The 72,089-nt window shown below is 36.3% G+C and overlaps 1 protein-coding gene and 1 pseudogene across 1 annotated transcript; one reads left to right on the top strand and one right to left on the bottom strand.

The window, feature by feature from the left end:
- Positions 1-2,605: 2,605 nt before the first annotated feature.
- On the top strand, positions 2,606-4,807 carry LOC143628499 (pectinesterase QRT1-like; annotated as a pseudogene).
- A 9,401-nt stretch (positions 4,808-14,208) lies between these two features.
- Positions 14,209-57,834, bottom strand: LOC143628507 (glycerol kinase-like; the record flags this gene model as incomplete). Its single annotated transcript, XM_077098083.1, has 6 exons — positions 14,209-14,226; positions 14,858-14,913; positions 15,087-15,201; positions 15,286-15,330; positions 15,461-15,540; positions 57,285-57,834. Coding segments are annotated over 6 exons (864 nt in total), but the record flags the coding sequence as incomplete, so codon positions are not given.
- Between the last annotated feature and the right edge of the window lie 14,255 nt (positions 57,835-72,089).

Here is a 72,089-nt window from a genome sequence, read left to right as displayed (position 1 = left end):
TAGGGATATATACTAAAAATTAATATCCTATTTTATTTAAAAAAAGATATTATTTATAATTAAAAAACAACTTTATAATAAAGAATATAAACGGGTTAATGGGTATCACCAAACCCATATAGCTTTTCAAACCGGATTATAACATATCATTTATTTGTTAAACCATTTTATCATCAAAACTCAAGTATATTAATTATTAACTTTCCTACAATAAATAAAATTAAAATCCAAATATATATATATATATATATATATATATATATATCCTACTTTACTAATAAAAGAAAATAATGATGATGACGTGTCAAGCCCATATTCATTCCTAACTTATTTTTTCCTCCTAAAATCTAAACTTTTTTATCATTCATTCTAATTATATTCATGGGTCAAATAAAAATGGTAAATAGATCAAACTAATAAATTTCCAAATCAAACCATCACTTAAATAATTATTGAAAAACAAAACTTCAAATTACAAGATTTATTTATAAAAATTTACGTATGAGATTTTATTCAAATTTCCAATTCATATGATTTTAAATTTCAAATGTTTAATTTAGTTTTAGAAACAAAATAATCGATCTAAATAAAACTTTATTATATATATTCATGATATTAACAATTAAAAAAATATAATAAATGATAGGAATCTTAAAAAACGTATCACTAACCAAAATACCTAAATTACGGGATTCGAAAATTTATATAACCTCTTTTGAAAATTTAATTTAAATTTAAATAAAATTATTAGATTTCTAAAGGGTAACTTATTTTATAAAACTTTACATAATAAGATGAATGTGAAAATTTTAGATCATGAAATGTATTAAATGAATTTATCAGAAAGTATAATTCTGATTGTATTATATTATTAGTTGATTGAATGTGAAGATGATGATTTTATTGATGATGATGTTCGATATAGAAATCATATAGTTGATTATGTTGATGTTAATGTTATATATAAAGTTACTTTGACTCCGTCTGATAAAAAGTTTCCTTTCTGATTTTAAAGAAGACAGTTTTCGCTTTATGTATGATTTGTTATCTCGATTAACAAGTGTCAAGAACAATCTCTTTCTAGGATTGGTTTGTTCATCCGATGTTCTTTTCTTTTTCAATGGACAACTATATGTCACGTTATATATCCACAATAACTAGCAGACGTGATCTAAACATGTGACATTGAATGATGATGAGAATACTTGTTACAAAACAACAAATACTATATATAAAGAGATTTTCTCAAATTTGTACATTTGAGATTCTAGACTTCTTAGAGCATTCCCAATCCATTCACCAAATTATGTGAGTGAAGTTTTTATAATATTGGGACCGATTGAGGGTGTTGTGACTTGTGAGTGAAGGAGATAAAAAATGTTGTGATTTTTCTGTACGTTTGAAAAGTTCTTAAACCCTATAAATTTTTTTGAAATGGTTGTGATTAGAGAATAGAAAAGATAACGATAAATGTAAATAAAAGTATTATTTAATTAAGCATGAGAGAGGAAACATGATGATTTTTCGTGTAATTTTAGATTTAAAGATGGGTAAAAGGATGATAATGCTCATATTGTTAGTATTATATATTTCATTAATTTCTTTTTTAGTTTCAACTTTGTTCCTTTTTCTTCTTATACTTCGTTTTTCAAATAACGGAAACAATTTATTTTATCATTTGATAAATTCCGTGTAATACACGGGTTCAAACGCTAGTGTGTGTGTGTATATATTAAAAACTAATAGCGTAAAACAATCCCCGTAATACGGAGGGATAAAATCTAGTATATATATGTACGGTAACTTAAATTAAAGCCTTTCATGTTGTCCAAAGACAAACGAAGTGATGAAAAGAAAAATAAAGAATGTAGTAAATGCAGATCGAACACGTGACCTTTAGATTTTCAATCTGACTGACGCTCTCCCAACCGAGCTATCCCTGCAGCTATTCCACGTTCGGTTTTAAAATTTAGCAAGTTAGTGTATAGCCTTGCTATTTTTAGATGAACTATAATAATCATTATCATAAATTATAAAAGTGAAAACAGTAAAAGGTGATGTTGTTGATTTCAAAACAAAAATAAAAATAATGATGTTGAAACCCTGAATTATCTATCATGAGTTGGTTAACGATAAGAATGAATGAGATGAAGACCCTCCCTCCCTCCCATGGCGGCTTTAATGGAAGTTAGTTTACACGTCCCTACATTCTCGGTATCCCCTTCTTCTTTTAATTTAATCTACAAATGAACAATCCCATAGCTTCTTCAGCAACCAAAACCGCTGTTTTTCTACTTCATTTAATTACCTTTTCCACTTCCATAACTACTACTCAACAAATCTCTCTCTCTCTCTCTTTACATTATATAATATTATGATGGCTGAGTCCAGTCGTAATTTATATGACATGGAGGAGGAACACACCAACTGATGTTCTTTCTTGCATTTGGATTCCTTCAAATGTATGTTTATTTATTAATAATAATTCTTTAGTGTATATTTTATAAGGTAACACCGATACACATGCACCACCTACGCTCCTTCATTTATTAACCTCACACTTCACCTATTCTCTTCTGCTTAGTTTCTCCTTTTCAAAACTACCATGGATTTCAGAATCATGGTTGCTTTCTTTTTGCTGGTTTATGGTGTCAATAGTTTGGGAAGTTACATCACGTGGGACGATATCAAGATGCGGCAACTAGATTATAAAGATCACGATTACAAAAAGATAACAGAAAGGCTAAGTTTTCGGAGTGGAGATATTGATGGGAATGCTAGTAGAGTCATCGTGGTTGATCAAACCGGTCGTAGTGATTCGCTAAGCTGCTGTTGATATGGTCCCGTTTAATAATTCCATCAGGGTCAAGATTTATATTCTTCCTGGTGTTTACAGGTTTGTTTCATTCAGTGGCAACGGCTAAAATTAAAACAAACAACAAAATTTTCACTAATAAAGTACTTCGCCCAACAAAACCTATGCTAGATCCGCCCCTGGTTTCGTTTGTTACAAAATTTATATATATTGTTTTAAGCTGGCACGACAAAGCATCCGACAGATACAAAGATGGTTCCGAACTGGGAACATATAGAACAGCTTCTGTTGCCATAGAATCTGACTACTTTTGTGCTTCTGGGATTACCATCGAGGTAACATTGTATCAACAGTTTCACCTCTTTTTTATTTGGTTTCTATGTAATGTAACTTGGTTTGGTTTTGTGTTTTACACAGAATACAGTTGTTGCAGTGCCAGGAGGGTATAAAATGCAAGCAGTAGCATTAAGGATTGCGGGCAATAAGGCGGTGCTTTATCGAGTGCGAATACTAGGTACACAAGACACCCTTCTTGATGAAAGTGGGTCGCATTACTTCTATCGATGTTATATTCAAGGAACGGTTGATTTCATCTTTGGAAATTCAAGATCACTCTTCAAGGTATATGCATGCGTTGGCCTGTAAATGAACTTAATGCTCAATGAACAATATGAAAATTACGCGGGGCAAGTATGTTTGTTTTTGTAACAAACAACATAAAAATATGTTCATTTAGTTAAATCAATCAATATGAACATATATCATGTTCATCCACGTTTGTAAACGATCGTTTATGTTTGTTAATTTACGTGCGTCTGTTTGTGTTCGTTTACATATTTAGTTAAATTTTCAGCAACACTAATTGGCCCGTGATTTATGGACCGATCACCCAATCAAATTGTAGAATAAGTCTTGGTAATCAGTCTGACAAATTGAAGCACCGAACAAGAACATGCTTCTTCTCTTGTTTTACTTATAATGTTCTTCTAAGTTCGTCTATGTCCGCTAATGTTTGTTATTATAGGTTTGTTTAATATTACTCGTTTCAAATATAAATGGACGAAGATAAATGAACAAGGACATGTATATTTTCTTAACAAGAATTTGTGTTGTTTTAAATATTTATGCCTGTTCATTTGCTTGTTTAGAGTTGAACAAAAGAACATAAGAAGCCCGTTCTTGTCTATTCGGTTCTTTAGCAGGCTTATGCATTGAAAAGAAACCTTACAAAGTCAAAGACCGTAATACTTACATTAGTTTTTGTTTTTTTTATCAGGAATGTAGTCTACATTCGGTGGCTGATAAATATGGAACCATTGCTGCACATCACAGGAACTCGGAAGAAGAGAATACTGGATTTTCTTTTGTCAACTGTTCTGTCACAGGAAGTGGTTTGGCAATCTTTTTGGGGAGAGCATGGGGAAACTATTCAAGGGCTGTTTATTCATATTGTGACATTGACAATATTATTGATCCTTCCGGTTGGAGTGACTGGAACCAACCGTATAGGCAAAGGTATATATATCCCATCGTTCGTTCAGCCAAAATTTTAACCATGGACATGAAGTAAACTGGAATGTTGAAAGTTTATGTATTCACAGGACTGTAGTTTTTGGAGAATATGAGTGCAGAGGAAAAGGGGCTGAAAGAAAGAAACGGGTATCTTGGTCGAAGTCGTTCGGGTTTGAGGAAGCGGTTCCTTTTCTTGATACAGATTTCATCGGTGGGGAGGACTGGTTGAGATTATAATGTAAACAATGGTGGTGTTTGGGTACCTAATATACTCCATAAATCATGCAGTTATATCTTCTTTATGTTCATATTCATGTTCATACAAAAGTAAATCATACAGCTTTTACCAGAATGGTCTTATAACTTCTGGTACTCATGTGTTGCATGTATGTGTCGCCTGAAAGGCATAGAATAAAACTATGAGTCTAAAATGAATCCAAACATCCCAAAATGTGTGATACACCATGCCTCACATCAAATTTCTTGTATTCAACACACAAGATGGTAAATACATGAGTCTCGCTAGTGCATCGGTCCTCATGCAACCACGTATCGAGTCTAGATGTTCATTAATGAAACTCCAAATTTTAAAATTTGACACCCAAAGGTTGGGCATGTCTCAAACGTATCTTACTAAAGCATTCACCGTCATAGATGGTCTAAAGCACGCAAAGGTACTAGGTTCAAGTCCTGATTATAAGTTAAAGAAATTTCCCTTAAAAAATGATAAGAAAACTTAAGTAAAGAAAGAGAAACGAGAAAGGTAAATATAAAAGCTCAAAGATTTGTGACAATTGACGCTTTCAATTACTTATTTATTTAATAACTAGTACGAAACCCGTGCGACGCTACGGGGGTATCAACAATTTGTAGCGCAGTACTCGTTCATGTTAATTTATTATTCCTGTAGTGATAATTTTTTTTGCAGGAAGAAATTACCTACTCTTATACCTGTTTCATTACAGGTTTTACAAACTATAAATACTTTTATACACGTCTCAATGATGATATATATGGTATACATGGAAAAAAAATAAGCCTTGAGATTATTTTAGTTTGGAAAGAAATGAATATTTAAGTTTAAATTTTCAAACAGATATCAGTGGTAACAAGATAATTAATTTGCGGTGTCTATAAAACATAGAAATAGTATCAAATATCAAAAATGAAATCCATAACTGTTAAAATTAGGGAAGTACCAAGTAGAGCTTATCAAAATTAATCATAACTAATGCAATGGAAATCAACTACTCATGCGATTGAAACCAGGAATAATCCTTAAGAAAACTTCAAAGCTACCTGAAGGAATTTTTTATTAGTAAACTCAATATATTAAGAAAACATTTATTTTTAGCCTATGCTAAATTATTAAATTCAAAGAAAAATCAAGTGATTGGCTTTTGAATTTGGGTAACCAATTACGCATATAACTATAATTACACATAAATATTTTGTAATTTAAATGAGAAATTTTAGGATCGGTGAATGAGAAGATTGTTATAACTATCATATGTGCATTAAAACACTTGTACATTGATGCATTATTAGACTTGTACATTATAATCTGTAACTCGATATTTAATAAAATTTACACCAAAATATTGACAAAAATAAGCAGATTGCAACGGTGTATTTGGAATTTGTTAAAAATATTTTTTTTTGTAAATATGAGAAGAAAATATAAAGAAAATAAAGTGTTACGGGTGTAGTCAAAGATGAGGGGCAAAGTTGTTAGTTTATTTAAAATTTTCAAAACTTGAGTAAAGACTAGGGAGTAAAATTGTAACTATAATTTTTAAGCATGGATGTGTTTGTCTAAAGATTACTATGCCCCGTTAACCACTTTAAGACATGCATCAAAAGTTGTAGTTCATGCAAGTTGTACCTCCTAAATTTTAAGAGGTCGTTGCCATTTCCTTTATATATAGTATAGATAATAATAATAATAATAATAATAATAATAATAATAAAGGTTTTAATAATAATAATAGTATAGGTTTTAGCGTCCAAGCACATGTTTGCTTACCTAAGCACGATCGTGCATAGCCCTGAGTCCACATAAGTCAAAGATTCTCCTAAAATATCAAGTAAGGGCGGGTCTATGACCGGACGAAACTTCTTAAGATTATAAAACTGGCAAGTTGTTATGACACACATCAAAGAAAGGGCGTGCATGGGCGTGCCTTGTTAGGCAAAGGCATGTGTACAACATACCGATAGACAGGACAAAAAGGGCATGTCCAAAAGATTCTTGTTGGGAAACATGCCTGATAGCAAGTACATGTACGGTCGTGTCAGCCTTGACAAGACCGTACTTATTCACCACTGGGACTTCTAAGTAGCTGAATTTTTTTCTTAAAAGTGTGCCATTTAGGGTAGAACTCCTTGTGCTGACCAAACCCTTCAAAAAGGGTGAAACTCCTTGCTATTATCCAAATAAAGATAGTACCATAGTTCAGGCTATATTTACTTTTCACCCAAGGGTTAAAGATCATCTTATACTCGTTCTTGGTGTAGAGGTTTCAAAACACCAAAGTTCATGTGTTGTCATTCAAATGTTGTATCCTTGTAGTATACATCTTCTTGTTTCTTGGATTTGTGAACTTTGTTTAATTAATTGTAGTTTATTTTTATTTATTTGATGTGTTTATCTTTTTATAAATTCCTTACTTATCTATTATAAACAGGTACATCCAATCTTGGTTAAATTAATAATCAGCTTTTACCTTATTAAAATAATTAGGATCATAGGTCAGTTTCTGGGTAGTGAGTCAGATTTAACAAGAGGCGTCTGGTAAAGAACTGGATCCTATCTTGAGTTTCTGAAAAACAACATGCCAGATTCGGTAGATCGAGGCTTCTAGTATAGAACCAGAACCGTGTGACAAGTTCCTGGTAATAAATTAAAATTGGTTACAAACCAATAAGGGTTGGAGCAGGGGATGCAATGCCTTTGGATGATATTTGGTTCTTACATAAGTTATGTCATATATGATCGTTCTCTGCTTGTTGTGTGTATTAAGATCAAGTAAAATTAATTTTTCTAAATTTAAAATTTTGATAAACTTGTGTAAAAGTATTATACAAAAATGTATAACTAAACAAGTCACATCAAGTATTCACCCAATTAGACATGCTTAATCCTATTTTTATAGTTGGTCAAGCTGTTTAAGGCAAGGTGGCAAAACATGAGAAGATGCGTCTTGATAACCAACATGTATTTCTTCCTTTTGTTTTTGACATTTTTTATTTCCTCGTGCATGAAGCTGTGGAGTTACTTACCCGTGTTCAGCGGGCGATGCATAGTAATGTCATCACTCCAAGATCAGCAAATATAGTTTTTAAAAGATTGAGTTTTGCAATTAAAAAGGGGTAGTGGCACAGCTTATTGCCCGCTTGCCTTTTGTTTCGATGTAATCTAGACATTGAATTTTTTTTTCTATTTAGCGGCACAGCTTATTGCCCACTTGCCTTCTGTTTCGATGTAATCTAGACATTGAAATTTTTTTTCTATTTATTTATAATATGATAAATTTCTGAAAAAAAAAATTAATCGGACTTCTCGTCTATCTTTTGTGTGGGTCATGGTCATTTGCCTTTGGTAAAAGAGTGATAAAACAAGAATTACATCCATTCCTAATTTTCCATGCTCATAAAAATGATACAATATAATCATCTATATGTCACGTCATCTTCAAACAGGTCCAAAAATATGTTATATCGTGCTAATATTGTTTAGGGTGGAGAGAGTGGTTACTAAGGGTAGTGAAACTATCCTTAGCACTGACAAATTCTAGACTACCTTTAACCCTGTATTGCCATTTTTACTCTCTACAAATCCTGAACTACTCTTAACCCTGCACTGCTATATTATTTTTACTTTCTACTATCCTAGACGACCCTAATGACTAGCAATGGTCTGCCCAACCTAGCCTAAAAAATTTATTTTTTAAATAAAACTAAGCAAACATAAATAAAAACTTATAAACTAAACTTAATTGTGCATTTAGTTAATTATCTTTTTTAACTAAAAAAATTATAAACTATTAATTTAGTTAAAATAAACTAAACATTTAGTTTTTCTTTTATTTTATTTAGAGAAAAGAAAAATATTATAAAATAAACAAACTCATACATAAAAGACAACACAAAAAAAAAAAAAACCCTCTCCAACTATTCAGATGGAAACATCTGATTCATTCAAACTTCCAACTGTTTGGTTGCAGATGGAAAAACATCTAAATAATTAAAATTGGGTCTGAATCATTCAGACTCATGTTGTTATTGAATGGGACAGAGGCTTATTCAGACCTGGCTCATTCAGATATGAATGAACCAAACAGCTCTTCACTCTTTACAACTTTGCCTCCAACAAGTGTGTGTGTGTGTGTGTGTGTATATATATACAGAGAGAGAGAGTGTGGATCAGGATCAAACGAGAACTTTTTGAAAATTAAGAATTATGAGAACCATTTTGGATCACAAAAAACCCAAAAATAAAAAAAAAATCATAAAACAAAAAAAAAACACAAAAATAAAAAAAGTTAAAAAACCAAAATTCTTATTTATCATCCCGGTTTCTAAAAAACAAAGAAAAATTCTCGATTTAGCTAAATTTTACATATATGTATAATATCTATAATATATATAAATGAAACCCCTAAAATCCTATGTGTCGCGATGTGGTCGCTCCCCTTTTTTATGGAAGCCACCAGATTACTTGATTTTTAAATAGAGGCCTCTCATTGATTTAACCCAAATTCATGAGTATGGGTCTTACCAAACCAGATAGCTCTTAAACGTGTAATAACATCTCATTAAATTAAAAATTAACCTTACCAATTATTTGATATGAAAAATCCTATAAAATAGGGATATACTAAAATTTAATATCTAATTTAAAAAGAAAAAAGATATTATTTATAATTAATAAACAATTTTATAGTAAAAAACATAAGCGGGTCACGAGTCACCAAATCCAGATGGCTTTTAAATGGGTTATAACATATCATTTATTTATGAAACTCTTTCATCATCAAACCCTAAGTATATTATTAACTTTTTCACAATAAAGAAAATTAAAATCCAAAAAATAAATATTAAAAAACGAAAAATGTAAAACAACCATTCTCTCAAGCCATCAGATTGCTTTATTTGTAAATAAAGGTTTATCACTCATTTGACCCGAATTCACGGGTAAAGGTCTCACCAAACCCAGATAGCTCTTAAACGGGTGATAACATCTCATTATATTAAAAATTAATCTCATAAAATATTTGATATCAAAATCCTATTAAATAGGGATATACTAAAAATTAATATCCTATTTTATTTAAAAAAATATTATTTATAATTAAGAAAAATTTTATAATAAAGAAAATAAACGGATAATGGGGATCACCAAACCCATATAGCTTTTAAATCAGATTATAACATAACATTTATTTGTGAAACCATTTTATCATAAAAACTCAAGTATATTAATTATTAACTTTCTTGCAATAAATAAAATTAAAATCCAAATATACATATATAAATATTAAAAACGAATAATATAAAACAACCTCTGTAATACGGGGGATAAAATGTAGTGTACATATATGTACACATATGTTTTTTTTATACACATATGTATAATTTAAGTTAAATGATAATTTACATATGTATACATTACGTAAACTAAATATTACATAAAAAGTATGCATATGTGTATATGTATAATAGGAATTAAAAAAAAATTTGGGTTTTTTTTAATAAAACCGGAATGAAATATAAGAATTTTGGTTTTTTTATTTTTTTAAAATTTTAATTTTTTTTTGTTTTATAATTTTTAAAATATTCTTTTAGAGATTTTTTTTAATTATCCAAAATAGTTCTCAAAGTTCTTAATTTGTCAAGGGTTCTCTTATGATCTTACTATATATATAGAGAAAGTATATAATGAAAACTCATTTGAGTTGTGAAAACCCTATGTAGCATCGGTTTTTTTTTTTTTGTTCTTTTTTTTCACATGTAATATATGTTCTTACATTTAATACAAAACATCGAAAAATTAAAAAAAAATTGTTTTGCTATTTTTTAACGTTTTTTTTACTAATTTTAATATATGTTTTCAGAAAAGAGAAAAAGTTATATTTATGTTTACATTTTTTATTAACTTTAATTGTGCACTGCAAGATTCAAACTTTAATAAAAAACATATGGTTGAGAATGGATTTCTAGAGTTTTCACAACTCAAATGTGTTTTTATTTTAACCTAACTATATATATATATATATATATATATATATAGGGGAGGGATTTTTTGATAACCATGTTGAGTTGTAAGAACTTAAAAACTCTATTCTAGACCACACATTTAATTAAATGGATTGGAATATGTGGTTGAGATTAAATCTGACAAAAAAGTCAAAATATGAGAGAGAATAAATATGTAAGTGGTTACACTAACTTTTACGTCCGTTACACATGTGTAAAAAATTGACTCGGTGCGTAAAAAATTCTGTAATTTTTTTACGTGTATGTAACTTACATATATTACGCATGTGTAAAAAAAATTCAGAAAAAAAAATCGTTACACTGAGTTCTTTCGAGTTATTAAAACTCAAAGGGGTTCTCATTTGAAATCTCCCCTATATATATATATATAGGATCAGGATCATATGAGAACTTTTTGGGAATTGAGAACTATGAGAACCATTTTGGACCATAAAAAAACCAAAAATAAAAAAAATCATAAAACAAAAAAACATAAAAATAAAAAAACCAAAGTTCTTATTTATCACCCCGGCTTCTAAAAAAAGCCGTAAAAAAAAATTTATCGGTTTAGCTAAATTATACATATATGTATAATATATACATATATGTGCACACATGTTTTTTCCCTATATACATATTTATATTCTAAGGTAAATGATAATGTACATATGTGTACATTACGTAAGTAAAGATTAAATGAAAGTATACATATGTGTATATGTATAATACGAATTAAAAAGAAAAAAATCAGTTTTTTTATTATACATATATGTATAATATGTACACACATGTTTTTTCCTATACACATATGTATAATTTAAGGTAAGTAATAATATACATATGTGTACTTTACGTAACTTGAGATTAAATGAAACTATACATATGTGTATAGGTATCATACGAATTAGAAAGAAAAAAAAATTATGATTTTTTTTTATGAAATCGGAATGAAATATAAGAATTTTGGTTTTTTTACTTTTTTAAAATTTTCATTTTTTTTTGTTTTATAATTTTTTAAATATTTTTTTTGAGGTTTTTTTAGTGGTCCAAAATGATTCTCAAAGTTCTCAATTTGACAATGGTTCTCTTAGGATCTTTATCATATATATATATATATATGGAGAGAGAGAGAGGATCAAGAGAGAACTCCTTTAAAGAGAAAAACTAGAGAACTAATAAATAAATATTTTTAATTTAATTAAAAAAATATTTTTTAATTTTCGTTTTTGCTATTATTCTTATATTTTGTTACCATTCACTCGAAAAAAACAAAAAAATAATAATAAAAAAACTCGTTGTAGTGCACATATGCAATACATTGACTTTTTTTTTGCATATGCGCACTAGTGTGTATTTTAATATGTGCAATAATGTTGGATAGCATATATGCAATTTTTGTATTGTATTGATGCAATAGCGTTATATTATATACAAAAATACCAAAAAACCAATATAGTCCATATGTGCATTAGTGTTGTATTAGGTATATGCGATAGTGTGTTTTGAGTACAACTATTAGTGTTGTATTTGCATATATTCAATAGTGTGTATTGTATAATGCAATTGTGTTGTATTATATACAATAAAACACTATTGTATGTATGCAATACACATTAGTGCACATATGCACTACATTGATGTTTTTTTAGGAACAATATCAACTTATTAGGAGGAAAGAAAAAAAAATCACAAATATTTTTTTTAAAAGTTAAAAATTATTAGTTCTCTAGTTCTCTTTTTAAGAGGAGTTCTCTCTAGATCCCACATATATATATATATATATATATATATATATATATATATATATATATTATATATATATATGGATTGGATCAAGTAAAAACTTCTTTTAAAAAGAAAACTTAAAAACTCATAAAAAACTATTTTTAACTTTTTTTTAAAGTTTCTTTTCCATTATTCTTATATGTTATTGGTTCCAAAAACAAACAAACAAACAAACAAACTTGTCGGTAACCTCGTCGGTGTAGTGCACATGTGTAATTGTGTGCATTGCATATATGCAAAAGTGTTGTATTGCGTAGAATACAACACTATTGCACATATTTGATACACACTATTGTATATATGCAACAAAAAACTAATACGCACATCAAATACGCATTAGTACGTATGCGTAATACAACATTAACGCACATTTGCACTACATCAACTTTTATTTTATTATTTTTTTCCATATAGTACAATACTACTACACATATACAATACACAAGTATTGAATATATGCAATTAAACATTATTGAACTTTAAAATACATGGTAATACACATGTGTAATACAACGGTATCGCACGGTAATACGTATGTGCATTACAACAGGGTTTTTTTTTTCGAGTAAAGGGTAAGAAAATATAAGAATAATGAAAAAACAGAATTTTGAAAATAATTTTTTATTTTTAATTAAAAATAATTTTTCAAGAGTTTTTAAGTTTTCTCTCTAAAGATAAGTTTTCTCTTGATCCTCTCCCTATATATATATATATATATATATATATATATATATATATATGCACACACTAGTAGGCACCCACGCGATGCGGCAGCGACAATAGTTTACAACACGGTACTCGTATATGTTATTTTATCAATACTTTCGCGATATATTTTTAGTACGGTAGAAAGTTGATCAAACTGTTTACGTTGCATCTGTTACAAGAGTGTACGTATAAACCAGACATGAATGACCGTCTTCAAGAGTCAATTTATATTCTTCATTTTCTGCACCAACAATCACCACCAGAAGTTAAGAGATAGTCACGAATTTCTTAGCAAGACTTAGAAGGTGTTTGGGTGAGGTTTTCAAACTTGCTTATTTGATTTCTGAAAAAGCAAACACTTTTGAAAATCTCCATTTTAAAGATTTTGGAAGGGTTTTGGCAAATACTTTTTTCTTTTTAAAAATCAAATAAACAAATTTAAAGTTCACCCAAACACACCATTAAAGAAAAAAAGTATATTATCTTCTAGAATGCATTTTGCTGGTCCCACCACACAATACAACCTAGTTGCCCTCTACAAGGAAAGTGTAATAAGCGAGAAAAACGAGCGACAAAGGGGGATTTGGGGCGACAAACCGAACCAAGCAAAAAAAAAAACAAAACTGAACAGTTTTTAAAAACTCAAAAACCGAGTTTTCTGATTTAGCCCAAAACCAACATATGCACAAAACAAAAAAGAAATAATTATAATTACCTGGCCTAATAACCGAAAGCGGTATCGGCATGCGCACACAATCAGTGCTGACTTATGGAGTTTGTGATACGAACCCGTCTTAAGTTTAAGGGTCAAGGAGATAAAAGGGTGAGGATGTTGAAGGGTCTAAGTAACCGCAACATTTATTTATAAAATTGTGTCGATTTATAGGTGCTTGTTTTAGATTCTAGGGTATCGATGTTTATGTTTATGAATTTACTTGATTAAAATCTTTATAATGGAGATCTAATTCTTCTTGAATTGGATTAATTGGAGAATAGTCCCTCTCGAATCGGGCTAACTATCCTTTAATTTCTTGTTTAAGTTTCGGGGCTATCAGTTCGGCTCCAAACAGTAGTTCCCATACCTTTAACACACTTTGCTCTCCCAGTCCAATCTCGTACAATAGACGCTTTTAATACTCTATAAGCTCCTACAAAAACATCGCCAAATAAAAAGTTTAAACCATTAGTCAAATCAAGAAATTTGTAAATTGACATTCTATTAACACCATTGCCTTGTTACCATCCGTTATGAGAATCCCGAGTATGCTCATTGCAGGTGACAAAAAACAATTGACTTTTTTTTTTTATCAAATTTGCAGTTTACCAAACACAAATGACCTTTTGTCAACCATTTCATAAAATTTGAATTTTATCGAGTTTAGCAAAAAAAAAGTGTACTTTTTAAGTCAATATTGAATGTAAAATAACTGGGTTTTTTTGTTTGTTTACGTTCGTGAATTGTTTTTTTAAGGTTTTAAACAAACGAACATCAACATGCCGACTTTCTTAATCAACGAACATGAACACAAACATTTGTTCGATTATACGTTCGTGCTTGAATTCGTGTTCGGTTAAAGTTAAATGAACAAGCAAGCATGCCCCCATTCGTGATTGTTCGGTATGTTTACGTGCCTATTAATTGTAATAAATACTTGTCACATTGTAATATGATGGAAATTAAAATTAGTAGAAAAGATGTAATTAACAAACAACTTAACACTTAAACTGAAACATGATCATCAACATATCTTACATTAGAAAAAATTACCCAAGATTTACCGTTATGATTCCAACAGTTGGAAAGGTCCATGCATGTATTCCAGCAATTCTTGCAGCTGTTACAATATAAAGAAGATTTAATGAGTATAAAAATTAATAGCAAAAAACTGAAAAGAAACTTGTTATGAGACACTAAAACAAATAATATGGCATATGGATTATGAATTAAGACAGATAGCATCACCAACTCAACAAGATTATGTGAAGAAATGCTGGTTGCCATTCTAACCTATTACAGAAATTAATAAATCAATAACCACACAGACACATAACAAGGTTGGGATTCGAGCATGAAGCAATGATAGCGGTTTAAGAGAATTGTCGAAGTCTGGTACAAAATCAACCTGCGAGAAAATGAACTTAAGGCATAAAAATTATGTGATAAACTAATAATATTGTGGAATTTGAAGACTTAAAAAAATACATACCGTGTCCAAATCCAAATATGATAGAAGCATTGTTTCAGTAAGTGCCTGAAAGAATGAAACTTAAATAATAAGAATACCTCAAGAATCTTAATAATTGTTATAATTTACAATATAAGAAAATCAATAAGTGTTACTTATAAGTGTAAAGCATACTTCAAATCTGCATACTGTATACCACATTGCTGCAGATCATCTCCATCAGGTGAACCAAACTTCTGGGAACCACCAACAACTGGGCAAAGTAACAAAAAAATCCTGCAAAAAATGGCATGACATTCAAATATCAAAGGTCAAGTGAGGCGATACAAACCTCCAATATCATATTCATACAAAATTTTGGAATGTGAAATTACTAATTAGGTCATAGAAGTATCCTTTTATTAGGCTTTCTAGTCTTGAAGAGGTAGGTCCCCGCAAAGCCCAGTTGGACCCGCAAGACACACCTTGATGGGGTACGTCTGCTCAAAGACCAACTGGTTCCGCAAGACCCACCATACTCAGAGAGATGAAGACCTTACACGCAGTAAGCCAGCTGTTCCCGCAGGAAAGCCTCCCTTGGTACAGTACCCTGCCTGTTCCCGCAGCTATGGGTACAAGCTGAGAAGGAAGGCTACCCGCACTAACAGTAAAGCTACACGCATAAGGCACTAACTCTTAATACTTCAGCAATGTCACCTGAAGAAGGAATGAGCAAGGCGGGAATATTCCCGCCCAAAAGAGCCAGTCCGTATGCTTCTGGAAGATCTTTTGTACTATACCTGCCAAGGTATGGACAAAATAGACAAGATCTGACCAAAGCAGCCCATGAACCAATCACAGGGTGACAGCTCACCGACAATAGTACGAGGAGGAGCATGCTCCAGTACAAAATGTCACTATCAGCCGCTGCCTACCCACCAACCCTCATCGTGGCACGTACATAGCCTGTAGTTGGTGGAAAAGGAATAGTACACAGCCGGCCATGTCACTATCAGCCGCTGCCTACCCACCAACCACCAGCATGGCACGTACGTAGCCCACAGTTGGTGGAAAAGGAATATTATACAGCTGGCTGTACCTGCTTGGAAACCTACCTTTGGCTATAAATACTCCAACACCTTGGAACGGTATCAAGAGATATCATCTGATATTATCTTATCTTCCCTAGCTATTTCTCTCAATATACACTTATATTCAGAGCAATCTAGTCTGATTCTCATGCCGGAGGGTGGTCACAAGGAGGAACCCCCCCTTCTCAGTGACGAGCTCACGGTGTCTGTTTTGCAGGTCATCAGAAGAATAACCATCTTTGCAGGACCTAACCCTCGTGGGAAACATCTACTTAACCCTAAGATTATCCATAATCCGCCGGGGTCACATAGTGTTTCTTCATTGGCGCCATCCGTGCATAAAAGCTAGAATTAATTCTTTTTCAGTTTTTTCAAAACCTCTGGAAAGATGGTTAAGGTTACTCCGATGCCAAGGCCAACGAGTGACCAAGAAACTCCGGTAACCACAACCCCAACTACTGGGGGGAACACCGGCGAGTACAAAATTTTTACGAACACTACCCCGGTTACCCAAGCCGGGGCAAGTGCAGTAAACAATCCTTCACTGGGATTCACCGATACCCAGTTGGAGAGACAACCGACGAGGCTCTCCCGCCAAACACTTGATCAAGTTAAAGCGTGGGCGGAAGCACGTCAGAAGGAATTCCAAGCTAAGTTGGATGAACGCTTACGTTCACTCCAACAGGCTGACGAATTCGGAAGCACTCGACAACAACTCAACATGAGCAATGAGTGCGAGTACTTGGACGATGATTGGGAAGAGTCCGACAGTGACGCAAACCCTCGTCATAGGGCGAAAGGGAAGCGCAAGGAAACAGACTTCCAACCGAGAAGGAATTTTGGAGAAACCTTCAAACCAAGGAACGCAGGGGGAAACCCACGTGACTTCTCCAAAACCTTTAGACCAACTGTTGCAAATGCGGGAACGTCCAAGTTTGCAAGGGACATTGCAGAAGCTATCGCCCCGAAGAGTGCCAAACAGATGTCCAACATCGGCACTTATGATGGTATATCCGACCCAGACGATCACTTGAACAGATTCATAGCGGGGGCAACCGTCAGCAACTGGACGGAACCCACGTGGTGTTATATGTTCCAGATGACGCTGGTTGGAGCGGCCAGGGCGTGGTTTGATCGTTTACCGGTCCACCACATCTATGATTGGGCGGACTAACAACACAAGTTCAGCCAGCACTTCAGTCAACAGAGGAAATATACTGAAGAGCAGTGGACGATCCTCAACTGCGTTAGAGAGGAGGATGAATCTTTACTAGACTTCATCACTCGCTTCAACTCGAAGAAGCTGAGTCTGGGCACCATAAGCGAAGATCTTGTTCGCGCCGCTTTCATCCAGGGCGCCGAATACCCAGAGCTTATCCGCACGTTGACGGGTAAAGACGGCATGCCATCCACATGGGATGCCATCATGACGGCGGCCAAGCGCTTTGCCGAAACGGAGAAGCAACTGGGTAGGAATCTTCCCCAGAGTACAAACCTCTACACGCAGAGGACTAGAGAAAACAACTTCCGGACCGCTCGGCAAAACAAAAAGAGGAAGCTAGGTATTTGGCAGTCAAGGGTAAACTTTGACACCTCATCCAACTCTTGCCCTCTAGTAGGCGGAAGGGAAAACACGCACCCATCAAGCCGAAACCCCCGGTGGACGCCACTCACCAAAAGCGTCACGGAGATATTTGCCACCGAGAAACTCCTATGGCCAAAAGTTCTAATGATCCGGCAACGACATAACGCGGATCAAAGCAAATCCTGTGACTTCCACGGGACAAAGGGTCACACCACTGAGGAGTGTACATCCTTGAAGGATATTGTTGAAACATTCGTCAAGGATGGAAAACTTACACACCTTGTGGCATCAATCAAGAATGGAGGGAGGAATGATAACCGATACAAAGTCAACGGACGAAAGCCCGTTGACATCAGCATCCACATGGTTCATAGTAACGTCAGAGGAAGAAAAAGACGAACGACAGAACCATGCGCGTGGAAGGAAGCTGAGGTGCGCTTCCCTCGAAGTAAGGCAGAGCATAAGCTCAAGTGTGACCCGGCTTTTACGCCAGTCATACAAAAGCGCAGAGTAATGGGGGCGGAACAAGCTAACGCGTGTAGAACCCAAGTCAAGGAACTCCTTGACGCGGGCATCGTACGCGTTAGCAAATATCAAACATGGGTCGCAAATCCCGTCATGGTACCGAAATCTAACAAACAATGGCGCATGTGCATAGATTTCAAAGACTTAAACAAAGCATGCCCCAAAGATTGTTACCCGTTACCCGAAATTGACCTTAAGGTAGATTCGTTAGCACCGTTTCGCCTTAAATGCTTCCTTGATGCGTATAAGGGGTACCATCAAATCCACATGGCCGTTGACGATCAGGACAAAACCGCATTTCGGACGCCCGATGGCACATTTTGTTATCAAATGATGCCATTCGGACTTAAGAATGCCGGGTCCACATACCAACGCCTGATGGACAAAGAGTTTCATGCCCAAATTGGGAGGAACTTGGAAGTCTACATGGATGACTTGGTCATCAAAAGCCCTGAGCCAGAATCAATGTTGAAAGACATCGAAGAAACTTTCAACACGCTCAGAAAGATAAACATGAAGCTCAATCCGAGCAAGTGTTCCTTTGGGATGGAAGAAGGGAAGTTCTTAGGAGTCATTGTTACTAAAGATGGCTTCAGAGCGAACCCTGAAAAGGTCGAAGCCATTATCAAAATGGAATCATCTACTACCATCAAGCAAGCTCAGACACTGAATGAACGACTAGTCGCACTTAACCGCTTTTTGGCAAACCATGCGGATAGGTCGTTCCCATTCGTGTCAACATTGAGAAACTGTTTAAAGAAAACGCACTTCCGCTGGACACCAGAAGCGGAAGCAGCTTTTCAGGAAATTCGTTCACGCTTGATCGAACTCCCAACGCTCACAGCACCAGAAACGGGGGAGGAATTAATCCTATACCTTTCCGCCACAGATAGAGCAACCGGGGCGGTCCAGCTAGTAGAGCGAAAAGGCATCCAGATGCCAATCTACTATGTTAGCCGTGTCCAAACAGACGTAGAAACCCGGTACTCTACCATGGAAAAGTTAGTCTTAGCACTTGTACAGGCTTCACGCAGGCCAAGACGATATTTCCAAGGTCACCCAATCACCATTCTCACCAACTTCAAACTTGCAAACGTTCTAGGCAAACCCGAATTGTCAGGACGCCTAGCCAAATGGGCAATAGAATTGGGAGAATATGCGATAAAGTAAAAGCCAAGACCAGCCATAAAAGGCCAGGTCTTGGCCGACTTTATTGCAGAAGTCCCCGCTTCGCGGGAGAAAGAGTGCCAGGAGGAGGCTCAACCCTCTCCAGCACAAGACATCGATGATGTATGGAGACTCTACACTGATGGAGCAACCAACAACGAGGGTTCAGGCGCAGGGTTGAAACTAACCAACCCAGCAGGCCAAGAATACACTTACGCTATTCGACTGGATTTTCCAAGTACGAATAACGAAGCGGAGTATGAAGCATTCTTGGCCGGGCTGAGAATTGCGCGTAAGATGGGAGTGAAAAACTTGGAAGCCCACGTGGATTCCATGTTAGTAGCCAACCAAATAAACGGGACGTACACGGCCGTGAACGACACAATGGCCCTGTACCTCGCACATGCAAAAACCCTTATGCGCGATTTTAACGATTGTAAAGTCATACACGTCAAGCGTAGCGAAAACAAATATGCGGATGCGTTAAGCAAGCTTGCATCATTAGCCTTCACCCACTTGGGAAAGGACATCTGCATTGAACTCCTTGGAGCACCATCAGTCCCGCACAAGGAAATCTGTGTCATCCAAACCGGTACAGAAACGTGGATGACACCAATAATAAATTACCTTGCGGCGGGTATACTACCAGAGTCAAAAACACAGGCAAGAAAAATACGCTGTAAAGCACTGAACTATCAACTCATCGATGACATCCTTTATAATTTTCTTGGCCCACTCCTAAGATGCGTGGACAACCAAGATGCTGGCTACCTCCTAAGGGAAGTGCACGAGGGCATCTGTGGAGTACACGCAGGTCCACACGCTGTTGTAGCTAAGCTAAACAACGCGGGATACTTTTGGCCGGGGATGGATACGGATGCGCTGGCATACATCAGAAAGTGTAGGTCTTGCCAACTCTACGCACCCAACACGCATCGCCCGAAGAATGAACTTGTTCCAGTCACCTCTTCATGGCCATTTCAGAAGTGGGCCATCGATGTGACAGGCCCATTTCCCACAGCAGCAGGGAACGTTCAGTTTCTAGTGGTAGCCATCGACTACTTCACCAAGTGGATAGAAGCAAAACCCTTAGCCCAAACAACCGCAAAACATATCAAAAAATTTACTTGGGAATTTATTATTTGTCGTTTTGGACTTCCACAGAATTTGGTGAGCGATAACGGCACCAACTTTGCTGACAAGAAGCTACAAAAGTGGCTGGAAGAACTTCAAATCACCCACACCTTTACCTCAGTGGGGCACCCGTAGGGTAATGGTGAGGTGGAAAGAGCAAATAAGAGCATCGTCGACGGAATAAAGAAAAGACTCTTGGAACACAGATCCGGCTGGGTGGACGAAGTTCCACACGTCCTTTGGGCAAACAGAACGCTGAAAAAGGCAAGTACGGGAGAAACCCCGTTCAGCCTCACTTATGGCACTGAAGCCATGGTCCCGATCGAAATTGGTCTACCCTCACCAAGGGTCTTGACTCAGCCAGAAGACAATGATGCAGAAAGACGGTTAGACCTTATGCTAACCGAAGAACGCAGAGACTTAGCCGCAGCACGTGAAGAGAATTACAAGCGACAAATGCAAAAATACTACAACACGCGGGTAAAACTCTGCAACTTCAATGTAGGAGACTACATATTGCGTAACAACGAGGCTTCGAACCAAGAGCGCCCAGGAAAGCTGGCCCCGGTCTGGGAAGGACCATACATTATCAAAGAAGTTTTGGGAAAGGGCGCATACCGGCTCGAAAGGCTCGATGGCACCCCCATCCCAAGAACATGGAATGGAGCTCAATTACGCAAATGTTACATGTAGATCAATTCCAAACTTGTAAAGAAAAGGCCTAGAGCCACTTATAATGGAAATGATTCTCCTTTATCACATTGTGTTGATAACCTTACCTTTATACTTACGAACTTTCCACACTGATATGCCGGTATTCACCGCATAAATAAGTGTGAAAAGAAGTAAGTCGTTGCGTGTGAAAGGCGGCAAAACCCGCATAAGCATAGAAACGGTAAAAATTTCTAAGGAAGAGATGAGGAAAACCTTCACGCAGGTCAGATATAGGTAAAGTTTAGCCATCCTACTAAGTGAAAGTGACGGTCTTACCCGCACAATCACGAAAGAGGAAGCAAAACTTTAACCTATTATCTGTCACGTTGAAAGGTTAACTTATCCAAAGTACTCAAGAAATTGCTAAGTTAAACTAAAATATGTGTGAAAACATATAAGGTTTACAAGGCAAGGCATTAACAAATAATTTATATTCCATCAAAATTCAAATATTACAAGAATTGCTGGGCATATACCCGCATACAAAAATAGGATCAAGCTTCAGGACCACTCCCGCTTGAACCCGCACCATCAGTTGAGTGTGGCGGTTCAAGGAAAGCCTTGAGAATAGCTAGCCCATCATCAGCAGCAGCAATCTCGTTCACCTTCCCCACCACCGGATGCGGGAAAGCAGCATACTGATTCACTGCTTGGTCATAAGCAGCTTTAGTATCCACGTCATAAAGAGGGAAGTTGGAAGGCAGGATGCCTTGTTCAACAAACCCTAGACCAAGTAGGAACCCAGCCTTTTCCCCATCCTCATGAGAAGCGTTGAGGGCTGCGCTCATAGCATCGTCATAGGATGTGTTCGTGAGAACCCGATGCACAACCTACAAAATAAAAATATATTAAAAACTTTTCTAAGTATAAAGAAAAGCGTGAAGAAACTACGGAACTACGCATACCTGCGACAACGCTTCTCGTAGAAGCCATTCCTTGGTGATCAGAGCCTCCTGGAGGGCAGCTTGAGCTTCATCACGGGCGCGTTCGGCTTCATTTTTAGTATGGTTGGCAAGCAACACATCTTTAGCTGCAGCCTCTTCAACGCCCTTCAGCTTACGCTCAGTGTGGTCAAGCATGCCCCTCTGGTCCAAGATCTCTTGGAGCTTCTTGGCGTCTTCCATGGCCAAGGCATCATGAGCCTGCTGGAGCTTCTCTAATCTGGCCTTAAGTTCTTCAACTTCAGTGCGTAGAGGCTCAGCAACAGCTTCAGCCTTGGTGGCCCTTTCGGTTGCGTTCCGTGCAGTCTTCATAGCCAACCTAAGCTGTTCGTTAACAGCTTGGGTAGCCTTGGAACGGGCCTCGAGCCGGGCCTAAACTTCAACCTCGAGGGCCTTGAAGGCCTTTTCCTTCTCTGCAGCAATGGCGGCAAGTCTCCTGTTCTCCTACCGGATAGCCCGCGCCTGAGCCACTTCCTGGCTACACGCCGTCTTTAACTTGTCGTTTTCACGACAAAGCAACTCGACGCGCGGCTGCATCCGGGCAAGGAGAATCCGAAGCTCATTCGTCAGCCTACCTTCCTGATAGCTAGACATGGCTTCCCCCAACGCACCACTTGGGGCGGCGTGGCGTGCCCATTCGACACAATCCGCAGCAGTCCGGAGGGTCGTTCCCCGGCGGATACTCCACCGAGGAGCGTACACCTCGTTGGAATCACGAACTGCAATAAAAAAAATAGTTAAAAAAAAAAAGATGATAAAAGGGATAAGGCCAAAATATCCCCACGCACTTGTAGGGTCGACAACAGGTCGATAGGCACCAAACCCATCACCTAAACCTAAAGGATATCCATCCAAAAGGTCAAGGAGATGAGAAGGAGGCAAAGATAGGCTAGAAGCCCCAACCCTGAACGTACCTGAGGGACCGGCCGTAGTCGCCGGCGCCGGAGGAGGCATTGTAGAGGCCCCTGCGATAGAAACCAACGGAGGTGAACTCACTGGAGGTGAACTCACAACTGTGGCCGTCGCTGCGGAAGAACCCGCAGGAAAAACCATCGCCGGCTCAGTGAAGGATTCCGTGAAGATGGCACTGACAGCCGGCGGAGATGATGTTGCAGTTGGAACAGTTGCCTCAACGGGATGAGCAACTGAACCAATGCTGCAAACAGGCGCAGCCGCCTGGGTCATCGCCTCGGGTAGGTTGACCAAACCTACCGTCATGGGTCCAGAGATGCTCCTTCCCGCTCCACTCTGGAATGCGGTTGCATCCACGCCTGCACGAAGACAAGATATATAAGTTTGATGGCGGAAAGATACGTAGTTAAGCTGAATATAATTTATACTTACGAGTTTTCTTGAGCTTGAAGGTTCTAACAGGCGGGGACGAACCCGATGGAGCCGGCCTCTTCATTCCGGTCACCGTCGTCGTACTGGGCTGCCCGGAGGTGACAGCTGTCTCAACCTCCGGAACAGTGGTCTCACCATCACCAGGGTTCCCCACTGCCTCCTCGCTCTCGGTCTCCGAGTAAGACCGGTTCCCCTGATCGGCAGTGGAGGCAACCTTCGACTTGCCCTTCGCGCCAGCAGCCTTCTTCTTCCTCACGAAGAAAGGACCATCTGCGGATTCCTCATCAGAAGATGACAAAATTAGAGGAATTCCAGCAGAGGTTTGAGCATGGAGAGGGCGGGGGTTAAAGAAACCCTTACCTGGCCGCGTGGCGCTCAGAATCTCGTGGCCTGGCGGGTAGACCTCCACAAACCGATCCGCCGTTTGCTTCAGGATGGGCAACTCGTTCTCATCAAGAGCACGAGTACCCAGCCGAGCGGGACCACCGCTCTCACGCGGTTGCAGAAGCGACTGCAAGTTGTTTCCCTCTGAAAATAAAAAGAAAGAAATGGTTAGAACAAAAACCCTAAATTAGCAAATAATATGAAGCATACCGTAAGCGATAGAGTTCAAACCGTATTCGAGGACGATGGGAATCTGTGGCGCCTCTGCCCCAGCACCTTTCCACGCCCGGCTCATACCGAGCATCACCATCCCAGACTCCGCAAATCGGTAAACCGGAGTCTGGATACGGGAGATCTTGGTAAACCATTCCGCCTCCTGGTAGTTGGAGGCGTGAAGGTTGGGGAGTGCTCTCCCGTTCTTGAATGTCATCGCAATTGGGACGACACGGGCAGAGATATAGAAGAACTCCCGCTTCCAAGACCGAAGACTGCGCTCGGTAGCACAGATCTTCAAACCCTTGATCCGAGTGACCAAGGTGTACCAGCCTTGGATGCACCTCCAAGAGTAGAAGGTCATCAGGCGGTCGACGCGGGGCTCCACACCCAGAATGAGGCACACCCATTCAAAATGGCGGATCTTGGCGATCGCCATTGGGTGTACCTCCGTCAAGTGTACACCGTGTTTCTCCAAAACACGGTACACAAACTTCGTCAATGGGAACCTGAGATTCCCATAGATGAAGAATGCAACATACACCCCTATCTTGCCTTTGGGGGCATCGTACACCGTCTGGTGAGGCTCAGGAAATTCAGGCTCGAAAGGCTCGAGCATGAACTTCTTGACGATGTACTGATAAAGGTCGACGGAAAGAGCACACTGGCACTCGCCAGCAGTACTCTTATCGTCCTTGTCAGAAGTGGACGTGGAGTTCTCGATATACACGTCGGACTCTTCGGCGGTGACTTCTGGATCGTGAAGGGAAGACATGTTGGGAATGGAAAGAAGAACGATTTCAGGAGAATGCTCGACAAAAGTTAGAGTATTCGCCGGAAATCGCTTAGAAGAAGAAGGAAGTGAACGTGTGAGTTGAGATGCATCCCCTCCTCCCTTTATATACTCAACGCAATGAATGCGATGAATTTAATGCGGAGAGAGGAAAGCGCATGAGCAATGAGAAGATGACACGTGGAAAGCAAGCTGGCAACAGCTGTCGACAGGACGCGTGCCGTAAAATTCGCGCCCATGCGCCTGAAAAGCGTCTGGAATGACCATATAATGCCACGTCGCCATAACTTTCTGCATGTCCTGAAACTGTTAGAAGAAACCGTCGGAAGACGCTAACGTCCCTTCAACAGTTTGGACTGTTCTTATCCTTTCACCAACTCTTCGAATTTCAAAAAGATTCAAAAAGACTCAAAAATAAGTGGGAATATACCCCCTTACCTTGGGAAGTAAAAAACCATAAGACAAGTGCGGGTACAGTGTCAAGGCGAAACCCTTCACATACTTAGCACTTGCAGGGAATTGAAGCCAAGAAGGATCTTATGGGCCGTGCTTGCGGAAAGGGAAATAACACCTCCGCATAGCGGGAACGTTGAGAACTAGCTTGTTTGAAACTTCAAGGCGTAATTGGTGGTTTAACATAACTGATCACTATGTCCAAAACTACCAAAACCTCGTGGAGAGCCTATACAAGTGAAACTCAACGCTCCCGACTTGCGGAGAGGTTAAACATCTACACGCATCATAACCAAATATCAGGCAGAAAAGTCGGGAATTTCTGCAAGTGACATTAGGAAAACCGCGGGAAGAATCCCCACGGAAAACCTTAAAAAACAAAAACCTCTTTCAAAACCCCTTGCTTAAAGTCCAAAAGTTCACCTCACTAATTCATGAGAAGGACAATGGACTGGGGGGACTTGAAGAGGTAGGTCCCCGCAAAGCCCAGTTGGACCCGCAAGACACACCTTGATGGGGTACGTCTGCGCAAAGACCAACTGGTTCCGCAAGACCCACCATGCTCAGAGAGATGAAGACCTTACACGCAGTAAGCCAGCTGTTCCCGCAGGAAAGCCTCCCTTGGTACAGTACCCTGCCTGTTCCCGCAGCTATGGGTACAAGCTGAGAAGGAAGGCTACCCGCACTAACAGTAAAGCTACACGCATAAGGCACTAACTCTTAATACTTCAGCAATGTCACCTGAAGAAGGAATGAGCAAGGCGGGAATATTCCCGCCCAAAAGAGCCAGTCCGTATGCTTCTGGAAGATCTTTTGTACTATACCTGCCAAGGTATGGACAAAATAGACAAGATCTGACCAAAGCAGCCCATGAACCAATCACAGGGTGACAGCTCACCGACAATAGTACGAGGAAGAGCATGCTCCAGTACAAAATGTCACTATCAGCCGCTGCCTACCCACCAACCCTCATCGTGGCACGTACATAGCCTGTAGTTGGTGGAAAAGGAATAGTACACAGCCGGCCATGTCACTATCAGCCGCTGCCTACCCACCAACCACCAGCATGGCACGTACGTAGCCCACAGTTGGTGGAAAAGGAATATCATACAGCTGGCTGTACCTGCTTGGAAACCTACCTTCGGCTATAAATACTCCAACACCTTGGAACGGTATCAAGAGATATCATCTGATATTATCTTATCTTCCCTAGCTATTTCTCTCAATATACACTTATATTCAGAGCAATCTAGTCTGATTCTCACGCCGGAGGGTGGTCACAAGGAGGAACCCCCCCCCTCTCAGTGACTAGCTCACGGTGTCTGTTTTGCAGGTCATCAGAAGAATAACCATCTTTGCCGGACCTAACCCTCGTGGGAAACATCTACTTAACCCTAAGATTATCCATAATCCGCCGGGGTCACATAGTGTTTCTTCAAGTCTATTTTCACTGGATTCCTGAGCAAATCCTCCGTCGAACTTCACCTCCGGTGCCGACCTCGTGGTGGCACTGTAGATTTACGGAAAAGGAGATAGCACATGAGAGAGAAACCCTAATTGAAGATATCGAAATAGACCGATCAGGTAGCTAACACCAATTCCAAATTGCAATTTCTATACTGAATTGCAACCACAGAGTCGATGTTAAGATATACTTACCATTAAATTAGATTGTCTAATCGAAGCTGACGAGCGTATTGTCCAGACAAAATTGAAAAATAACGGTTTGAAGTTTGTGGTGAGCAGTCAAGTGATTCCTGTTTTGAATTGGTGTTGAGAAGTTAGGGTTCATCGTAATCGTAGATAAAAAGTAGGCACAGAAAGTATTCTCGTCCAGATGTGAATTCGAATTTTGAATCCCTCGTAAGACCCGCTTCATCATCTGATCTGATGTTGAGTATATTTAAAAAAGCTTTTAAGATTTTATGCAATAGCTACTTGTACACTATGCTTAAAACATTGTAAATCTCTTAAATTTCAACATGTTAACACTCTCTCCAATATGTATTATATATAGTAATATGGGAGATTTCAATTAATAACTCCTTTGAGTTTTAAGAACTCGAAAGAACTCAGTGTAACGATTTTTTTTTCGAATTTTTTTTACACATGCGTAATATATGTAAATTACATACACGTAAAAAAATTACAGAATTTTTTACGCACCGAGTCGACTTTTTACACATGTGTAACGGACGTAAAAGTTAGTGTAACCATTTACATATTTATTCTCTCTCCTACTTTGACTTTTTTGCCAGATTTAATCTCAACCACATATTCCAATCCATTTAATTAAATGTGTGGCCTAAAATTGAATTTTTAAGTTCTTAAAACTCAACATGGTTCTCAAAATATCCCTCCCCTATAGTAATATAATATATATGTGTGTGTGTGTTGGTTCATTTCAGAAGTATTTTTATTGCGAGAAGTGCGAGAAATGATTATAGCCAATCATAGATTTTCTTTATATTTTTTATTTTGTATGCAAAGGTAAAATATTTGGTAATATTTTCTAATATTATATTTGGTAATTTTTAATTGTTTAAATGTTTCATATATTGTATATTTATTACCTTTCAAGAAAAAATGCATCCATCCCTCACAAATCCCATATTTATAGCAAACAATACCCAAATCCATGTATGTTTGCAGATTGTTTTTCGATAATATCTAGTTCAAATTTTTTTTTTTTTCACTTTCAAGGAAGTTATAATGTCTTTTTTATCATTTTTATTTTTTATTCTAAGGTTGCTTTTATTATCTTCTCATACATTTTTTAACAGCTTTGTATCATCTTCTTGATTTGTTAAGCATGTAGCCAACTGCATTTTGTCATTATCTATTACATCATAATTATGTGCGTTTGTGTCTCGGTCACAACCCATTCATGAACATGCATTTATCTGATTATGTAAGTATGCGTATGAGTTACAACTGATCCATGAACACCTTTGTTTAACCATGAACACATGTGTTTAACAATGTATATATATGTTTGACAATCTGTTTGTATGTACCTGTCTATATACGTTGGCATGTATTCAGGCATGTCTGTTTCTATCAAATTATCTACGTACGTACTTGATATTTTATAAACTAGTATGTCGGTTCTTATAAATGTATCTATCGATGTATGTACGTATGTTTACTTGTTCCTATCTATGTAGGCGCATATTTGGGAATGTAGGCTGGTTTGATGTGTGTACGCATGTAGGCATGTATCGTTTGACTGTTTGTATCTAGACACCGATGTATGTTCGTACATGGGTATGTATATACATACGCACTTGGGGTGTACGTTGGTGTGATGGTATGTATGTACGTAAGTGTTTAGATATGTACGTCTGTATTTAGGAGGGATGTATGTGCATAGTTATAAAGCTTCATATGTACGATGTTTTATGTAGGTGTGACTATAGTAAGTACATATGTGTTTGGGTATGTGCTTGGGTCATTCGGTAGGTATGTATCAATCCATGTAGGTACGTACGTACGTAGGTATGTATGTACGTGCGTACATACGTAAAATAAATGGAAAGAACAAAATAATCTTTTTTTTATTCCGCTACACACTGGTTTAAAACAAACAAACCTTTATTTTATGCTTAGTCTTGTCTTCAGCGTCAACAGGATTCGATATATCATTTACAAACCTGGAAAAACTAATTCTTTTCGTGATCCTTTCACTTTTACTCTCTATAAAAGAAAATTGTCAACATAAAATTAACTCAAAGTACTATACACTCTACAGAACACACAATCATATTTATCATTAAAATCAACTTCCTAGTGGTCATCGTGAAAAATAGTATTTTTCTACTATAATCTACAAAAAAATAAATAAATAAACAAAACACATTCAATGTTTAATTGTCGTTTCTTTTTGTTAGCTGCAAACTAATGACTACTTTGCCCTTATAAGCAATTAACATCTAGTAACAATTTCTTGATATTTATTAAATTGTCATGGTGTAACATGAACCATTGATATATGTAATTAATGGTTGAATTTACTTCTCGTACTTCTAGCAAGATCCATCCCATATATATATATATATATATATATGTATGTATGTATGTATGTATAAGTATTCCTTGATGTATTTTCATTCCCTGCCCTTTATGTTATTCAAAGTGGTCATTTCTTGCTTAACAACTCTTAAAACATCAAAAATTAACACCCTAACAAGTTCAAGGACCAAAACTGTCAAATCACTCAACTCCCCCTTCCCCCACCTTAGGCACGCCGCGCCGCGCGGCCATGAGGGGTGAGGTGGTCGCATGGCCGGCCACACACCTGTGCAGATTCTTTTTGTTATTTTGTTTCCTAGTTCGTGTTTGGTGCTAAATCGGTTATTTTTGCATCGAATCTCATGATTTAAGCCCCAAGAAAACTAATCTAGACTAGGTATATATCCACATTCAATAATCTCTTCATCAAGAAGAATTTTAATGATTTTCTAGTTGATTTAGTCATTAAAACGATATTCCGTTGCTTAATCGAGCTTATTAACTAAAATTAACTTAAGCTTACCTATTCTATATAAACAAGACAGAAATCATCTACCAAGATCTTCCCTAAGCCCTAATAATATCTCCCTCAGCCGTGACACTCCTTACACTCTCAAGTTCTTCTCCGTTTTTGCCATATTACTCAAAGATACAAGCTTTGGTGTTTAACTTTGCCATAATATCAACATTTGACTTCACTTTTCTATTGATTCATACACATTCTGGGTAAGTTGTTTACTTTAAATCATCTATTATTATTCCTTAGTCAATAACTTTTAATCAATTTATGAGATTGAGGGGAATTGACGGTTCAATTTGATTCCAACTCGTTTAAGGGCATATTGGTCAACAACTTTGACCAATCAATTTCTCATACTTCTGTTCAGAACCAACTTTCGGTCCAAAAGACTTTTATTTTCGTTTCAATATTTTAAGGCTACTAACCAAAATCCGAATTCCAAATCACTGATTGGATTCTGGTCACTACCAGCTTGCTTAAACGTTAAATATATCATAACCGGAGTTCTAGACATCCGTTTAGATCGATTCTAGCGGATCTGTTCTCGGTTTTAATCATAGTTTCTTATCTCTAAGTTTCAGTTCTATTCGGTTTATCTCAGTCAGCACGTTAAAGGACGGTTCGTTCATTTAAATCGAGTTTTTATTCTTATTTCTCGCACGCTCGCCTAAGCAATAAGGTGAGATACCATTCCCCTTTTTATTTTACTGTTTTCAAACGTTTTGGGGGCATATGCGTATCTAATCCATATTTTTATATACTATATATACACAAACTCACAAACGTAAATATTGTGTGTATTTCAATTAAATGTCAATTGCTATTTGTATAAGTGTTTATTTTATCATATTCGGAGAGGTCCATCATAATATATCGCAGTAAGTTTGATCATACGCTGCCTTTGTAGCAAAGCCCATTCGCATGACGATGGTCAACCGACAATCATATTTGTATGCTAGTCATAATAGCCAATGCCCAATTCGTAAGGCAATGGTCAACTGTCACATTACTTGCTCATGGTTTGATTAATTATTACTCACATTATATGTTTGCGTGTATATCATTTATCACTTATTATTTATTATATATATTATTATTAGTGTCGAAACTGGTGATCAACTCACTCAACATGTTTTATTAACAAATCTCTGTTTATTTTCTACGCATATGCAGGTTACCAGTTGATTTGAAGCTAAGGTGAATGACACATAGAAAGACCTTAGGAAATAAAATCAAGAAATATTTGCATTATTATTTTGAAATGGATTATTTATTTGTTTTGGGTTATATTTGTTGTGTTTGGAAACTTGTGCACTTGAATTGAAATTTGAAATAAATGAATTAAATAGATATCGTCATATTTCATATTGTATGATAGTACCTTGTGAGTTGTGAACCACCGTTCGCACCTGTAACATCCGGCCCCTCGTACCACCAATATTGTCCGCTTTGCCCACGAAGAGCTCACGGATTTGTTTTTAGTTGCCCAGGTGGAGACTTCCTAGGAGGTCACCCATCCTGCTACTACTCCCCCCTGAGCACGCTTAACCTGTGGAGCTTTCATCTTGTCCACTACCATTAAGCCCAAAACGCATTGGTGATTATGAGGCGGGACATTTACTTATGAAACAAGGATCTCTCCTGCCCACGGCTGATGTAAGATTTGCCTAGGGTGTTACAGCACCCCGACATTTCCGCCTTAGATTGAGGTGTGACGTTAGCTATTATTAGCCCATTCTAATGTTTGTTAGCACTTTTAAAAAATTTTATACTTTATAAAAGAGTATTCATTAGTAAAAAAAAATGTAACCAAAATATTCATAATTAATAGGTTCGAATATTTTTTTAAATGATATTGGGTTCGTTCGTCGAAAAAGAATGGGTTCATTCGTTGGTTCGATGCTATAGGTTATATATAAAATCGAAAAAGATCAAGTACGGCTGAACTCGGTAGCCACAATATGGCTCCACCACTATAGCCCGTTGGTCTAATACCGGAACCAACAAATGACAAGTGCTGTTAGCTGAATTGCCTCCTTTAATTTCGGAAGTTTGAATTCACGTTGGCTCGACTTGTTTATACCATGCTTCTGATATTTTATGCTTTTATAAAAACTATATTTTATAATAATATAGATTATATACCATGCTTCTGATATTTTATGCTTTTATAAAATATATATTTTATAATAATATAGATCATAATTGAGTCACACTTTCCTCATAATTTTGACAAACTTGATAATTAATATAGGACCCATCAAACAGTTGTGAAAAGTATGTGTGCCTTGGACCTAATATGGATGTGGGGTTTCTTTTCCCATCTGAATTATCAACACACATTAATTCATTTATTCCAAATTCTCAAAACAATATGGTTTGCTAACTTGTAGCCCACTGATAGAGATAGTGTCTCCGGTTTTCAAATTAAGAAAATAAACATTAATAACAGAAATAGTGATTATATCGGCTTGAAATTATATATTGAAGACTATTTGGGTCATGACATGAATACTTAAACAAAACCTTAATTTATTAATCTACTTCTACTACACTATTAAAGTAACTAGCTTCAGAGCTCGTGTAACACACGAGATGATTCAAATAATAAAGTTATAAATAAAGCATAAGTACATACTGTATAAGGAAAAATGATTACATCTATACTTATATCTATACTATGTGTACATAAACTGATTTTATTTATATCAGAAAATGATTTTTTTTTCAAAAAATTAAAATGAACCTAATAAAAAAATAAAATAATAATAATAATAAGAATAGCGTAAGTGCAAAAATATCTCTGAGAACGGTCCATCTATTAGAAATTTGATTCTGAATATATATATATATATATGGGAGATTTCAAATGAGAACCCCTTTGAGTTTTAAGAACTCGAAAGAACTCAGTGTAACGATTTTTTTTACACACGCGTAATATATGTAAGTTACATACACGTAAAAAAAATTACATAATTTTTTACGCGCTTAGTCGACTTATTATACATGTGTAACGGACGTAAAAATTAGTGTAATCACTTACAACTTTATTCTCTCTCCTACTTTGACTTTTTAGTCAGATTTAATCTCAACCACACAATCCAATCCATTTAATAAAATGTGTGGTTATGAATTGAGTTCTTAAGTTCTTAAAACTCAACATGGTTCTCAAAATATCCCTTCCCTATATAAATATATATACATATATATATATATATATATGATCCAGATCATGTGAGAACTTTTAGGCAATTGAGAATTGTGAGAACCATTTTGGACCACAAAAAATCCCAAAAATAAAAAAAATCATAAAACGAAGAAAAACACAAAAATAAAAAAAAGTAAAAAAACCAAAGTTCTTATTTATAATCCCGGTTTCTAAAACAAAAAATGTAAACAAAAAAAAATTCTCGGTTTAGCTAAATTATACATATATGTACACAGGGGTGAGATCAAGTGAAAACTTTTCTTAAAAAGAAAACTTAAAAACTCCTAAAAAACAATTTTTAACTTTTTTTTTAAATTTTTTTTGAAGTTTCTTTTTTTTCCATTATTCTTATATGTTGTTATTGGTTCAAAAAAAAAAAAAACTTGTCGGTAACCTCGTCGGTGTAGTACACATGTGTAATAGTGTGCATTGCATATATGCAAAAGTGTTGTATTTCATAGAATACAACACTATTGCACATATTTGATACATACTATTGTATATATGCAATATAAGACTAATACGCACATCGAGTACAAATTAGTGCGTATGTGTAATACAACGTTAACGCCCATGTGCCATACATCGACCTTTATTTTATTATTATATTTTCCATATAATACAACGCTACTACATATATACAATACAAAAATATTCAATATATGCAATTAAACACTATCGAACTTAAAAATACATAGTAATACACATGTATAATACAACGGTATCACACAGTAATACGTATGTCCATTACAGCGATTTTTTTTTAATTTTTTCAAGTGAAGGGTAAGAAAATATAAGAATAATGGCAAAAATAGAATTTTGAAAATATTTTTTTTATTTTTAATTAAAAATAATTCTTTAGAAGTTTTTAAATTTTCTCTCTAAAGATAAGTTTTCTCTTGATCCTCTCACTGTACATATATGTTTTTTTTTCCTATACACATATGTATAATTTAAAGTAAATGATAATGTACATATGTGTACATTACGTAACTAGAGATTAAATGAACATATACATATGTGTATAGGTATAATACGAATTAAAAAGAAAAAAAAATTGGTTTTTTTTTAAATCTCGGTTTAGCTAAATTATACATATATGTATAATATGTATATATATGTTTTTTTTCCTATACACATATGTATAATTTAAGGTAAATGATAATATACATATGTGTACATAACTAGAGATTAAATGAAAGTATACATATGTGTATAGGTATAATACGAATTAAAATGAAAAAATTTTTGTTTTTTTAATGAAACCGGAATGAAATATAAGAATTTTGGTTTTTTTACTTTTTTAAAATTCTCTGTTTTTTTTTTGTTTTATAATTTTTTAAATATTTTTTTATAGGTTTTTTTTAGTGGTTCAAAATGGTTCTCAAAGTTCTCAATTTGCCAATGGTTCTCTTAGGATCCTTACCCTATATATATATATATATATATATAGGATTAGGTTCATTTCAGAAGTGATTCTTATAGCGAGAAGTGCAAGAAGTGATCTCAACCATTGGATTATTAATGGTTGAAACATTATTGCATTTATTGTAATTAATAAAATTTGAAAGACATTAAAATAAATATGAAAATGTTACTTTAGGTAGAATAAAATAATTAATTATTTAATTTATCTCATATATCCCTAAATAAAAGTTCAAAGCATAAATATCCAAAAGTTATGATTTGTAAGCTACAATTTATTTATTTCATTATATGTTAGTGTAAGATCTAATTTTGTTCATTTTTCACTAATAAACAACTTTTAATTTATAAAATTTAAGCAAAATAGTATCTTCATCATTGATTACTCTTTTGAAAAAAAAATAATAAATTGAATATTTGTAAGACGGAAAAAATGTGTACGAAGAAATTGAAATCGTGTAGGAAAAAAATAAGATGTGTATGAGAAAATTAAAGATGTGTAGGAAAAATATGAATATGTATAGGAAGAAATTAAATATACGTAGGAAAAATTTAGAAGACTTGTAGGACGAAAAAAAGTGTACGACGAATGTAGATGTGTAGGAAAAAATATGTTGTGCATGAGAAAATTAAATATGTGTAGGAAAAAAATTAAGATGTGTATGAGAAAATTAATGTTGTGTAGAAAGAAATTGAATATGGCGTAGGAAACAATTGAATATAATGTAGTTGTGTAGGAAAAAAATATTTTGTGTATGAGAAAATAAAATGTGTGTAGAAAAAAAATTAAGATGTGTATGAGAAAATTAATGATGTGTAGGAAGAAATTGAATATGCATAGGAAACAATTGAAGATGTGTAGGACAAAAAGCATATGTACGAAGAAATTGAAAATGTGTAGGAAAAAAAATAAGACGTGTATGAAAAAATTAAAGATATGTATGAAAATTTTGAAGATATGTAGGAAAAAGTTATAGTTGTGTAGGATGAACTCAAGAGATAGAGTAAAAAAAGATAAATTTATTGTATTATAGATTTGTTGATTTTTTAAATCTTTTAGTTATTGTGATTAGATTAATATATTAGTTAGAAATGTAACTCATGTGGTGTAACACCCCGGCTAAAGCGGAAACGCCTGAGTGTGATGTACAGATTGCTCAAACACACGTGACACTATTAGGTGACCATAATAACATTATTTCATTTAAATCATCATGTAACACAAGTTTGTCAAATAATACAAGTTGAAACAATAAATAAATAAATGATAAGTTGTTCTTTGAATATCCTATAGGCATGCTATGTGTCTTCTAACTTTCATCCTCGTATCTTTACACCTGTAACATATGTATAAAATAAAGTCAGCTATGAACATAGCTGGTGAGTTCCCACAGTTTGATATAATACGTAAAAATCATACAATTCATGGATAAGTGATAAACGAGCAAGTAAAGTCTTTTCCAGTTGGTATCAACCAACGTACTCGGGTAATCGCGCAAGTAAGGTCCTTTCCAGTTGGTAACAACCAACGTACTCGGATAATGAGGCCATTTTCCACTCAATACAAATGGACCTAAGTGCAAAGGGGGGAGTATGATCATACTTATTGAGGCTACCACGTGCAAGTAAATTCGAACAAGTAATCAAGTAACACACAAGTCCATATAGTGAATTGTAGTTTGTAAGCGAAATCGTAATACATTGAATTTGTAATAAGATACATATGCTACCCCAAAATATAAAAACGTTTAAAAGGGGGTTGTGAGAAACTCACATCGAAATCGAAGATAACTTGAAATATAAGCTGTAAGCACAATAACGAAACCGAAGCAACTGAAAGTACTTTAAAGAATCCGAAATGATTGGACTTCTCGAACTATAAATAAAATAAATATGAATATTTAAAGACTAACTAACGAAATTGATGAAAACAATAATTTAGATAAAGAGGTTGTGATATATTTTTATTAGCTTTTTATGGAAAATTATAATATAATATCATATTTGAGTTTAACGAAATTTTAGCGATGTTTATGATTTAAGTTATAATTTTAACACTAATATGAGAGTTATGATAATTACAAGGCACGAGTTTTATATCGAAAAGCAATTATGTTATTTGATTAAAGTGAACGAATTAGAAGCTAACGAACTATAACTCATTTTAACGGTTTTAATTATTTTAATACTATGTAATTATATTAGTGATAGGCTTTAATATTTATAAGATACGAAATTAATTGGTCTAATTTTATCCTCGTTTACAAGCGTAGTTAAAGTTGTCGAAAAAGTATTGTAATATTAATGGACAAGTATTTAATATTATAACAATTCGGGTTTTACGAATTTTAATGAATCAAAAGTCGGTTTTTAGGTGAAAGGTGATAAATGTAACTTATAACTAATTTTATTTAATTTAAAATAGTTTTATTTGATTTATTAATATTTTTACTAATTTAAGAATTTAAATTAATTAATTTAATATATGAAGAAAGATGTAATGCAGAGACCCGGGTTCGAACCCGGGTCTGATGGCTCACATAAGAGGAGACTAACCACCAGGCCATTTCCTTTGTTTTTGACATCAATAGAAACAAAAGAATATAACTAGGCATTGAACTTCATCTCTTTCAATCAAAACCCTAGGTTCCTAACCCGTTGATTTGTTCTAGGTTTGGTCAAATTAAGTTAGGGGATTCAATTTGTTGGTTGAAAAGAATAAAAATCGATTACCCGAAAAGATTCTTGGTTGATAGTTGAAAATGAGCTCGTCGGAGACGAACTTGGACGGATTTATTTTGAGATATAAAGAGTGTTTTAGGTTAAAAGAATGGTTGTGATGAGTTTCTTCAATGGTTTAGGTGCTATTTATAGTTTTAATTGAAACGATTATTGTTTAATGATTTTTATTGGGTTTTAGATAATTCCGGCGGATTTCATGGATCAAAACGCGTTGATTAGATTGCCGTTACACGTTAATATCGATGATTATGGGTCGTTTTTCAAGTCTAAGGTCGTTACAAATCATTAAACGATCAAATACTAGTTTTACGGCGCCTCGCCGGAGCCGCGAAGGACTCGCCGGAATCCCTCCTTGTAAAATCGTGAGGAAAGTGGTGATGGCTGCTATATTTTATTAAATTATATTATTTTAAATCAAATTTACACAACAACCCCTGTAGTTTCTAATCCTTTTAAAACATAGTTAAAACATAATTTACATTTTAAACCTTATGCTTTCATATTTTTTTTAAGATTAGAAAATTTAAATGTAATTTACGAATTGGATCTCGATCTTTGAAACGTAATAAGAAATTATATAAAAATAAAATAAAACTTCAAACATTGGAGCTTCGGTAATTTAACGAAATAAAAAAGAAACCGAACGAACGATAAACATAATCCTCAGAGTTCAACACGAATCATAAATGAACGATCGATAACTTAAATAATTGGGAATATTGTATTATACATATTATATATATATATATATAACACTAACCTGTTCAATTTTGTGAATGTTTTGCTTCACTTGAGCATAATTTTGTATGACATGTTTCACACACTACATTTTAATCACCATTAAAGGAAAAACCAATGCTGACACAAATGTTTCAAATTTGATAAAAGTTAGAAGCATTGATAGGCCGGAGGTAGCATGTCGGAAGTGTTCGCCGTCTTTTCTTAAATTTTAATAATTGTGGAAAAATAGTTAATTAGCCAAATCCCGAATCATTCCATTATTTCCAAAAATGTGATTGAAAATAAATTCAAAATGTAAATCAAGTTTAAAATTCTAACTTTAATTTGTTTGACATTTTCAAGTGAATGGTATATATTATTACATTTTAACATATACATAGTTTAGTAAATTAACTGAAAAAAAAATGGATAGATTTAAAGCATATATTTATAATTTGTAAGAATATTTATTTTTATAAAAATGTATTGTAATAAAATGGAGTTTAAAGGAAAATGAATAATTTAATCATGTTATAGATATAAATGAGTGTAAAAGGAAGGTGGATAATTATCAATCTATGACATAGTTATTAGTTTGGAGGGAAAAAAATTATGAGGTTTAACCACAAACTGACACGTGTCCACAATTATTTTACTTTATTAGAATTGGTAGATAACTCTTTCCATAAATAATATGCATTCTTATAATTTCTTCCTAATAAAATAATTCAAAACTAGGTTAGATCCCGTGTTACACACGAACGGAAAATATATAAACATCATATATATATATATGTGTGTGTGTGTGTGTGTGCGCGCGCGCACGTGTATGTTGTATACATTTTAATGAATTGTAAACGTTAGATAATCTAGCATTATTATTACTATTATTATTATTATTATTATTATTATTATTATTATAAGGTATCACATTGTATTTTTAATTAAAAAAACCAGTATACAAAGATAAAGAGAGAAAAACAACAGTTTAAAACAAATTCTAATTTATGCCGCATATTTCTAACTTATACTATAAAACAAAAAAAGACATTAACTTAACATCTGCTGAAGTTATATGTTGTAAACTTTGAAACGTAAACATGTAGATGTCGTTATAAAAAATATTTTTATTAAAATTATAAAACATTTAAGTACACAACATAAAGAATGCTAAAAATATGAAAAAACAATGAGATATAATTATACTTTTTTTTAAACCACGCGTTTAATAAAGCAACAATATAATCCAAATCTTGTGATTTAAACCACCATTTCAATCCAAACATCCATACATCCAGTCCAAACGTTCATAAATAATTTCCCAAAACATAAAATACAAAGTGTCAAAATTTAGAAAAATAACAATGAAAACATTTAATTGTCTTTATTGCTCAATAAATGATCATTATAATCATTTATTTTGAACTTCGAGTCGGGAGTCGGGTTTTGGGCAGTAGCCTTAAAATTATGTTTTGAAAATAAAAATCTTCTGGACCGAACGTTGAATCCGAGCAGAAGCATGAGAAAACGTATAGTCAAACTTGTTGACTGTTTTACCCTTTATCGGGTTTTGAAGCAATTGACCAGTCAACACCTTTCAATCACCGAAATTGATTGAAGGCTATTGACTAGGGAATGTGTATGAACAATTCTATAGTTTACAACTTACCCGAAAAGTGAAAGAACAAGGAGAAACGATGTGTCAAAGGTCCTAAAGCAAGCAAAGTCAACCGTCAAGGCTTGTGTCTTTAACGAATATGCAAAAACTGAAGGTTTTACAAGCTGGGCAGAAAGTAGGACGGCTGGAGTATGTTCTTTAGGGTTTGATCAATGTTTACAGCAGATGAATGGGGCTTGTTTATATAAGAATAGTTAAAACGAACTAAATATAAGCTTTTTGGCCCGTTTAAGCAAGTAAACACGTTTTAAGGAAAAAAATCAATGAAATATTGGTAAAGATCTGATCTTGGGCAGAGGGAAACAAATTAGGAATGATCAAACTCACCTTAGATGGAAGGCAAGTGTTTAATAAATACGATAAACGAGTAAGGTTTAAGCGAGTCGTCCACTAACGCGTCAAACGAGATAACTAATCAGAACCTGAAACTTTGTGATATGAAACTATAAATAAAAACGAACTTAATTCCGCTGGAATCAATCCAAACGGATGAGTAGAACTCTAGTTATGTTGATTTTAATGTTTAAACGAGTCGAGTCTGACCAGAATTCGAACTTCGATTCGGGAATCGGGTTTTGGGCAGTAGCCTTAAAATTATGTTTTGAAAATAAAAGTCTTCTGGACCGAACGTTGAATCCGATCAGAAGCATGAGAAAATGTATAGTCAAAACTTGTTGACTGTTTTACCCTTTATCGGGTTTTGAAGCAATTGATCAGTCAACACCCTTCAATCACCGAAATTGATTGAAGGCTATTGACTAGGGAATGTGTATGAACAATTCTACAGTTTACAACTTACCCGGAAAGTGAAAGAACAAGGAGAAACAATGTGTCAAAGGTCCTAAAGCAAGCAAAGTCAACCGTCAAGGCTTGTGTCTTTAACGAATATGCAAAAACCGAAGGGTTTACGAGCTGGGCAGAAAGTAGGACGGCTGGAGTATGTTCTTTAGGGTTTGATCAAGGTTTACAACAGATGAATGGGGCTTGTTTATATAAGAATAGCTAAAACGAACTAAATATAGGCTTTTTGGCCCGTTTAAGCAAGTAAACACGGTTTAAGGAAAAAATCAATGAAATATTGGTAATGATCTGTTCTTGTGCACAGGAAAATGAATTAGGAATTGTATTTTAGTTATAGGATGTTTACTTGGTCCTTAATTCTCTCTAATATGCCTAAAATAAGCGATTTAATACCTTAAACGAGCTAGAAAACGAACTAGAGCATAAACGATCTGTGCAGGTGGTTGGAGGAGGGCTGTGACGGGAAGGTGGGGGCTGCCCACGCGGAGCACCGGCCAAGTATGGGTTAGAGTTTGGTTTTTACAAGTTTAGTCCCTAACGTTTTAGTATTTGGTCATTTGTTGAACTTTTATGCAATAATTAAGGAATAAGCATTGTATAAAACATGAAGGGCCTATAGTGAACATATGGAAACTTAAGTATTCATAACTATTTGATTTTTGATAAATTATAATGATCTAGAATATTCCCGGTTCGGGTTATGAGTAAACGAATACGGTTTAGAAAATTCGAAATGTTACAAAATTGATGAGTTGGAAGCCTATGTGGACATACTAGTTGAATGCCATATGGAATCCTTGTATTGTTTTAATAGTGTAGTAAGATTATATTAAATTACATTCAACTTAATTACATTTAACATATTCTAATCTACTATACTATTAATAACACATGTATTCCTTAACGAGTTAGGGTTTTTCTTTTCAAAGTTTCATGGTAGTTATAATTTATTTTGGTTTCATTTCGGTTTTAGTTTTTATAAATTTGTTTCATTTCAATTTGATTTTTTTTTATTTTTAGATGAGTTAAACTTTATTCAGTTTTTCGTTTTGGTTTTTTTACATTTTTTGTTTTTGGTTCAGTTTCAGATTTATTGATTTTAGTTTTTCAGTTTCATTTCGGTTTTCATTTTAGTTTTATTGATATTTGGCCATATAGGTTTTCAGTTTTTGTGTTTAAGTTTTTTTCAATTTAGTTTCATTTCAATTTGTATTTAGTTTGTCTGGTGTTTGGTTTTAGTGCCAATTGAAAAATGAAAGAATATGGAGTGCTCACAAATTAAGTGAAAGGTTCAAATGAGTTTCAACTTTCAAGTGGGTTGAAGTCATTGAAGCTTTATTTTTTTTTTGATCTTCATAAACAGTAACAATGAATTTGCATTTGGTAGAAAAGAAGTAAAAAGTTAAGAACATTGAATGTGTTACCCTTCATTTTTCTTCTTAGTCTTCAAGTGTGTTGTTTCAATTTTCATTAATGAAAATGAGTCACTTTAGAAATGTTTCTATATTCTTTGACTCGGGACAAAATGGTTCATTTTAAAAGGGCATCGGTTTAGTTATGGATAATGAGTCAATATAAAAAGGTATCGATTTCATTCGGGTTTCAACGGGTCTTTTTAAAATTGTATCGATTTGGTTCGGGTCATAACGGGTCAATTTTAGAAGATATCGATTTGGTTTGGGTTAAAATGGGTCATTCTCAAAACTTAACGATTTGATTCTGGTCAAAACATGTCATTTAAAAAGGTTTCGATTTGGTTCTGGTTCTTAAATGCACTTTGGACGTGCTTCAGTTTATTAGGGTGCAAAACTTTTCGCATGAAATGTAAAAACAGTTTTCATAGTCAGTTAGTCACTATGTTTGTTAGATTGGTTATTGGTGCATGAATGTTTATGTCATAAACTCTGTTCCCGGTCCAGGAAAAAAAGAAGCCTAAATCATTCTTGGATGCTTATCGGGAATCTTTCCTGGATGCTTATTTTTTGATTTGCTTGCTTTCAAGACTAATGTTAGTGAAGTTTGTTTTTTTCTGTTAATATTATTTTTAAAGTTTATGAAGTTTATGTTTTAAACTTTTAAATTTTCTTCATAAACATTCTACTATGTAAAGTTATTTTTTGTATGTTTATGTATTCTATATTTTGTTTGCGTATGAATATGAATTGCAATTAAAAATCATGTTGTTGTCTCAAAAAATATATTAAAATATAGCTTGTCGTTTGAAATTACATATGTGTTTACTTGACGATTTATATATTTCCATCTGTGTCGTGCACGGGTCAATAACCTAGTACGTATATATAGGGTTAGGTTATAATAGAAAGTGTGCTTTATATAGGAAGTATAATAAGTAATCTAGTCCATTAATTTTTGAAATGGATGATTGAGATTAGTTTATATAGGAAATCAAATGTTAGATAAGGGGAAAGCATAATAGGGATACCACATTTATTGATTTTCTTTCTCCACATGTAAGATACATATCAATTCCCCCATCATTTTAAAACGTACATAACTTTTTTACACGACATTTAAAAAAAATAAAATACCATAATTAACGTGTGTTTTTTTTATCTTTTATATGAGTACCATATTGTTATATAAAAATTAAAAAAAAAATTAGTGGGTTTTTTACAAATTGTGTTTTACAAAATTATGTTTTCTTTTATCAAATTGTCTTAACAGTTGTGTTTTTCATTGTATTTTTTCCATTGTGTCTTTTATATTGTGTTTTGTCATAATGTTTTTCCATTGTGCCTTTTCCGGCGACGACTATTTTTCTGTGACTTTCTGATAAATAATCCTGGCGACTTTTCGGCCCAAAAAGTTCCGACGACTTTTCGGTGAAAAATTACGACGACCCCGGTGAAAATTTTCCGGCAACTTTTCGGGCGAGGTGGTCGAGGTGGTGACAGTTCTGGAGCCGGTGGGTGGTGGAGTGGTGGTAATTGTAGGAGATGAGTGAAAATGTAAGTAAGTTTTGTGATTAAATTAAGTGAGTTTTCAGGTTAAATTATGTGGGTTTTGAGATTAAAGTAGTGGACCAAAATGCCTTCCTTTCTAGGAAAATCAAACTTCTTATTTTAACCCAACCCTGTATATATACTAGTTTAAGACCATTATACTATTAGGGTAATATATAAAGTTACAAAATTTAATAAATAATTAATATTGTTGATACACGTCTTTGTACGTCTCAGTCTTTATCAGGGCATTAATGTAATTAGTTTAAAGTATAGGGATCTTAATGTAAATATGGCTAAATGGGCCATTCGCTCTAATGTAATGTTACATTCGTTACCCCGTAACGAATGTAACACATTCGTCTAATATGTAAGCTCATTCGTTAACCCTGATTAACGAATGAGATAACGAATGAGGGCTATTCGTTATATGTTAAATGTATTAACGAATGAAGAGTTCATTCGTATGGTTTAATGTAACGAATGACACATTCGTTAACTATTAAGTTAACGAATGTGGTCATCCCCTATATAGTCTGTAAATTATTTATTAATGTAAGTTTTCCAGTTTGTTTATTAATCCTCTCTCGTTACTCTGCCAATTCATCCTCTCATATCATTCATATCGATCATAATGTATATCAACTTTAAATCATATACCTAAACATCATGTATCGTCGTAATCATAAGGTCTAGATCCTTTCCGTGCTCATCCAAGTACTTTCAAGTGGTATCAGAGCCTTGGAGCTGATCTTCGATACCTAATCGAGTTAAAACCGTAATCAATTGATCAATTTCGAATATGAATTGATTGATTTTGTGAGTTAATTGAAGTTCAAAACCAGAGACTGGTTATTCGTTAAATTGAACCTGATTGAAGAATGTTTGTGACTTCGGACATGGCTAGATAGGTTCGGATTTGGTATTGTATTGTTTTGATATAAGTTTTAAGTAGTTTCAGTAATATTCGGACGAGTTCGAAGTTGAAATTGGAAGTTTGAATTGTTGAAGACTTATTCGTTAAGATGAAGTCTTATTCGTTAGGATGAAGACTGATTCATTACACTCATTCGCTAAGACCTAACCGCTCATTCGTTACAATTTCAATCTCATTCGTCACCTTATTCACTAAGATCAAACCTTATTCGTTCAACCTTCTTCGTTAAGCCTGATTCGTTAAGCCATATTCGTTAACTTTCATTCGTTAACGAATATCTTAGACATTCACTAAAGTAATAAACTTTTAACGAATATCCCATTCGTTAAAGTATCTCAGTTTTAACGAATAACCCATTCGTTAAAACCCATTCGTTACTGGTTCATTCGTGTGACCAGTAAACTTTGTTAATCCCTGAAGCTTATCAGTTGGTTTATCATGGCTGCTCAGAATTCATCTTATTATGCGTTAGCGTCACAGAACGTCTTATTGCAACAGATACTGACGATGGATAACGAGATAGGTAGTCATAATAAATGTCCCAAGCTTTTGAAACTATCGGACTTTGCCCGTTGGGAACCAAGATTCCGTGCACATCTGGGATCCGTGTATCCTAGCAGTGTTCGTTTTTTTGATGATGTTTATGCTGCACTACTGATCGGTAATGACAACACGAGTTGGACTCCGAAACCTTTTAAAAAGTATGAGACACATGAGTTGAAGGACTTTGAAAGTGAGACGAAAGCATATTCTACACTCACTATGGCTTTACCGGAACATATTTTTCATCAATATAGTACGATCAAAGTCTATGCTTCACTGTTTACTACCTTGAAAACGAGAAGTTTGGGCAATACTCTCGGACGCAAGAAGACTTTAGTGAAATTCCAATTCAGAAACTTTATTCTGATGAAAAATGAAACTATAGAAGAAATGATCAACCGTTTTAGCCACTTGATTGTTGAGATGTCTTCTGTTGATCTTGAGCCAACAGAACAAGACAAGATTGATACTTTGAAGAATGCTTTAGCTACAGACTATTAGACTTTCCTGTTTGTGCTTAAAGAGAACGGATTCTTTCAGAAACCTGAACTGACTACTGTACAATTCATTAACAAGATCGAAGAAAGGGAATTCGATCTTAAATGTCAATCTACTTTGAAAGAAAATCAAAATCAGCAGTCGTCAACTCAAAACCCGTTACTTTATAGTGGTGCATTACCAGCAAATAATGCGACAAGCTTAGTGCCTATTAACGCGTTCTTTGCTCAATCCCAAGAGGATCCTTACGTAAACAGTCCCCATAATGTATGTTTCATGGCGAGTGGTGCAGCTGGCAACTCAAATGGTCATACATCAAGCTTACCCAAGGTTAATTTACAAGAAGCTGAACAACAGTTCGCTTTTTTATGTGCGTTCATGACTTCATATGAACAACTGGTGGGAAGTAAGATTGCTACGAGCGATCTCACAGATGAGGACTACGATCAAATTGACCCAGATGATCTTGAACAATGGATTTGAAGTGGAACATGGCCATGATTGTTCGAAAGGTTTAAAGATTCATGCAACGAACGGGAAAAGATCTTCCCACATTGAACAAAAGGGTTGGGTTTGATAAGTTAAAAGTCAAGTGTTATAATTGCAGTGAATTTGGCCACTTTGCCAAAGAGTGTGACAAGCTGAGGAAAGATTATTCTGGCTCACGCAATTCTGACCGTTCTTTTACAAAGTCTTCATCTGGAGGAGATAAAAGTAACACTGCTGGCTCTGGTGATCAAGACAAATCTCCCGTTACTCAAGCTTTATTGGTAAATGACGGAGTTGATTGGTCTCAGCGTTTATTGGGAAACCAGGCAAACGTTGCTATCATTGAGCATGTGAAGAATTTTGAGGATGCCAGTAGCGATAATGTATTGGAGAGTAGTGATTCATCTGACTCGGAGACTGACAGTGATCAATCTCTGTCATCTCAACCAGAATCAACTCCTGAGAAAACTGAATCTTATGCCTGCATGGCTAAGATTGATGAGGTAGATCCTACACCTCACATTAATGTAAATGAACCTGCATCAATAATGGTGGATTGTTCTGAGTGTGCTGTGTTAAAAGCCAAACTTGAAACAACATTAACTCAAAACAATACATTTACTAATGATTACTTTACGATCAAGGAATGTTATAAGCAAAAGACAAAATTGCTTGAGCAAGCTAATCTGAAAATTCAGAAATTATCAGATAGTAATCATGATTTTAAAGCAAGGTTCATTGTAAAATTATTGAAGTGGATCAACATTTAAAGGAGATTCTTCGTCTCCGAACTTGCATTTCCAATCTCGAACAAGAAAAAATGGAATTAAATCATAAACTTAGTAAATTCAGAGATTCTTCTTTTCTGTTGAATGAAATAATCGAGGTTAATCATTCACATAAAAAGAACGGAAAAGCAGGTTTGGGATACGTCGAAATTCCTCCTTCGTTTAATCAGGATTACAGTAGCATTCCTAGGGCAGAAAATTCTTTAAATATGCCTACTGATAAACCTGAAAATGTTGATTCATTTGAACTGACTCGTGAACCAGTTAATATTGAAAGCAAAAAGGTGTTTACCAAAAATGAAATGGACGGTTCAATCGAGGAGCAGACTGAAACCGATGTGATTGTTAAAAATAAGGACATTCCAATTGACAATCACATTCTGTGTGAACCAGAAGATTTTGAAAAAAGTTGTTTATGGTGCAAAATCCTCAAGTGTTTCTTCAAACAATTCACGTGTTCCTAAGGATATTCCTAAAGTAATTCCAAAGGAACATGTTAATATAACTTCCACAGACAAGCTTTCAGTGTCTGATGAGGAATTAATGCGATTCATTAATCCTCCACTGAAAACTTCAACTGGAAAAGTATTTAAATTAAAAGGTCTCTCAAAAGTGTTCTCAGACAAAGAAGTTCCATTGAATCTTCTTAAACCAGAATTGATTGAAAGTGTATTTCAAGATGAAACTACTAAAATGACTGCACTTGAGAAGAAATTCTTTCAATCAAAAACTAGCAATGTTCAAAAACAAAAAAACAAATGTTTTCAAACCTATAAAATTCATAAAATCATCAGGTTTGGAAAATTCGTCAAATTTGACAAATCTTGAATTTTACAAAACGAAGAAGGGTTTAAAACATGAGTCATCGAAGAAGGCCACTTTTGAGACACCTAAATCTGATGATCTTAAAACTTTGATATCACAACCGACCGGTACATTATCACAACAAAGTTTAGATTCTCGACTGTGTTTCAAGTGTGGTGAACCGGGTCACGTTTCAAGACGATGCAAAGCAAAGATCGACAATATCAAAGATTATTCAAATTGCAAGACTAAATCTTTTTCAAACACAAAGGAAAATCAAGTTGATGATTCTATGATAATGTATTCAAACATCAATCCGAGGAAAGTAATTCGGGTTGATGCACTTAATGTATTGAACACATGTGTTGATCGTGCTCAACCCATCTGTTCAAACACAGATTCAGAAAGAATCCGTGATGGTTATCTTAAGAAGAAAACTAAGAAAAATGCCACTTATTCTCAAGTACCGAATACGTGTGTTAAATTATTAAGTTCTCCAAAAGTTTCAAAGGGAGAGCCCAAGACTGAGGCTTGGGCTGCCTTTTTGGACTAATCATTTTACTTATTTGTGCAGGGTACATCTAGGTCCGTATCAAGTCAAAAATGGATATTGGATAGCGGATGTTCTCGGCATATAACCGGCAACCTAGACCTTCTGAACAACATTAAAGATATTCAAGGGGGTTATGTGGCGTTTGCTGATAATCAAGGAGGAATGATTACAAAAGAAGGGGAAGTTTCAAACGGTAGAATAACGTTTGAAAAGGTTAATTATTGTGAAAAGGTGGATCACAATCTGTTGAGTGTTTCACAGATTTGCGATAAGAAGTTCACCACCATATTCACCGACAAGGAATGTGTTATTCTTCAACCGGGATACACAATTCCAGAAGACATGGTTTTCATGCGATCACCTCGATCAAATGATATTTATGTACTTGACATGAGTTACGATGTCAAAGTTTCGCCCTCATCTACTTGCTTCGTGTCTAAAGCAATGGAGAAATATTCTATTCTTTGGCATAGACGCATGGGACACATTCACTTAAGAAAAATGAACTTTTTGATGACAAATGATTTAGTGAATGGAGTGTCCCTCAAGAACTTCAAATTTAATGATCATTGCGTCGCATGCAAGAAGGGGAAACAAAAGAAGAAATCACACCCGACCAAATCACTAAACGATATCGTTACTCCTCTGGAACGACTTCATATGGATCTCTTTGGTCCAGTGAACCATGCTAGCATTGCTGGAGATTTTTATTGTTTGGTTGTGACGGATGATTTCTCTCGTTACTCGTGGGTGTTATCAATTCATGAAGAAGTGTACGTGAAACAGCCTCCTGGCTTTGAGGATCCAGACTTTTCTGAGCGTGTTTACCATTTAAACAAAGCTCTGTATGGTTTGCATCAGGCCCCGAGAGCCTGGTACAGCACGTTGGCTAACCATCTGATTGAAAGTGGATTCAATAGGGGAACTGTGGAATGTACTTTTTTTTATAAGAATATGGGTGATGATCTGCTCCTCGTCCAAATTTACGTGGACGATATTATTTTTGGTTCGACAAACGATAGTTTATGCAAAGAATTCGAGAAAATGATGCAGACAAAATTCGAGATGAGTTCAATGGGAGAAATGATTTTCTTTATGGGTTTGCAAGTTCACCAGTCTGACGCCGGGATCTTTTTCCATCAGACAAAATATGTGAATGATGTCTTGAGCCGATTCAAGATATCTGATGGCAAAATTCCCTCTACTCCTCTTCCCGTGGGTCACAATTTATCACCGGATGAATTGGAGGATACCGTAGATCCGACCCTATATCGAGCTATGATTGGATCACTCATGTATTTGACTGCTTCTTGACCGGACATTATGTTTGCTGTCTCTTTGTGCGCTAGGTATCAATCGAGTCCCCGAGTGACTCACCTGGCGGCAGTAAGGCGTATCTTACATTATCTGAGGGGAACTCCAGACATCGGGTTATGGTACCACAAAGACGATAAGTTCGATCTCACCGCCTTTACTGACTCGGACTATGGAGGTTGCAAGATCAATTTCAAATTGACAACGGCGGGTTGTCAATTCTTAGGAAACAGACTTGTTTCCTGACAGTGTAAGAAGCAGACAACGGTCTCAACTTCAACAGCCGAAGCGGAGTATGTGGCGGCCTCGAGTTGCTGTTCACAGGTTCTCTGGCTCCAGCAACATTTGCGGGATTATGGTTTGAAGTTTCTTACTACTCCTATTTTTATTGATAATTCTGCTGCAATCTCTATCACCAAAAATCCGGTTCAACATTCAAAAACAAAACATATTGAAATCCGTTATCACTTTATACGTGATTGCTATGAAAAGAAATTAATATTAATTGATAAAATTCATACGGATTTTCAAAAGGCTGACCTTTATACCAAAGCTTTTGACAAAACGCATTTTCAATACTTGCTTGGTATAAACGGTTTAACATCTTTCACAGAAATTCAAAAGCTTGGTTAGATCATTTTTTTTTGTTAATTCAATTTTTACTGTTTTAGGGGGAGAAAATAGAAAAATACTAAAATATTGTGTTTTCGTTTGTACAGAAAAATTCTATAAACTCCAAAAATATTCAAACATTGAAAAATCCAAAAACATAAAAAAAAATGCTTATCAAAATTGAGTTTTGAAGCAAAAATGGAAAATGATAGTACATTGACGGGATTGATCTAGTACATGGATAAACTAGATTAAAAATTACCGTAAGGACAACAATATGATATGCAAAGATAGGCTTGACAGACTATATAGGAACTGATAAGATATAAAGGTAATGAATCCCGAACCTAGTGGAAGTACATCTTGAAAGATTGATACTATATCTGATTTAAAGAAAAGTCAAAAGTCAAAATGATTACTGTGTGTGCATGCTTTCATTTTTAAAGAAAATTTTGCTTTGTTTTTATTTTATTTTGCAAAGAAATTCAACTTTATTTTTTCTTTATTTTTATTCAAATATTGGATCCTCTCCTGCGCGATAAGATTATCCGACCTGAGAGTTAATATTTGGGTATTCTGCTTTATTTTACTTGGTGTTTCGTATAAAATCTTGGACTTTTTCCACGCGATAATACGGTATTATCCGAATTGAGAGTTAAGATTTTATGCAATTTCAACTTATTTTTATCTTTTTATTTTGTTAAAATGGAACCTTATTTGCGTGTAGTCATACCGACCTTAAGGGAAAATTTTAACCTTCTGCTTTATTTTCTTTTTATTATTTTTGCATGAGTCACAGTTAATCAAAATTTGGAAAATCAAAAGAAAAACGTACATGTGATATTCAATGTATAAGAGATAGAAATGTTATATCTAATTGATGGGGTCCACATATGATTTTGTGCCTAATTGAACCAAATTAAAGCATATCGTAAAGTTTCCGACAAGTCCGTGAAAAGTTTAAAAGGACAATTATATCTGCAATCATCGTTGGGTTACGTGTATAATAACCGTTACTTAGTGACATTTTCGTCAATATGATTCCCTGCTCAACTCACAAAAATATGTATTGCTTTAATATTTTAGTCGTTTATTGTTTTTCGTTATTTGTTATTTGAAAATTTTCGATAATTCAAAAAGATTTTATATTCTTTTTATTTTTCTGCTTTAGTTTCGATTTGCCAAGCTAGCGAATTAATCATTGAGAAAAGGAAAAAGAGTTAAACCCCGGAAAAAGTTTAAGTTAAATCGTGATTAACGTATTTTCAATTGGTAACAATTGATGTTTTAATGTAAAAATCCGTTTAAGTTAATCAGTACCGATACTTGTTGATCGGGAATTTTAATGTATACAATTAAAACCTAATTTGGATTTAATTGTTTAATTTAATTCATTTGAAAACCCTAATTTGGTTTTTTAATGATTATTTAATTCCTTTATGAGAAATTATTTTTCTCATTCGTTAAGGAGGTTTGGTGATTCGTTAACATGTTTAACGAATGTAAAGCTATTCGTTATTTAAATATAACGAATGAGTTATCTCATTTGCTATATAGACATTCGCTTCCGTTGTGCATAACGAATGGAAGACATTCGTTTAAACATTTAACGAATGAGAATGGTTAATGTATTATTCGTTAAAGATTAACGAATGAATTATTGATTCGTTAAAGATTAACGAATGACTTAGTTATTCGTTAACAATTTAACGAATGAGAGAAGATTCGTTAAAAATTTTAACGAATGAGATTCAACAGTTAACGAATGAGGCCATTCGTTAGTTCAAATTTTGAACGAATGATCTCGATTCGCGTGAAATTTTTGGATATAATCCCAAGGTTAGACGAATGACGGTTCATTCGCCTAATTCATATTCCATTGCCTTCTCTAAATGAAACTCTGCCAAAATTTTATCAGAATCCATTACTTGCATATTTGCCTAATTGATTGTTATCTTTGTGATCAGCAGGTAAATACGATAAATCGTCATATGTGTTTCACGAAGATTTATCGGTGGTTTAAGTGTCAAACTGATTCATTAAAGACGTGAACCTTAATTGAATAATTAGAAATCGATAATATTCGTATATGATATTACATTTGAATCGATAATTAATGGATTATTACATGCACTTGGTTTCCGAACACAAACTCAATGGTTAATCGTACAGATTGTTTGGAATTTTAACAGATTCTGATATGAACACGACGATTTTGACTATAAATAGTCAAAATTGTTTGTATTTTGACTCTCAGATTAGTCGAACAGACATTCTAGACTGATTTGTTATTTTTATAATGAATGAAGCATGATTCGTTATCTTTATAACAAATGTAGCTTGATTCGTTAAGACAGTTAACGAATGACTGTCTGATTCGTTAAGGTAACGAATGGATTGTTTAAATTCATAACGAATCAGATTGGATTCGTTAAAGTATAACGAATCAGAGTGATTCGTTAAATTTGATTCGTTACTTGTAACGAATAGGTTAACGATTAAGGATAATTCGTTAAAGATAATGAATGAACCTTTTAATGTATAACGAATGTCCCATTCGTTTACAGTTTTTAACGAATGTGATTGTCATTTGTTAAATAGTTTGATTATTTTGGAATATTTTACTAATGTATGTTTGTTCTTAACAGAAATGGCACTGTCTTGGAATAAGAGCCACAACATATGTGCGTTTTTAGAGCCGAACTTTGAAGATACTCCTATCTTTGGGGGTATGATTAGTTTTCTCATCCGCTCAAGAATCTACAAGGCCATCTCTACCCGAACAATCGTTTATCAGAAAATAATCAGGGTTTACGCACAAAGACGTTACGTGTAATTGATCTGATGTGGCTGGTCAATCTATCTGAGTCTGACAACGACGCGTTATTCACAAGTCAGATCAGATTCGCTAATGTAAAGGATTATGATCTTGCAATGCAGTTTCAGAGGGTTGTTCGTGTCTGCTACGCATACAAGATTCATAGCTGCGTTGATTGGAAGACAAAGATGTTTCAACGCTAAAGTATGATAAAGAGCTCGAGATGAGGGGGAGTTTGTTGATACACGTCTTTTTACGTCTCCGTCTTTATTAGGGCATTAATGTAATTAGTTTAAAGTATAGGGATCTTAATGTAAATATGGCTAAATGGGCCATTCGCTCTAATGTAATGTTACATTCGTTACCCTGTAACGAATGTAACACATTCGTCTAATCTGTAAGCTCATTCGTTAACCCTGATTAACGAATGAGATAACGAATGAGGGCTATTCGTGTGGGTGCATATATGTCAGTAGTTCATATGTCTAATGTCTGTAATCGATTCTGTAATATTGTTTATGTATTTGTTTGTTTAGAGCGAAGTTGTTGACAAGTTCGCTTAGGCGAACTTGTTAACCAAGCGAAGTTGTTGACAAGTTCGCCTAGGCGAACTTGTTGAACGAGCGAAGTTATGGACAACTTCGCCTGAGGCGAAGTTGTCGTGTATTTATATAGGATACGGTTTATCGTTTTAGGGTTGATCTTGAGAGTTTGAGTTACGTGTAATTCAGTGAGTCAAGTGACGTGAGGTCGAGAGTCTGTAAGTATCACGGTTTGAGTTATTAATATAACGTGTGTTTGTTCGTATCGTGTTCGTGTGTTTGTGAGCTTGTGTTCTACGTCCGTAACGATCTACACAGGGATTCCGCACCTGTGTATATCGGGATATCTCGTGTGATCCGTCCAGGGAACCTACAATTGGTATCAGAGCTTTTGCTCGATTGTGTGGTTCGGGATATCCACGCGGGTGTAGAATTTGTCCCGTTTCGACTATTCACGGGACGAGTTTTTGGTGTTTTTGCTCATTCTAGCCTCCTACCAGTGTGTTCAAGCATTTTAAACCGTCAAAAACGTCGTTAAAATCCAATTTTCAGATCTGCAGAAAGTTTAAGTTCGTCAGGCGAAGTTGCTGTTGATCAGGCGAAGTTGCCGTCAGGATACGTAGGGTTTCAGCGAAGATATAAGGAGAAGCGAAGTTATTTACAACTTCGTCTACCTCCTCAACTTCGCCTAACTCAGCGAAGTTCTCCTCAAGTTCGCCTAGCTCAGCGAAGTTTTCTTCAAGTTCGCTTACCCTAAGCGAAGTTATTCTCAACTTCGCCCAGTCACGCGAATTTTAGAAGGATCCAGCGAAGTTATTACTTAAGCGAAGTTATCCTTAACTTCGCCTACAGTACTGTTCAGAGGAAATTTTTTAACTTCGCCTACTCAGAATTTTTCGGGTTTCTTAGTCTTCAAGAAGGATGTCGTCGATCAACATTTCGGAGCTTGTAAAGATGGAAGTTGAAGCGGGGTCAGCTACAAAGGCCCCAAGGTTGCTGAAGGGAACCGATTTTGTCGCGTGGAAGGATCGGTTCATACAATACGTTAAGTACCAGGATGCGAAAATGTGGGTATGCATCCAAGATGGATATATTCCACCAGTCATGGAGTATGAGGGTCGAGACCAAATCAAGAAATACAGTAAAATGGAAGAGGAGGAGAAAAAGATGTATGAAGCCGAGAGCAAGGCTCATGCTGCAATCACAATGGCTCTTCCACAGGAGATTCTCCATACGTTCAGAAAGTATACATCAGCTAGAAAGCTTTGGGAAGCTCTTGAGAACAGATTTGAGGGGAATATAGGTATTCGGGCTTCAAAGATAAAGTTGCTCAAAACTCAATTTTCAGTCTTTAAGTACTTAAAGAACGAATCTCTTGATGATATTATCACTCGATATTATCATCTAATGACTGAATTGAGTAACTACTCCATTTCCTACCGAGAAGAAGAGATTGTGGAAAAGCTTCTCGATGCCCTCCCACCAAAATGGGAGATGTATACTGTGCTGATGAGGGAAGACAAGGACTTCCCTACTTATGATCTTGAAACCGCTGTCAACAAGCTCAGAACTTTTGAGCTTAATATGGTAGGAAAAGAAACATCTATGGATCAGGTTCAAGATCCAGGCATGTACGATGCTAAAGTAAACTCCAATACAAGTTCAAAGACTGATTCTGCCGCCTACTACTCGAAGGGTGAGTCGGGTGCAAATTCTTCACAGGAGGGGCATGTGTCAGTAAACTCAAATGGGGATGTTTGCTTTGTTGCGGGTGGATCAAGTGGTACTCAACAAACAGCAAGCAAGAGTAGTGGATCTTCAAGTTCCTCAAGCAATAATTACTCTAAGATGCCAATGAGCGTCAAATCTGCTGAAGAGCAGTTTGGCCTCTATGCTTCGTTTATTGTTTCATATGAAAACTATATTCAAGGAAAGGTTGTTGATCCAGCGATGCTGGATGAAGACTATGACCAGATCGATGCTGATGATCTGGAGGAAATGGATTTACAATGGCAGATGGCCATGATAGTGAGGAGAGTGAAGAAGTTTATGAGAAAGACGGGGAGAAAGTTTGTTGGTGGCAGGCCAGGGTTCGACAAGTCTAAGGTGAGGTGCTATAACTGTCAACAAAACGGGCACTTTGCCAAAGAGTGCAGAAACGAGCGAGTTGAACGTGGTCATGGCCGGTCTGCACAGCACACTGGGAATAGTAAAGAAGTCAATGCCATGATGTCCAGAGAAGCAGGTGAATACAACTGGAACCTGCATTCGAATGAAACTAGTGAGCAGGCAAATATGGCTAAGGTTGAGAATGAAGAATGTGAGAAGATTACCGGAGAAGAGAAAGCTACTGGTAAGGAAAAAGCTTTCATGGCAGATAACAAGGATCAACTCTCCGAGGTAAGTTCTAAATCTATTTGTACTAAATGTGAGAATTTGTCTGAGCAACTTGCTACCATAACTGATCAGTATGTTCATTTAGATGCTGAATTTAAAACTCTTAAAGAAGATCATCACTTTAAGAAAGCAAGAGAAAACAGTTACAAAGTTAAAATAAAAGCGTGTGAAAAAGATGTTAAAAGCTTAAAAACAAAACTTGCTGAAAAAATTGAAGTAATTGATCTAAGTTATGAGGTTTTAGAAGAAAAGACTAAACTGATTGCTGAACGAGAAAAGCAGATTGCTGACCACCAGGTGAAAGTGGTGGAACTGAACCGAAAACTTGAACAGTTCAGAAATTCCTCAGCTATTCTTGATCACCTTGTTAGTGATCAAGGTACCTCTACAAAGAGGGGAGGAATTGGTTATCACGAGGTTCCACCACCTTATAACCACAATTACACTTTTAACCCTAGTGTTCAGAAATCTGTTGATTTTGAAGTTCCTCAGACAGTTCCAATCAAGGTTATGAGTAAAGAACCAAGTGTTAGTAGTGGCGAAACGAGATTCGCCTGTTTCAAGTGAGAAAATTTCTGTTACGAGTCCAGTCTCATCAGATTCGGATAAGTTGTCCGAATCGGGTAAGACAAAAGAGAAGGTAGTGTTACCCACTGGTGGAGAAAAAGATAAAACTTATAAAAAGAGTACTCCTCTCAACCCGTACGTTCCACCTTATGTGAGACGAACGGCCGGTAACACAGCCTCAACATCCAAAACAACCTTTGAAAAGAAAAAGGAGCATAGGTGTTGTTTTAGGTGTAATAAGTTAGGACATCTTGTTGCAGATTGCCCTCTGACACCAAAATTCAGAGGTGTGAGGCCTATTAAAACTGAGCGTAAGCCAAATGGTAATTTTAATATTGCTAAAAATGAAAACCCTTGGAAGTTCCGAAATGTAACTAATTCAGGTTTTCACAGAAACAAACCTCAGTTTAACAATGCTACTAACCAAACCACAAGATATAATACTTTCAATATACATAAGTTTGGAAGGCCTCACACTCAATTTACAAGGAGATTTCCTAATAGGACTGACAGGAATTATCCAGATGCTAACTTTGGAAAGCAGAAGTACGGGATGTATAGATCCAAGACCAATTGGTCTTGGGTCCCTAGATTCTAATCCTTTGCTTTATTGTGCAGGAACAGTTGAACAGGGCTACCCACAGTCTTTGGATTGTAGATAGCGGCTGTTCCCGGCACATGACGGGTAACAAATACTTGTTGCACGATTTAAAACCTGTTCAAGGAGCGAGAGTTAGCTTTGCTGGTGAAAGTGGAGGAAGAATTACTGGAAGAGGAACGGTGTCCAATGGGAAAATAACTCTTGAGAATGTGAACTTTGTTCGTGGGCGCGTCTTTTCCGAGCTTGTAAGCCAGAGTGGTCAACAACCCGTGTTTTGACTTGATCACTTGCTCACCCGTGTTTAACAGAATAAACGCACCCGTTCCGAACGTGCTTTTCGCTTCACCTGTTTTACACGATTGGCCCAACATGGCAGCATGTTGGTAGCCTAAACAACCCGAAATCGGGACACCGGGAATCAACCAGCCTTTGGCTATGTGACCTATAACCTCGGCATTGCTTATGATTTTTGGGAGGATGTTTTTTGGGATTTTTAAGGTTTGTAGTGTCGACTCGTCCCAGTTGAGGGTTTTCAGGTTCATGAGCATGGTTCGTGAGGCGTTTGAGACGTCGGTGACGTGTAGGCCGCCATTAACACCGCCGGTTAAGTTCCAGATTAGCCATGAGTCTATGGTTCCAAAAAGAGCATCCCCTTTGTTTACAGCTTGTTTTACAGCATCAACATTTTCAAGAAGCCAAAGGAGCTTGAGTGATAGGCAGAAAAGCGATTACCCAGTCATACACGAGCCCATGTGTGTTCTGATTCCCGTGAAGATAGCGTCTCAAGATACTGCAGTGATCCAGATTCGGGACTTGCAGTTAATTTCTACTTTGAAGTCTATGTTTATTTAAAAAAAAAAAAAAATATTTAGAGTTATTGAAACATATTAGAGATAACAAAATCAAGACTTCATAATCATTGAGTAAGAGAGAAGAACGGGAAGGAGATCAAGAATACTTACAACTTAATCAGACACTATGGGTCGAGGTCAATTCGGGGTGACTTGGGGAAAGCCAAATACGCTTTGAGGATAGATAGGAGGCATCAATATCTCTGAGTTGTTGCCCACTTAAATTTTGAGACTTAATCGAACATAACTCGTATCACAGAAACGATGAAAACCATCTTAAGTTATTTACCTGCTTACAACCTGTCTCTTTATGTCATAATACAGCTAAACACGGATCTATGTGACAGTCACATACTTAGTATGATTCCTGTTCGGATCTTTTCTAAAACGTAGCAGTCCCTATCGAGACTGAAATTTGATCCCTTATACTTTAAATTTTTTTAAGTTTTTGTACTTAGATAGTTTTATGATTTTTAACTGGGTACTTAGAATTGATCATGTCATTTATTCCTTAAAGGGAAGTTTTAAAGAGTTAATTGAAAAATGTTCAAATTATAAGGTTTGATTTTGTAAATATAGGCGATGTTGTTAAACAGGCGAAGTTGTGAATAACTTCGCCTAGGCGAAGTTATCCGTAACTTCGCCTGTATAACCCAAACCCTATATAAGGATGTTCAACAGGAAAACTGTTCATCACTTTTCAATATCCAGCGAACTTATCCGGCGAACTTACCGATTCTCCGGCGAACTTGTTGTTTTATTTCGATTCCGAGTTATTTTTCCCAGATTTCATTAAGTTCAAGGTTCGAGATGTCGATTTATCATATATTCCATGTTCATTCATGTTTTCCGGATTCCTTAATCACGAAAACATCAACTGCACGTTGTTCCATAATCCTCGCTGTCGCCGATTCAGATTCAGGCGAAGTTAGGGTTTAGGCGAAGTTATCCGTAACTTCGCCTGAAGCTTAAGTTCGCCTGAGGCGAAGTTATCCGTAACTTCGCCTGAAGCTTAAGTTCGCCTGAGGCGAAGTTATCCGTAACTTCGCCTGAAACTTAAATTCGCCTGAGGCGATGTTGAGATGAGGCGAAGTTAACATTAACTTCGCCTAGATCATTTTTACTTAATATTAATTAGACGGACTTAAAGCTGAAGCGAAGTTGTTCCCAACTTCGCCTCAACTTTAACTTCGCCTATACAGAGTTTATCACAACGTCGCTCATGGTAACCAGCGAACTTGTGTTATTCATTAACGCTTATCTAACTTGGTTAGTTTGTTGCAGATGTGGCTGCGGTAGCTGGTGCTGGAGGTCCAGGAGGAGACGATGGTGATAACCAACGTCAATTTTTCCCGGGTCACAATATGTACATCACCCTTGACCCGGAGGCGAGCGGTGTGGACGACTACCGCGAGATCATAACTTTCCTCCTACGCTCGAGGATTTTTCATGCCATCACAAACACTCTGCCGATATCTCTACCAAATATCGAAGACTTCTGGCAGACGGTCGAATACGACTGTCGTGTTGAGCCCCCGGTCATGCGAGCGACTGTGAACAATCAACAAGTTCAGTTCAATTCTGAACAGATTCGGGTGGCATTACGGTTTGGAGAAGAGACGAGGGACGACCCAACTGAGTTCGTAGCTCCGTTTCGTGATGGAGCGTTTCTCCGAATGGGCTACTCTGGTCCATTAGGTGATACCCAGAGGAGGAAGGGTTTCCTTCTAGATCAGTGGCGCTTCCTCATGCACGTTATGATAGTTTGCATGTCTGGGAGGAAGGCGGGCACTGACGGTATGGGTGCGACCATGCAGTCTGCAATGACTGCACTGACTTACAATAAACGCTACAGTTTCAGTCAAATGGTCTTTTACGAGATAGACAGACAGAGGAGGGCGATGTCTCGGGAGCGGTTCATTATGTATCCACGTTTTATCCAGATGATATTGAACCATGTGGCTCCGAATCTACCTTAGAGACGCCCGATCAGATACGTAGAATCTGTGAGCAAACGTATCTTTGCTCAATGCAGCACTTCGAGTGCGAGGAGCAACCCTGAACGTCGTCCCAGGCATACTCCACTGTTTGGGTTTTTAATCAACCCAGAGTATGTTCCTGCTGGTGGGGACGAGTTCAGAGATCCTCAACCGCGACAGGCAAGAGCAACTCAAGCTGTTCCTGCTCCTGCTGTGCCTGTTGTGTCGGCTGCAGAGGATATAGATCTTGACGCTGTTTTTGGAGGTAAAGGTTATTTTGATATGGATCAATTTGAAGAGGTGCAGGTCTCGGCTGCACAGGGTTCGGGTGTAAGTGTTACTAGAGCAGCAACTTCGATAGCTGACTCAGATTTGGATGAGATCATGGATGAGGGGAGACGGTTGGTGGTGTCTCGAGAGAGAACTTTTGGGAAGAGAAAGAGAACGGAGGATGATGAAGAGTCAGAAGAGGAAGAAGATATACATAAGCTGATAAGAAGATCAAGACGGGAAAGGACAGGTGCTGGCATGGGAGCTGGAGAGACTTCAAGGATGGTATGTTTTGCTCCGGCCGCACTGTCTGGTATGTCTATTGTTCCTTCTTCTGTACAGGTTACAAGTACAAGCGCTGCGGATGTTCCCGTGGTGGCTACATCATCTGCTGACACTCCATCCATCACTGCTATCCAGACGTCGACTCCGGAGATCGTGTCTCTACCACCTCCAACGCTTACTCAGTCGGTGGTAGCTGCACGATTTGTAGAGTCAACGGTCGTTACTACTGCAAGGTTATCAGGTATGGTACCACCTGCGGTTACGCCTGCTTCTGATGTCTCGCCTTCGCCTATGTCAGACTCAGAGAGAATAGCTTCACTAGAGCGGATCGTGGCAGAGCAATCGAAGACTATTCAACGCCTAGTGGAAGCAAATCAACTACAGTCATCCCTCCTGGTTGAGCATGGGAAAATTATAAATGCCTTGAAGGAGTTCTTGGCATCTCAGGGGGAGATGAGCTGTAAGGGTGACGAGCTCAGGACGAAAAGAAGAAATGACCGAGACGATGATCCCAATGCATCGAAAGATGCAGGTGGTGAGCTGCCAAGAACTTCTCAAGCTCTTGGTACTTCCACAGCTGAGGGGGAGTCTGCCGACGCAGCTGGTGGTTCTGGTGGTGATGATGTGGTGTTGGTTGAGGATGACGTGATTGATGCGTTGAATGAACTTAACGATGATATGTTCAGCGACGATGTGTTGTTTGATGAAGATGTGCTGCCGAGTGATGTGATTGAGAAGATCGGTGAGCAGATTGAGATTGAGAGTGAGATTGAGGAAGGAGAGATAGTAGTAGAAGACGTTGAACACGAGATCCCTGATGTTGAGAAAGCCGACATGGGTACTGAGATGGATGAGACTGAGTGGGAGGAGCAGCCTAGGTGGAAGGAAGGCTGTGCTCATTGGTTTATTAAGACCAAGAAGCCTGCTGTTCCAGCCATGTTCAAGAAGAGTTATAACATCAAAGGCTATGCTGAGTCGAAGAAGGGAATTATCTGTTGGATATATGATGAACAGATAAAGTTGTTTGTGGTGAAGCGTTATGATGGTATTCAATACTTCAAAAGAACACTGAGATCTCTCAATACGTTGCCGGAATGTGAGGTGAAGGATTTGGCCAGGTTGGGCCTGATAAATAGAAGTGACGACAACATGGCAAGAGTGATTGGGAAGATCGTGTGGAAAGAAAGCATAAAAGAGAAGAAGTTTGAATTATTAAAGCCACAGAAGGGAAAGCTCGTGGAGGATACAGAAAGGGGAATGAGAGCAGATGGCAAGCCATGGATGGTGATGAAGTACAAACCGATCCGATGCATCAAGGAGGTTCCAATGAATACTATGCCTCAAGATGTGTTGAAGAATCTAAAATGGTGGTACGTTGATTGCCAGACTGCTGAAGCCGTGATGGAAGACGAAGATGAACAAGAAGTGCTGAGGGTGTATGATCCGATGCATCTTGTTAACTTATCGAAAGCTGATCTGCAAGTGTTGAATGAAAAGAAGATATTCTATATTCCTGCTTGGAAGGATGAAGCAAGGAAATATCAGCGAGTAGTCACGGTATGTGTTAGAGAAGGAGTGCACGCGTGAAGATACAGGATTACGAGACAAGAGCTGAAAGATCAAGATATGAAGCTACTGCCAAGGGGGAGTCTGTTGGTGCATATATGTCAGTAGTTCATATGTTTAATGTCTGTAATCGAGTCTGTAATATTGTTTATGTATTTGTTTGTTTAGAGCGAAGTTGTTGACAAGTTCGCTTAGGCGAACTTGTTAACCAAGCGAAGTTGTTGACAAGTTCGCCTAGGCGAACTTGTTGAACGAGCGAAGTTATGGACAACTTCGCCTGAGGCGAAGTTGTCGTGTATTTATATAGGATACGGTTTATCGTTTTAGGGTTGATCTTGAGAGTTTGAGTTATGTGTAATTCAGTGAGTCAAGTGACGTGAGGTCGAGAGTCTGTAAGTATCACGGTTTGAGTTATTAATATAACGTGTGTTTGTTCGTATCGTGTTCGTGTGTTTGTGAGCTTGTGTTCTACGTCCGTAACGATCTACACAGGGATTCCGCACCTGTGTATATCGGGATATCTCGTGTGATCCGTCCAGGGAACCTACAATTCGTCATATATTAAATGTATTAACGAATGAAGAGTTCATTCGTATGGTTTAATGTAACGAATGACACATTCGTTAACTATTAAGTTAACGAATGTGGTCATCCCCTATATATAGTCTGTAAATTATTCATTAATGTAAGTTTTCTAGTTTGTTTATTAATCCTCTCTCGTTACTCTGCCAATTCATCCTCTCATGTCATTCATATCGATCATAACGTATATCAACTTTAAATCATATACCTAAACACCATGTATCGTCGTAATCATAAGGTCTAGATCCTTTCCATGCTCAACCAAGTACTTTCAGATATATTGTTCATACACAATAATTGTTATACAATAGTCTTTACGGCAATTTTAAAATAAACAATATAATTTTCTTTTCTGAAAGGTTTTCAATTTTTAATATGAATTATATAAACCAAAAGGCAAGAAAATACCATTAAAATGTTTATTAATGCACTTTCTTACATGCGTTATAAATAACGAATGGTTTTAATTCGTAGGAGCATAATTTATTCTTTGAATCCATTATAATATAATTTAAACCATAAATTATATATATTTATTATTGATTTAATTAGACCTTCAAAATCTAGCCGTGCTAACAATTAAAGTTAAAGAATTTGTATATGATACCCAGTGTATAAGCATATGTTCATTTTAAATTATTACGGGTACTAAATTGTTGGGAGATACGATCGATGTTATGTATCTTTTTATGTACACAAAAATTTTATGAACATACAAACATAATAAAGTTTAAACTTTAAATGTAATAAATTACGCATAATGACGTGGATTTTTCCCTGATCATATAATTAACTTCTTCCGGGCTTATGCATTGAAGTTTTTGGCAGGGAAAAAACATTTTTGTATGACTTGATAAATATAATCTGATTTATTTAAAGATTAACCAAGGGATGATAAGGTCGATCTAAATGGGAGAAAAAGGAGGAGATCAAATCTATCTTTAAATTTAAGTTTTATTTAATAATTATAGTTATTTTAAATTTGGTTTCCTAGTTCTAGTTGGTTTTTTGTTTAGCCTATGTAATGTTTATTTATTTTAATTGAAGTTAAGAAGTGGAAAGTTTGAAGTTTAAAAACTAAATTTGTTTTTTTCCATCCGATTTCTATTGTATCATCACAATATATTAATTCTTGTTCCATTTCTTGTTCACATTAACCAAAACCCATCGGCATCTTCAATTTCTTTTTTTCTAAGTTCAATACCAAGCCATTAATAATTCAAGTTATTTTGGTGTTATCAACTAATTGCTCACTAATAATTGGTATAAGAGCGTAGGCGATCTACGATCTATGGGAAAGTTCATGAATGATGAGGGGCGATTAACCAAATCTTATCAAAAGCATTCCAGTTGCAAGGAGTGTGACTCGCGTTTCTCGTTTCGATCAAATAGAGAACCACAGAACTAGAACCGAGCATTATGGCGGATGAAAGACTAGTAGTGCAGGAGTGGGTACCAAGTTCGACTTCGTTGCACTGCACGAAGCTAACAAAATGAACTACAACATATGGTTTGTTATTATGGAATAGATCCTTGATGCCCAAGGACTATGGGAGGTGGTCGATCTATTGACCAGAGACACCGTAGACGAGAGGAAAGAAAAAGATGGCTATTGCTATTAATTTTAAAGCCTTACCGGAAAACGTGTTGATGCAATTTGCAGGAACCAATAATGCTCCAAGAATTTGGAAGTCATTACGGGTCAGATTCCTAAGGTCTGATCGAGTGCAACAAGATCGCTTATGATCGTTAAAGCAAGAGTTTAATTAATTGAAGATTGGAGAGAAAGAATACGTTGAAGACTCTGTCGGGAAGATAATGCAATACGCCACACAGTTGGATAATCTTGGTAGCCCAATGGAAGAATGTGAACTAGTAAAAAAGTTACTCGATAGTGTTCCCGATTCGTTTATTGCTATAGTTGCAACCATTGAATAGTGGGATGATATTTGACATGATGGTTTTTGAAGATGGTATAACAAAGTTAAAGGCTTTTGAAGAGAGAATCAAAGGCAAGAAATGATCAGCTGACGTGGAAACATTATTGTAAGCCAAAAATGATAATCTAGGAAGACGATACACCAGTAAGAGGTCGTGGCTCCTCAGGTTATGACCAATGGGGCCGTGAAAGAGTTCGTGGTCGAGGTTCGAGTAGAGGATGAGGTCGGTTTAATCAGAACTATGATAACAGAAGAGATGGTAACCAACTAAACACAAACAACCAAGGTAGAGACGACAATCAAGGTAATAATCCTAATAACCCGAATAACCAAAATAACCAAAATAATGAAAACAATCAAAATCATGGTGGAGATAAAAGTGATGTTTGGTGTTATAATTGCAATTCTTTTGGACCACTTTGCAATGGAATGTCCGAGACCACCGACTCAAACCTAGGCTAAGCCGCCAACTCTAATGATGGCCTGATCAGTTGAAATTGATAAAGAAGATGTTATGTTAAACAAGGAGAAGATCCATCCAACTCGATATGCAAACGACTTGGTAAGCGATTCAATTTGGAATTTAGAGAACGGTGTTTTTTTTTCATTTTTTGTATTTGTATTATATACCCGACCAACTTTAAAATTTTGATTTTCATGAAAGATTATTTTTTTTATTATGATGTTTATTATTGATTTGTATTTGCTAAGTTACAACCTCGATTTCAACGCTTTATTATTATTATTATTATTGTTGTTGTTGTTGTTGTTGTTGTTATTATTATTATTTGTAACATTTCGGTTTTCTGTTTTCTTGTATTTGTAAACGTTACCCGACCCGGTTCGTGTTCAGGTGATTTTTTCAATAAAATATCCCTTTTAGTTGATTCTTTTTCATTTTCTTTTTATATATTTATTATTAAACTATCTAGAAAATGCAAAATTTACCCTTAAACTTATTTCTAACCAACTTTGCATCCATAACCATAGCTCAAAGACTAAAATGCAAATACTAATCTTCCCTTCTTCTTCCTAAACCATCGGCCGACCACCATACCCCCCCCCCCCATTTTCTTGAACCTTAATCCTCGGACATAATCAAGAACTTGATCTCATCAAATCGTTTATTATACAAAAATGCCCCACACCGACACTTTAATTATAGAAACGAATAAAAAATCATAACTAATTGCGATTACGAATCGCGGCTGCCTATGGCTTCATTACACTATAAATACACAATGATAATTCAATTAAACATGCACACACATCCCTCATAGCATCGCGGAAATAAACCCTAACCCAATTGCATATTACATAGCCGCCCATACCAGTAACGATCTTAAGCTCCATCGCGACTTGTTTGTTGCTCGTTACCCCTCAATCTGCCACCACAGTAGGTAATTGAAATATGCTTTACGATCGTTTTTAATGCGCAAACAATAACCCCAACTTAATTGAATCAAACAACAAATGAATCATAGGATTTATATATCTTGGGTTTATACTTGAATATTGGTTACTTGTTGCAACTGCTTATATACTTGCAGAAACTAATATAAACACACGTTGAAGCACCAGCCCGTTGGCTGGTGCGTTTAGTTTAAAGTCATTGAGCCGGCCAGGGCGGGGGTTCAACCCCCTGGACCCGGTTTTGTTTGTTTTTGATTTGCTTTAGTAATTATAATAATAATAAATCAACATTATTTTAGTAAAACCGAACCCAAGAGATATTATTTGGCTATGGATTCGTGTTATATTGTTCCTATATCTTAGTATGTGTACATATATACATTATATATATACACACACACACACACACACACACACTTACATACACATAAAATAAATATAATTTTATTTATTTATTCATTCATTTATATATATATATATATATATATATATATATATATATATATATATATATATATATATATATATATATATATATATATATATTCCAAACCGATCTAGTTTAAAGAATTGAATAAATTCTCCCATTGTTTATGTGCATCCAAATATTTTTATAATTATATATTGCTTAATTATTAGTAAAATTCGTTTACTTAAAAACTATAAATATTGATAAAATATATCTCTTATATTATTTACCAAATAATAATATTAACACTAACAATAACAATATAATAATAATAATAATATTTTAAAACCCTAAAAGACGTCAAATCATTCAAACCGATTAAATCAAAATAATGGCATTGAAGCTAATAATATCCCATCAAAATCAAATAGTTATTTCTTATTAATTCTTTCCCTCATTTATTAATTATACTATCATTAACAATTAGGGCATCTTTGTTGACGTATCTTGAAGGCTTGAACGTGTTCATCCTCATTTCTTTTATTATTATCTCATCCTCACTAATCCACTCACGAAAGGTAAGTAATTCACATCCCCCTTTTTACCGTTTTATATTTTGGGGGCGTTATGCGTTAAACCATTTTCACTACAATTCCATTATTGCGTATTATGATATTGCTCAATTAGTTATACGTGCAAATGTGACTATGTGTTTAGTTTATGTTTTGGTGGTTGGTATCTCATCCTCATCCTCATCCTCATTAGTATGATCATACGCCGTCGGAGTAGCTCGCTATCCATGGGATTCGAGTGAAAAGACAACTTTTATATTATTGTTATACTATTGTTATGCTAGTTATGGTATTTCATATTATCGCAAGGAATTGTCATTTTTATATTATATGTATTCAAAAACCGTGATTGCTTGCTTAACTTTATGTTGACAAACTATGTATTTTCTCGCATGACGCAGGTAGCTATATTGGATGAAGAATCAAGGGATTAAAGAGTAGTTGGACCTTAGGATGCATGATGAATAATGATGAACTCTATTTTATTATTTTTAGTTGTAATTCCTTTTGAAACAATGTTTGTGCTTTACATGTTTGAATAATATGAATTTAATAATTTAGATATTAACACGTGGATTTATTTTAGTGTCTTTTGAGCTATGATACAATTATGTCGTGCCCCGGCATATTCCGTCGTAGGTTGGGGTGACTGATTGGTATCAGAGCCGAAGGCTATAAGAAAGGTGGTTAGACGTAACGACCTAGTAGCATGCTTAGGGTCCCTATACGTGTTCCTATACATGCACCCTATTTGTTTAAATTTTTGTACATAGCTTAATTTATTTAAATTGTTTATCATATACAATTGTACATGAAAGCACACACTTATTTCGAGGCTATGCCTCAAAATCATTTTTTTAAAATTTTAAGATGATTTTTAAATCGGGAAATTCCTTAAGAATTCCCACATTTTAACTCCCCTCTCCTTGAGGATGATTCGCGTAACGGATACGTAGTAACTGTAAGGGGGACTCACCTGTACACCGATCCCTTGACACCAAGGCTTACGAGCCTAAGGAAGTGCAATGCACATACATCTCAATCAATCGTGAGACCTGGTTGCCTTCTTGGTGAGGTGTGAGTGTGAAACTTGTTAGGCCAAAGCGTATCACACCAAACGTTCACGAATCTACTACCCTCATTGTATCAATCATGGTCATGTGATGATCACATCCTTAATTTATAACCGAATTCACGGTGATACGTGGCTAAACTCGGTTTTCCGTATTGTGTTTTAGTTGAATAGTTGGGTGAAGTACGCAAATACGGGGTGGTTCCTGAAGTACTTCAATCATCTATCTCAACCCCCCTCGCAACTAGATTTTAATCAATTTTATTTGGTTTTCGATATTTTCATTTCGTTGGAAGGAACCATGGTGGTTCATGAAATCCTAACCAACAAATGAGACCCCATTTTAAGCTATATGATAACTATTTATTTATTTATTTATTATGCAATTATTTTCTTTATTATTCCTCATTACGTCAACACTTATAAAATCACGTCTCACAAATGACTTCATTCTCAACCTCAACCACAAACTCAACCTCAAATTGTTAAATAGAATTCACAAGTATCGATTTACACAAACTCAACCTCAAATTTGTTAAATAGAATTCACAAGTTTCAATTTACACAAACTCATACATTTACAACATTTACCCAAGTCTCATGAATTTTACTCGTTTGATCCTTGTAGCATGTCTTCCCGCCTCATCAACCGTACCCGCCGTGTCGGCAACTCGGGACGTCGCATGCTGTCTCGCATCAAGAAGGGAATCGTGGAAGCCCTCCCGATGGTTATCTCTCAACTCCAAGCCGTGAATGCCGCTAATGTTTCTACAAACTCTAATGTTTTCACTATCAAGCAATTCACCAACGCTAACCTGAGAGAATACTTTGGAACTGAGGGTGATACAACCCTTCTTCAATGGTTCGAGCACATGGAGAGCGTGTTCCTCCACTGTGCTTGTCCAGATGACAAGAAAGACCACGTATGCATCAAGTGTTTTCAAATCGAATGCCCTTACTTGGTGGAATAGCAAAAAGAAAGACCTTGTGGCTGAGATAGCTATGGCCTTGCTAAGGGATGACCTCAAGAAGCTCATGTTAGACCAATTCTGCCCGAAATATGAACTCCGGAAATTAGAAGAAGAATTCTGGAATTTGAAGCAAGAGGGAGGTGATAATACCGCTTACAACAACCGATTCCACGAATTGAGCGTCCTTATCCCGCATATGGTTACTCCTTTGGAGCGTGCCATTGATAAGTACATCTCGGGTTTGCCGATGCAAATCCAAGATTCCGTCCTTAGCCGTGACCCGAAAGAACTTTATGATGCCATCACCCTAGCCGGTACCCTCACTGAAAACCACGTTAAGGCCGGGACCTTGACGTGGAAAAGTTCCAAGAAGCCCAATGATAAGCCCGCATCTGATCCCGCTAAAGAGTCCAAGCCCGAATCCTCAAGGCCCGAATCCTCAAAGCCCGAATCCTCTAAACACAACCACAATCACAACTCCTCTCATTACCGTAATAACAAACGCAAGCCCAATTCCCAAAACTATGTCATAGCTCAACCACATGCCCAAGAAGCCCCTCCAACCAAGAAACCATACACTGGCCCACACCCGTATTGCAACCCTTGCCAACGTCACCATCCGGCCCAATCCACTTTCCGAGTGTGCACCAATTGCCACCGATTTGATCACCTCACCCAATACTGCCGAGAAGCACCCAGAGTGCAAGCCGCTCCATTGCGGTTCGCACCATCAAACCAACCCAACCGAGCCATCCCTCGTGCTCTAATCATTAATTCCACTAGGGCTTGCTATAATTGTGGTGATCCAAACCACCTCCGCAACGCGTGTCCTTGACTCGCTCAAGCCCATCAAGCCTATGTTGCCCCATAACCCTTCTACACCTCTCAAGCCTACCAAGTTCAAATTTACCAACCTCAATTACCCCAACTCATGCCTCCTCCAAACCCTCAAGCTCAACCCATGATCATGCAAGCCTACCAAGCTCCAACCTCTCAAGATTCAACTTTCCAAACCCAAGCACCTCAAGGAACTCAAGGAACCCAAGGGCGAGCTTTCACCATCAATGCTCATCAAGCCCGAAACTAGAACGATGTGGTGAACGGTACGTTTCTAGTTAACAAGCATCATGCATCGATATTATTTGATTCGGGAGCCGATAGGAGTTTCATTTCCTTTGATTTTGAGTACATACTTGATGTGCCCCGTAGTAAATTATCTAAACCCTTCACGGTAGAGATAGCTAACGGTAGTTCAATCATTATTGACTCCGTCGTCCGCAATTGCACGCTCACCCTTAATGGGGAAAAGTTCTTGATTGATCTTATTCCGATGCAAATGGGTAGCTTCGACGTCATCATTGGTATGGATTGGCTTTCTCTTCATTGTGCCGAAATTCTATGTTTCGAGAAGATTATTCGTATTCCTATCGAAGCTGGCGTAATTATAAACGTCGCCGGAGAAAGACCAATCTCGAGGCTAAACCTCATGTCGTGCCTTGAAGCCCAACATTATTTGCGCAAGAAGTATGTCGCTTTCTTAGCCCATGTCACAACAAAGGCCCACGAAGAAAAGCAACTTTCCGACATCCCGATTGTTTGTGATTTTCCCGAAGTATTTCCCGAAGACGTTTTTGGACTCCCTCCCATACGTCAAGTGGAGTTCCGTATTGATATTGTACCTGGAGCAAACCCCGTAGCCAAAGTACCGTACCGTCTTGCACCCTTCGAGATGCAAGAACTCTCTAACCAAATTCAAGAACTCACAGACAAGGGTTTCATTCGCCTGAGTTCGTCTCCATGGGGCGCACCCGTTTTGTTTGTCAAGAAGAACGATGGTACTCTTCGTATGTGCATCGATTACCGTGAGCTCAATAAGCTTACCATCAAGAACCGTTATCCCCTTCGGCGCATCGATGATCTCTTTGATCAACTCCAAGGACCCGCTTGTTTCTCCAAGATTGATCTCCGTTCGGGTTATCACCAACTTCGTGTCCACGAGGATGACATACCTAAGACCGCCTTCCGTACTCGTTATGGACACTTTGAATTCCGAGTTATGCCTTTTGGGTTAACTAATGCTCCCGCCGTCTTCATGGACCTTATGAATCGCGTTTGTAAACCCTACCTCGACAAGTTTGTGATTGTTTTCATCGATGACATCTTGATATATTCTAATCCGAAGACGAGCACAAAGATCATTTGCACGCTATTCTCGACTTGTTGCGAAAAGAACAACATTATGCTAAATTCTCCAAATGCGAATTTTGGCTAAAGCAAGTTCAATTCTTGGGCCACATCGTCAACGACAAGGGTATTCACGTTGACCCCGCTAAAATCGAGGCCGTTAAAAATTGGAAAACCCCATCTTCTCCAACGTAGGTTCGCTCATTTCTTGGTTTAGCAGGATATTACCGTCGCTTCATCCGCAACTTTTTGAAGGTTGCTTCACCCCTTACCGCACTAACCCACAAAGGGAAAGTTTATGAATGGGGTCCCGAACAAGAAAAAGCGTTTCAAACCCTAAAGGACATGCTTTGCAATGCTCCTATACTTGCCCTTCTCGAGGGAAACAATGATTTTGTTGTGTTTTGCGACGCTTCAATCCAAGGTCTCGGTTGTGTTCTTATGCAATGAGACAAGGTCATCGCTTATGCTTTGCGTCAACTCAAGGTTCACGAGAAAAATTACACGACGCACGATCTCGAACTTGGCGCGGTCGTGTTTGCCTTGAAAATTTGGAGACACTACCTTTATGATACGAAATGTGTGGTTTTCACCGATCATAAGAGTTTGCAACACATATTCAACCAAAAGGATCTCAACATGAGACAAAGACGATGGGCCGAATTGTTAAGCGATTACGATTGCGAAATTCGCTACCACCCCGGGAAAGCAAATGTCGTGGCCAATTCTCTTAGACATAAGACTCACATTAAATCCATCTTGCTCCATTGTGTCACCATATAATCCGACCTTCAAAACCGCATCTTCGACGCTCAACACGTCTCCGTCACCGAAGGAAGTTTATACGACGAGATGTCGTGTGGCGCTGAACTCCAAC

Source organism: Bidens hawaiensis, unplaced genomic scaffold (genome assembly GCF_021521415.1).
Source record: "Bidens hawaiensis isolate Kalapana, Puna unplaced genomic scaffold, B.hawaiensis_p1.1 tig00005013_1, whole genome shotgun sequence".
Taxonomy (NCBI): domain Eukaryota; kingdom Viridiplantae; phylum Streptophyta; class Magnoliopsida; order Asterales; family Asteraceae; genus Bidens; species Bidens hawaiensis.
Note: the sequence above shows the minus strand (reverse complement) of the source record. Positions and strands in the feature narration are given on the sequence as shown.